Here is a 72,089-nt window from a genome sequence, read left to right as displayed (position 1 = left end):
CCTTACGGAGATAAATAGCCTCCCAGCTGCTCCCCCTCCAACGGGGCTCCACCATTTTGGAGGAGCAGCCCCAGCCAGGCCATACCCACAGCAACAGCGGAGATAAACTCCACAGCAACTGGGTAGGTAGCAGAAGCCCTTCTGCGCACAGCTGCCAAGCATAAGCCACTAGAGGTCGCTATTCTCCCAGGAGAGGAAGGCCACAAACTAACAAAAAGGAAAGCTCTTCCAGCTGTCACTCGTACCAGCTCTGCAAACTATCTCTATCACCATGAAAAGGCAAAACTACAGGCAGACAAAGATCACAGAGACAACACCTGAGAAGGAGACAGACCTAACCAGTCCTCCTGAAAAAGAATTCAAAATCAAAATCATGAACATGCTGACAGAGACTCAGAGAAAAATGCAAGAGCAATGGGATGAGATGCAGAGAAAAATGCAAGAGCAATGGGATGAAGTCCAGAGGGAGATCAAAGATGTCAGGAAGGAGATCACAGAAGTGAAACAATCCCTGGAAGGATTTATAAGCAGAATGGATAAGATGCAAGAAGCCAATGAAGGAATAGAAGCCAGAGAACAGGAATGTATAGAAGCTGACATAGAGAGAGATAAAAGGATCTCCAGGAATGAAACAACACTAAGAGAACTATGTGACCAATACAAAAGGAATAATATTCATATTACAGGGGTACCAGAAGAAGAAGAAAGAGGAAAGGGGATAGAAAGTGTCTTTGAAGAAATAATTGCTGAAAACTTCCCCAAACTGGGGGAGGAAATAATCAAACAGACCATGGAATTACACAGAACCCCCAACAGAAAGGATCCAAGGAGGACAACACCAAGACACATAGTAATTAAAATGGCAAGGATCAAGGACAAGGAAAGAGTTTTAAAGGCAGCTAGAGAGAAAAAGGTCACCTATAAAGGAAAACCCATCACACTAACATCAGACTTCTCAACAGAAACTCTATAGGCCAGAAGAGAATGGCATGATATACTTAATGCAATGAAACAGAAGGGCCTTGAACCAAGGACACTGTATCCAGCACGACTATCATTTAAATATAATGGCAGGATTAAACAATTCCCAGACAAGCAAAAGCTGAGGGAATTTGCTTCCCACAAACCACCTCTACAGGGCATCTTACAAGGACTGCTCTAGATGGGAGTGCTCCTAAAAAGAGCACAGAACAAAACATACAACATATGAAGAATCGAGGAGGAGGAGTAAGAAGGGAGAGAAGAAAAGAATCTCCAGACAGTGTATATAACAGCTCAATAAGCGAGCTAAGTTAGGCAGTAAGATACTAAAGAAGCTAACCTTGAACCTTTGGTAACCATGAATCTAAAGCCTGCAATGGCAATAAGTACATATCTCTCAATAGTCACCCTAAATGTAAATGGACTTAATGCACCAATCAAAAGACACAGAGTAATAGAATGCATAAAAAAGCAAGACCCATCTATATGCTGCTTACAAGAAACTCACCTCCAACCCAAAGACAAGCACAGACTAAAATTCAAAGGATGGAAAAACATATTTCAGGCAAAAAACAGTGAGAAGAAAGCAGGGGTTGCAGTACTAATATCAGACAAAATAGACTTCAAAACAAAGAAAGTAACAAGAGATAAAGAAGGATACTATATAATGATAAAGGGCTCAGTTCAACAAGAGGATATAACCATTCTAAATATATATGCACCCAATACAGGAGCACAAGCATATGTGAAACAAATAATAACAGAACTAAAGAGGGAAATAGACTGCAATGCATTCATTTTAGGAGACTTCAACACACCACTCACCCCAAAGGATAGATCCACCGGGCAGAAAATAAGTAAGGACACACAGGCATTGAATAACACACTAGAACAGATGGACCTAACAGACATCTATAGAACTCTACATTCAAAAACACCAGGATATACATTCTTCTCAAGGACACATGGAACATTCTCCAGAATACACCACATATTAGCTCACAAAAAGAGCCTCAGTAAATTCCAAAATATTGAAATTCTACCAACCAATTTTTCAGACCACAAAGGTATAAAAGTAGAAATAAATTCTACAAAGAAAACAAAAAGGCTCACAAACACGTGGAGGCTTAACAACATGCTTCTAAATAATCAATGGATCAATGAACAAATCAAAATAGAGATCAAGGAATATATAGAAACAAATGACAACAACAACACAAAGCCCCAGCCTCTGTGGGATGCAGCAAAAGCAGTCTTAAGAGGAAAATATATAGCGATGCAGGCACACCTGAAGAAGGAAGAACAATCCCCAATGAATAGTCTAACATCACAACTATCGAAACTGGAAAAAGAAGAGCAAATGAGGCCTAAAGTCAGCAGAAGGAGGGACATAATAAAGATCAGAGAAGAAATAAACAAAATTGAGAAGAATAAAACAATAGCAAAAATCAACGAAACCAAGAGCTGGTTCTTTGAGAGAATAAACAAAATAGATAAGCCTCTAGCCAAACTTATTAAGAGAAAAAGAGAATCAACACAAATCAACATAATTAGAAATGAGAATGGAAAAATCATGACAGACCCCAAAGAAATACAAAGAATTATTAAAGACTACTATGAAAACCTATATGCCAACAAGCTGGAAAACCTAGAAGAAATGGACAACTTCCTAGAAAAATACAACCTCCCAAGACTGACCAAGGAAGAAACACAAAAGTTAAACAAACCAATTATGAGCAAAGAAATTGAAACGGTAATCAAAAAACTACGCAAGAACAAAACCCGGGGCCGGATGGATTTATCTCAGAATTTTATCAGACACACAGAGAAGACATAATACCCATTCTCCTTAAAGTGTTCCAAAAAATAGAAGAGGAGGGAATACTCCCAAACTCATTCTATGAAGCCAACATCACCCCAATACCAAAACCAGGCAAAGACCCCATCAAAAAAGAAAATTACAGACCAATATCCCTGATGAATGTAGATGCAAAAATACTCAATAAAATATTAGCAAACAGAATTCAACAGTACATCAAAAGGATCATACACCATGACCAAGTGGGATTCATCCCAGGGATGCAAGGATGGTACAACATTCGAAAATCCATCAACATCATCCACCACATCAACAAAAAAAAAGACAAAAACCACATGATCATCTCCATAGATGCTGAAAAAGCATTTGACAAAATTCAACATCCATTCATGATAAAAACTCTCAGCAAAATGGGAATAGAGGGCAAGTACCTCAACATAATAAAGGCCATATATGACAAACCCACAGCCAGCATTATACTGAACAGTGAGAAGCTGAAAGCATTTCCTCTGAGATCGGGAACCAGACGGATGCCCACTCTCCCCACTGTTATTTAACATAGTACTGGAGGTCCTAGCCATGGCAATCAGACAAAACAAAGAAATACAAGGAATCCAGATTGGTAAAGAAGAAGTTAAACTGTCACTATTTGCAGATGATATGATACTGTACATAAAAAACCCTAAAGACTCCACTCCAAAACTACTAGAACTGATATGGGAATACAGCAAAGTTGCAGGATACAAAATTAACACACAGAAATCTGTAGCTTTCCTATACACTAACAATGAATCAATAGAAAGAGAAATCAGGAAAACAATTCCATTCACAATTGCATCAAAAAGAATAAAATACCTAGGAATAAACCTAACCAAACAGGTGAAAGACTAATACTCTGAAAACTACAAGTCACTCTTAAGAGAAATTAAAGGGGACACTTATAAATGGAAACTCATCCCATGCTCATGGCTAGGAAGAATTAATATCGTCAAAATGGCCATCCTGCCCAAAGCAATATACAGATTTGATGCAATCCCTATCAAATTACTAGCAACATTCTTCAATGAATTGGAACAAATAATTCAAAAATTCATATGGAAGCACCAAAGACCCCGAATAGCCAAAGCAATCCTGAAAAAGAAGAATAAAGTAGGGGGGATCTCACTCCCCAACTTCAAGCTCTACTACAAAGCCATAGTAATCAAGACAATTTGGTACTGGCACAAGAACAGAGCCACAGACCAGTGGAACAGATTAGAGACTCCAGAAATTAACCCAAACATATATGGTCAATTAATATTTGATAAAGGAGCCATGGACATACAATGGCAAAATGACAGTCTCTTCAACAGATGGTGCTGGCAAAACTGGACAGCTACATGTAGGAGAATGAAACTGGACCTTTGTCTAACCCCATATACAAAGGTAAAATCAAAATGGATCAAAGACCTGAATGTAAGTCATGAAACCATTAAACTCTAGGAAAAAAACATAGGCAAAAACTTCTTAGACATAAACATGAGTGACTTCTTCTTGAACATATCTCCCCGGGCAAGGAAAACAACAGCAAAAATGAGCAAGTGGAATACATTAAGCTGAAAAGCTTCTGTACAGCGAAAGACACCATCAATAGAACAAAAAGGAACCCTACAGTATGGGAGAATATATTTGAAAATGACAGATCTGATAAAGGCTTGACGTCCAGAATATATAAAGAGCTCACATGCCTCAACAAACAAAAAACAAATAACCCAATTAAAAAATGGGCAGAGGAACTGAACAGACAGTTCTCTAAAAAAGAAATACAGATGGCCAACAGACACATGAAAAGATGCTCCACATCGCTAATTATCAGAGAAATGCAAATTAAAACTACAATGAGCTATCACCTCACACAGTAAGGATAGCTGCCATCCAAAAGACAGACAACAACAAATGTTGGTGAGGCTGTGGAGAAAGGGGAACCCTCCTACACTGCTGGTGGGAATGTAAATTAGTTCAACCATTGTGGAAAGCAGTATGGAGGTTCATCAAAATGCTCAAAACAGACCTACCATTTGACCCAGGAATTCCACTCCTAGGAATTTACCCTAAGAACACAGCAATCAAGTTTGAGAAAGACAGATGCACCCCTATGTTTATCGCAGCACTATTTACAATAGCCAAGAATTGGAAGCAACCAAAATGTCCATTGGTAGATGAATGGATAACGAAGATGTGGTACATATACACAATGGAATACTACTCAGCCATAAGAAGAGGAAAAATCCTACCATTTGCAGCAACATGGATGGAGCTGGAGAGTATTATGCTCAGTGAAATAAGCCAAGCAGAGAAAGAGAAATACCAAATGAGTTCACTCATCTGAGGAGTATAAGAACAAAGGAAAAACTGAAGGAACAAAACAGCAGCGCAATTACAGAACCGAAAAATGGACTAACAGGTACCAAAGGGAAAGGAACTGGGGAGGATGGGTGTGCAGGGGGGGTAAGGGGGGAGAAGAAGAAGGGGGATATTAAGATTAGCATGCATGGGGGGGAGGGAGAAAAGGGAGGGAGGGCTCTACAACACAGAGAGGACAAGTAGTGATTCTACATTTTGCTATGCTGATGGACAGTGACTGTAAGGTGGTTTTTAGGGGGGACCTTTTATAGGGGAGAGCGTAGTAAACACAGTATTCTTCATGTAAGTGTAGATTAAAGATTAAAAAAAAAAATAAATAAATAAATAAAAGGGGGTTAGTCCTTGATAGGACAAAACAATTGGTAAATCAAAGATCAACGCATGCTTTAAATATCCTTAATGTTGATGACTTAAAGAGTGTCAGATGATCAGCTATGGAGGTACTCTTTTATGATAATATTCCTTTCTCTTAATAAAAAAAACAAAAAACAAAAAACAAAAACGCAGTTCCTGAGTGCTGACCTCCAATGAGTTCTACACAGTGGTATAGAGGGCATGTCAAAGTGTGGGCAAAGGGTCTGTTTGTTTTTATGCCTAGCTTGGCTACCCAGAAAATGAACTAAGATACGATATGAGGAGGAGCTTCCGGCATCAGCACTCTCTGGAGGACTCGTGCCGGGGGATGATCATCAAAAAGCCTCCACAGGGATCCGGGCAATGCTGTGGTTGTGGCTGTGTCCACCCCACCGTTTCCTGGACTTGCCATTGGAATGATGAGGGAGATGTCTAGGCCGGCATGTGCATACAGTGAGACAACGAATTTGACCAGATCTGTACTGTTGGAACTCAACCAGGAGTTGGGAGGGGTGCAAGTTGTAGCACTCCAAAATCTTACGACTATAGACTATCTACAGTTAAAAGAACAAATGGGATGTGAACAGATCCCAGAAATGGGTTGCTTTAATTTGTCTGATTTCTCTCAGACTGTTCAAGTACAGTTGGACAATATCCATCATATCATAGACTAATTTTCACAAATGCCTAGGGTGCCTAAATGGTTTTCTTGGCTTCACTGGAGATGGATGGTAATTATAGATTTGCTTTGTTTATGTCACCGTATTCCTATTATGTTAATATGTGAGCACAAGTTAGTTGGTAGTTTAAAACCTATACATGCTTAAGGTACTCTACAAAAGATATGTCAAAGAAATAATCAATCCTCCCATGTTTTCTTCCATATGCTACCTCTATAGCTTTTCTTCTTCCTTCCTAATTACAACCCTTAAATAGAATTCGCGCCTCACATCGAATGTACCGAGTATCATAATTCCTCCAGGTGGTAAAGATACCTCAAGACAAGTGCTGGGCATAGAAGCCACAGGGCATAAATCTGCAAAGAAGTAAAAAGCTAACCTTTTCAAATAATATGGCTTCTCTCTCATGTACCAACTTTACATCTCCCTGTATGGCCCCGGAAGATGACTGGTTAGCCAGAGACGGGTAAGATTCCTCAAGGGAGGAACAACCTAAGACAGGCACAGTCGCAGGGGGGCCATCAGGTGAGAAATTGGGGAACAACAGTGGTGAAGCTTAGAACCTCACCGCCCCCCCGTGTTGAGAGAAAGCTTCTACATCCATGGATGTTTTATTGCCCTTGTCTAGCTCGGATTAGCACATAGTCTACAGGCACACACCTGATCATTTACAATTGCTCTCTTACAACACTAAACTATGTTTTCTACCTTTATCTTGCATCTACCTACCACTTCAGCAGTTTATTAAAAATAAAAATAATAATAATAATAAAGGGAGAAATGTGGGATCCACATATAAATCAAGTATAAAAATCAAACGAATATTCATATTTGACCTGATTGTTTATAGTTCATAATGCGTGATCAGAACCGAAAGTTTCTGTGATGACTACCCTTGTACTGTTCACCATGTAAGAACTTATTCACTATGTAAGCATTCGTTCACTATGTAAGAACTTGCTCGTTATGCTTCAGAAGATTGGAGACTGATGAGAACTAGGCTTGAGATGGATTAATGATTGTGCATTGAGCATTGACCCCCCTATACAGAATTTTATTGTTGTTAACAACCATTTGATCAATAAATATGAGAGATGCCCTCTCAGAAAAAATGATATTAATTTTTGTGTATATATAAAATAGCTCTAAAAAATCTATAAGAATCTATTTGGTTGATTCTGAGAAAAGGAACTAGATGGTGATAACAGGAGAGGAAATTTTTCATTGCATTTTTTTTAACCTTTTGAATTTATTGTTATGGCTATAGAGTACTTATCTAAAAAAGTAAGCCAAATAAATTTAGGTAATTTTCAAAGTAAAGAAATTCCTGGCAAGGTATTGCTCTTTGTTATAGTTCCATTTTAACTTTTCCTCTATGGTCTCTCTCATATTAATGGTTTTAAGAATAATCTAAATGCTGAAAAATTCCACATATTTACATCTTTTCTCTTTTTTAAAAATTGAGATATAATTGACATACAAAATTGTATTAATTTTAGCTGTAGAACCTGATAATTTGATATATGTGCATATTGAAAAATGAGTACCACAATAGTTTAGTTAACATCCATTGCCACTTAGCTACTCTGTCTTCTGAGTTACTGACTCATTTACCTCATGACCTATGTGGATAGCTCACAGATATTTCAAAAATTGGCAAAACTAAGCAGTTCTTCCTAATTTACCATTTCCTCACAAAACTGCTTCTTCCCAGGCCTCCCTCATCTCAGTAAATGCTGTCACCATTTGTGATATTTGTCCTTAAGCTCAAGGACGCCATCTAGGAATTACTCTAGCCACTAATTCCGTATCATAGAGTCCTGTTGTCCATCATAGATATGTGTGTATTATATATAATACATAATATGTATATTCTATTCTTGTCTCTCCAGTGTAACTCCTTTAGTTGGTCTCCCAAAGTCACCTAATTAAAAATAGATCCTCCTGTTATTCTATCAAACTCTTCTATTTTTTCCTGTAGGTCTTCTTAAATTTACAATGACATGTACATGTTTGTTGTTATCTGCATATGTGCATTCTTTCTTGCTGGATTATAATCTCAGTGAGGGCAAGAGAGTGTCCATTTTCTCAGGCTCTTATGCCTACAACCCAGTAAATGCCTGGCACATGGAATATGATTAATAAATTATTCTCAAGTGAATGAGTAAGTTAAAGTGTGATAAACTCTTTCTGTGTAGCAGATATTGTGGTACACACATGACTTAGGGACAATAAATCTGTTTTAGGATAGCATTTGCCCATGGACTTGTAGCATGGACAGATAGGAAATGAGTACAAGAGGATATTTCCATGTGTGAATAGGTGGATATGATCAAATTTGTTTGCTAGGGCAGGCCAAGGGGCTCCACTGAGGGAATACATAAGTAAAAGGAAAAGATGAGGAACAGGTTTGATTTCCTCAGATGATTTGCTATAATTCTGCTTCACTATTTTTCCAGAGCCTGCCCTACATGGTGACAACTTTCCTTTCTCCTAGGGTGGGTCAGAAACACATATAATGTCTGGGTGGTAGAATTAAGAATTCTGTTTGTTGAGCACCTGGGAAGGGCAAGTGGTAGATTGTGTTTGATTCTAGATGAGATAATTGTGAGGCCCCAGCCATGGAGACCCTAATCCTAACACCACTGGCTGAGGATTTCAAATTGTCTTTTGCTTGGTCCACAATGTGCCTGAGATTGTGAGAACAACTTGTTCTTGAAAGAAGCAAACAAAAAATAACTGGTAACTCCTCTTTATTAAATAAGAAACAAATCATCTATGTACAGTCACTTGTCTATTGCACCTGAGGACTTCCCCCTTCTCCTGTAGAAAGTTACTCCATGTGACCAAAGGGCAAGCTCAGTAGCGCGTTTAAATACCTATGAAACGTGCAGCTAACTGGCAAGACATATAGGGCACACGTGTGTTCTCAGTCATGCATATGCAGGAGAAAATGAACCATTTCAATTCCAGAAGTCTTAGGTGAAGAATTATCAGCTTCATTTAAAATGCCCAGGTTTTGCCATGTAAGCAAGCATCTCTTCTAACAATTAAACCAGCTGTTACTCTTCAAGACATGTGTCACTTTCTTTGCATTTGGATCAAACTCCAACTGTGAAGATCCACTGAAGAAATAGAAAAAACCTGCAAATACAGACAAGGGAAATAGGTATTGTTTCAAATAAATAAATTTGGCAACAAAACTCAGACCAATAGTAAAACATATCTAGAAAGTGTTCATAAAGCTTTACCATGTACTAGGGACCATGCTAAGGGTTTTACATGATTTTTTCCCCCATTTATTTCTGCAACAGTCCTATGATTAAGTATTTCTAATTCCATTTTACAGATGAGCAAGTTGAGGTTCAGACCAATTCTGATGCTTGTCCAAGGTCACTCAGTGAGAAAAGGGTTGGAAGCAGTGCTCCATGCCTGCTGTGTCTGATAGCAAAGCCAGACTCTGAGTTACTAGGTTGTTTTGCTTCCAGTCAGATGAAATTCTCTGCTTCTTTGGCAACTGTGATCTCTTTCTTTCCTTCCTACTTCCCCTTCCACACTCCTACTTCCCCTTCCTCACATTGCAGCCTGAGAGGCATGTCTGGCCTCAGAGAAGCACAGCGACTCTTTCAGGACACCACAGATCCTTCCTGGCCTAGCCACTGTGGTGCTCAGTTTATCTTTCAATAAAAATCAGCCTCTACCCATCTCTCCTTGAGTAGGGGAAAAAAACAACTTTTTTTTTTAACTTTGGGCCCATGGAAAGATAAATATTTGCAACTGAGTGACACTGGGGATAACTACTTGGGAAAGACAGAGAAAATCTGCCTGGAAATTAGGAGTCACAATAGGTTGGAGTGGAGGAGAAAGCCTGACAGCCAGTATTAAATGGGGCCCCACCGCCTGTGCGGGTTTTTGTACTGACACGGCAATCTGAGAGGTAATAGCTCTGGATGTAAGGAAGTGATATGAGCATTTTGGTTTTATCTGCATGTATAAAACAAAATATAGATAACTTAATTAACTTCATGATTCAACACCACTTATTGTATGAAGTGGTCAGATAATTGGTATAAAATTAAGTTGAAATTTCAGCAGGGGGTGAGAGGAGGGAATGGGCTAAAATAATTTTGTTATTAAAAATTATTTCAGTTCTTCTCTTCCCTGTGATACCATAGAATGCTTCGATGTGCCCCACTGCTGACAGGATAAGTATCTTCTTACCGAATGTTTCAAAAACGGCATCAACCTTTGTGTCAATCCCTGGGAAGTCGTCTGCTGTTTCCTTGGGAAAGCCTGGCTCCATGGACCATCTCTTTTCATCAAATCTGCACCAAGTTAAAGAAACAAAACTCAGCATTGTACAGAGGCCATGTTACCAAAATGCATAAATCATGTTGGGCTTAATGTGGAGTTCTAGTAAACTTTCCAAGTGCTGCAGATACATGTCAAACATGTTGAGCACCACAGAAATATGCGACTTTAATAGTACTGTAAACTTAGCTCTCACCACTGTATCTTCACCAGGAACAGAGGCAACATCCTGATCTAGCAGACGCTGTTTGTTATATTTCTTAAGGCTGGACAGAAAGAGCCTTAATCATCTTTCTATCACAGAGATATGAAGGTGTGAACAAATGCTTGTAATAAATTCAATCATTCATCTCAAATACAGATTTCAAGTTCTCTCCCATACTTGGCTCACACATGCTTTCCCAACCCTGCACACCTGGATCTCCTATGGCGGCCACCCAGGAAATGGGGTTGGGATGGGAAACAAAGCACAGGATATGCATTTGGGACTTACTGCTGGACCTCGGTCAGTCTGCCCAGATGACTCAGAATCCAGGCAGATGGCCCAAGAATCAGCTTCTCAGTGAGTTCTGGGTTCTAACCATAAAACCATCCTGCTGTTGCTCATCATCTTAAATAAGCTGAGGTAATGAGTGGGGAAGCCCTTGAAAATCATAAGGTTGGGAAGAGAGGACAGGTGCCCAATGGGAGAATGAGAAGACCTAGGAGATAGCAGGAAAGAGGAAAGAATGCTACATTGTGGCCTGGATTCTCAGGGCTTCTTTCAAAAAAGAAAAATGCAGTTGGGTTTGGAGTCCAGCACGGAGAGCTTTCTGGAGGTGGTGAGCCTCGAATCAGGACTTGAAGGTTGGGTGGGGTTTGGGCAGGTTGGGGAGAGAAGATGGCAGTCCGGGCAGGGGGGACAACAGCATGGGAAGCTCCAGCCTGTTACACGTGGCACTCAAAGCAGGAACACTTAAGGAGCATCTAATTTTGGGCACTGCTGCATTTGAGAGTAAACCCTTCCCCACAGCTGTCTAAAGCCCAGTTCTTCCTACTGAGAAGCAAGCAGGGCTAAGAGTGAGGTAGGGGATTTCCTTAGAGCAAGAAATTAATTTCTCTAATTAGGCTCAAAGTCATCCCAAACGCATCTTACTTCCAGTATTTGTCCTCGACAAAGAAGTATGTTTTCTTCTTTTCCTTATCAGAAGTGGCTGCATCTATTTTCCTTACTGTTGGAGGAAAACCCAGGGTTTGGATATTTCTTGGGTACCCTGCTTGTACCTCATTTCCTCTGATGGCCCAGAACTGATTTCCTGTTAAAATAAATAATTCAGAGTCACATTAAATTTATAACAGTTAAGTCTTTTGGTTTTAGAAATACTTTTTAGCACCTTTGATTTTCATAGTATAAGGGAAGTCAAGATTTTAGATTTAATCACTATCTCAAGGCAAACATTTAACAAAAATTTGCAGATTGAATGAATGAACACAAACCAAATAAGGGAATTTACAACTCTGAGCAATTTATATTCCTGTGTTCATTTTTATCATCTGTAAAATATAAATAAAATAATAACAGTCCTGGTTATTTCTTCATTACAGAGTAACATTGTAGACAAAATATGCCATGGTAGAGAATTTTCCAGGTAACGGGTTTATGTCAACAAATTAAGGAAATTATATAATAATTACCTTTAAAAATGAAAACAGTATCCTTGCTAATAACTTCATATGCAGCATCCACTCCTGAAGGAAGAGTTGGCCAAAATGAAGAGATCAAATAAAATCCAGTTTCAGGTGTCCTGAGGGTTTTGCGCCAAAAATGTCTGAAATACATATGAAAATAAATGAAATTGAAAGCGATCTTTCACCTTTAGTGAAATGTTTTCACTTTTTTCCGGCATATTTTCTCATTGTCCTGCCTCACTCATTGCCCCATTCCCTCATCCTCTAGGCTCCATGACAGCAGAAATCAAGTATATCACCACTGGGAAAGTATCTTTCCTTTACCTTCAGACTTCCTGCACTGGACTTCCTGCCATAAGATTCCAGAGTAACATCTTTTATGACAGGAAAGTTATCTTACAATGCAGTGCAAAAAACCCTACAATTCATGCAATACTGTGTATATGTTATGCCATCACATATATTTTCAAAAAGGTAGGCAAATGTGTCTGCATGTATATATACTATGTAAGTATGTTGTTATATATGCACATGACAATCCTGGAAGCACATACAAAAATCCTTGACTGGGGATGAATTTGAGGAGAACTGAGAAATCAAGTGTTAGTCATGTGAAGGAGACTTGCTTTTAACTTTCTTCGTATTGAATGTTTTATCACATGCATATTAATCTAGCAGTGAATAAATTGATTAAATGTACAACTATCCTGGTGGCATTTTTTAGAGGAGGTAAAGATAAAATTGATTCTCAAGTTCTACTTGTGCCTTTTGAAAAGCAACCATGGCTTCTGACATTTAGGAACAACAATTAGAAGACAAGAATCAAATCATCTTAAGTCTTTGAAAATGAACTTGGCGTTTTTAGGAAAATGTGAAAAATGGAGGGCCAGATTTGAATGATTTCAAGTTCAGAGAAAGCATGTTTGCTTTAAATGTTAAAAAATCTCTGTCACACTTCTATTCATTTTCCTTTCTAAGCCTTGCATATCAAAAGAAAAGATAGGACAATATAATCTGGTCTGACCTGTCTTTAAAAAACAGGATTTCCCCCCTCAGAGTGCTGATTGCATCGAAAGACAGAGCAGGATCACACATGGCTGGTGTCGCAGATCCTGGAGTCCCAGATTCCGTGGGTACTTCCGGGTTATCATGGGAATCAGGGGGAGATCCTAAAGAGGACAGATGTGCAGACGCAAACATTAGGAGAAATGTGATGCTTCTGTCAATTTATATGCTTTCCAAACATTCTCAAACTGCTTTGAGTTGAACTGCAAATGCTTTATGCAGCATTTTAAATATTCTCTAAGACCAGCCCTGCAGGGCTACAATGCCTCATTTTTCCAGCATCACTCACCATACAGGGACTGAATGCCATTCACATCATCTTGAGAAAGGTGGAACTGTGTCAGGTCTGTGAATTTGTTGTAGACTGGGTACATCAAAGCTTCAGGGTCAGAGGAGTGAAAGAGACCCAAGGAATGGCCAAGTTCATGGGCAGCAACGAGGAATAAATTGGTCCCTGTTTAAAGAAACCATAAATGCTAGTTACTTATTCCTTAAATATATGTACATTGCACAGGTCAACTGTGTATTGTATTTGTTTACTTCACAAGACCAAATAGGGCTTTTTTGCCTCGTTTTTTGGTTAATTGATCAATTAACTTAATCCATCACTTAATGAAGAACTAGCATTTTTCAAGACTTATTCTTGAAATCCATCTTTGAGACAGTGTCTAGCCATATCCACTCCCTCCCTTCTCCAGCCTCAGGAGCCTATTAACTTCTGGCTTCTTAACCTATGAAAACAAGGTCCCTTTTCCTGTACTCGAGTAGAATGAACCCACTTGTTTAGCACATTAGTAAACATTTCTCTTCATTGGTCAGTGAAAAGCTAAACTCATTTCAGTGTATTAACATTTGCTGGTAACAGTATCAGTTAAATGAATCACAGTTTATTCATTTCAATTATGAAATTCTTAATCATACTCCTGTTGTTTTTACATTGGACTATTGCCTGCATAACCCTTTAGCCTCATGATTATTCTTAAGTACATATTGGGTCTGAAATATTAATAATATCATAGGATTTGTGAGATTGGATTAAAACGTGTCACTAAGGAGATTTTTGCTGCACAAATACTAGCTGTATTTGGACTTTTTTCCTTCAATTATTAAAAGGAAAAAAACAAAGCGCTGAAATTGGAAGTCATTCGGTAATTATATTTGACATACCATGTAAGTCAATTTTAATTTATAAGTGATATCAGTGTAGCTTATGATCCTAGTAAAGTTCTCATTTGAGACTTTTCCTGGAATATGTTAATTCAGTCAATCCAAAGATTTTTATCCAGCCCTAAAACCTAAAAACCTCGTGTGTGTACTGTCTACAGAGATTCTGTTTGCATTTTGGTTATAAATCCCGATTCAGTTTCAGAAGTAGCATCATTTGTTTCAGCCAGTTATTTGAAAACTTTGGAAGACATTCCTCAAAAGATACAGTTATGAACTGAGAAATATTCTTCTGCCTAAAAATGTCTGGACATTGTGTCTGGGGTTTAGTCCTTTCCTTCAGAACAAGTCCATAAAAAATTTAACTTAGTAAAATGTTGATTTTACCAGAAAAACCTAAGGAGGAACATAAATATCTGAAATTAATTCTCATTTCTGTTTTGAAGAGTAAAGAAGTAATTGGGAGAAATTTCCCCTAGTTGGGTAAAAACAATATCCAGGGCAGAGCGTGTAGACTTAAGGCAAGACTCTATCCCATGGATATCTGCAATTTGATATAATGAAAGATCATTCCTAATTATGGTCCTAAGATTTCTAGAACTAAACTCATCAGAGAAATACTTAATGATGCTTCCTACATTGAGTTTATTAAGACAGAGAATAAGCTTTAGACAACTGAAAACATTTTCAATAATGACTAAAACAAACATATATGCTGCTGATCCTTGACCCATGGGGAAATCCAGAACACCCCATTTCTTGACTAATCTTTGTTAAGACTTTCCCAAATATAAAAACAACAAACACCAAAATCCTTCTGAGAGATGTGTGACTCACCTAATGTGTCTTCTGTCCATTGTTCATCATCATCAAAATGAGCATCTCCATAAATCCCTGGCCCAGGTGCATAGGCATGAGCCAAAACTTTCCCAGGTCCATCAAAAGGGAAAAAGTCTCCATGTTCTAAGAGAGAAAATGTTTCACTTGAAAGAGGTAGGTAATAAGATCTCTTTGGAACCTTTTCTAATAAAACACCACCAGATAGATGGACGCGTTTCATGCTTTGTGTTGTTATTGTTGCAGTATTTTTTACCTCTAACCGCAAAGGTGATCATAATGTCAGCCTCTCCTTCGTAAATCCGGGAGAATGTAAGTGGAGTCACCTCCTCCCAGACTTTCAGAGCTTTCTCAATAGCAGAATCAACAGCATCTTTTGGCAGATCCAGTGTATAACCTACAATCCTTTAAGAGAAAAATTGAAGAAGAAACAATTTTCTCTTCTGATAGTAATTTATGAAATCTTGGTACTATGCGAAAGCCTCTTTGGCCCCATTACCTGTAAGTGAGTTGAGATTTCCTCCACTTCGGCATGCCGGGAAAGATGCTGAAGTAACCGACATCTGGAACCCCACACCTGGGCTTGCGCATCATTTCCAAAGTGTCGGTGTCCAGTTTCCCTGTCACCTCCAGCCCAAGGAACGTCTGCATTTCTTGGATTTTTTTAACAACAGGACTACTGTCCTTTCTTCTAAAAAACTGTTTCACATCTTTTGGAAGGTTGTAATAGTTTTCTAGGTATTGCTAATGAAGTAATAAGTATAGTTTTTAGGTCATTCTTGTGATTTTTGTAGCCTTTTATAGTAAATTGCAGTTGCTCGGTTAATTTCAGGTATTTGTCTAACTTGCTGAAATTAAAATAAGTGTCACATTCTGTTTAACTCTTCAGTTACAGACTCCCTTTCTCTTTTGTTTTATCTTTGTATGTCTGCAGCTTAGTTTACTATCAAAGCCATAAAAAGTGGAAAATTGAGAATACCTAGTGATGTGAAAGGAGAAAAAAAACATTTCTTTGGGCATAATGGTGTATTTCAGGAACATCTTTCAATTCCCTCAGTTTTTCACTTTATGCCTCCCACAGAACCTGGATTAAGAAAAAAAACTGGACAAATCCTTGTGTCTAAACATGACATTACCAATATAAATATCGAAGTAGGCTAACAGTGCATTAAAGAGGTTCCTAGTCAAGATACATCTTATTTTCTCCACTTGCTATTCAAGTACCTCAAGCGCCAGTGCGGCTGCTGCTAGGGTGTTTGTGATCATAGGAAAACATCCAGTACTTTATAGCCCTGCCTTGAACTATTCCTACACGGTACACTTAAACCACTCTAGGTGAGTCTTACAAATGGAAAGCAGAGTTGGCTTTCCCCGCCAACCCTGCCTGTGAATGTGAGGGCTGTTTGGGGTCATTACCTGAACAAGGTCCAGGCTGTCATCCTTGTCCTTTGCTCCTCTGTCCAAGGGGTGGGCTGAGCACACTGCCACACACAGCAGCAGGGCAATAGGAAGATTCCTCATTGCCACTGAATTCATTCAGCTCTGCGTTGTCTTAATGCCTTGCTCTCTGCCAACCTTCTAAGTCCACCCTCTAGAGCCCAACTTTTATAGGGTGACAATGTTCAGATCACCCGCTGCTTGACTCATGATTGCTTTCATCTGAACTGGAGGCAGGACCATTTCCAAAAATTCCACATCCAAAGTAAGATGATACAACCGACTTTACTAATTTCTCTCAACCTTCTCAATTTTGGAAATCAAAACAGTGATTAATCTCCAGGAAATGCTTCCTGTCTCCTGGTAAGGAGAAAACCGGCTTTTTTTTTTCTGTACTCTGGAAAAAAAAAGTGACAAGGCAATTTATGTTTGTATGTTTGTATGTTTGAGAGGAGCAGTAGGCTGACCTGGTAAATAAGTCAGAATTGTGCAGAACTTATAGATGTAGTTTTCTTTTAAGGAGAACATATTTAAAATCAAACGTAATAAGATGTGAGTGAATGAAAAGCTGTGCATACTTGGCTATAGTCTGAACTACTAGGTTTTATGAAACACAGGAAATAATATCGAGAATAAAATTGTAAAAGAGTTCATTCTTTGAGTCTCTGATTTGAAATACCTCTTAGTCCTTGAGGAGGGAACGCTCATGCGCAGGACAGAACAAAGATTGTGAAGAAGGAAGTGCATCCATTCTCTTTTGGCTGGTTTTAATTCTGTCCCCAATTCATCAGTGGGTGACAGGCCTGTAACAGCTGCTCCATGGAAACTGGGAGAATTGAAGTGAACTTTGGACTGAAATTTGCCTCCATGTTATCTTCCACATTTTTCTTACTTTTTTTCAATCTCTTTCCCTCCTCTCTCAATTCAAATGAGTAGATACAGCACTCTGAAGTTTTTAAAAAAGCCACCCTAAATTATTTTCCCATGCAGTTCATTTTTCTTCTCTCCTTTGTTGCCTTCCCTTCCCTTTCCTTCTCTGTCGGGTAAAGCACGGCTCTCATCAATTGCGTATAATACATGCTTTTAGGAGAGACCCCGGACATTCCCAGAGGACAAAACTTTGTTAGGACCTTGTAAGTCACCTTGCCACCTGCCGCCCTCCCAATATTCCCCACCAACCTTACCCCCACCCTTACCTTATAGAAACAAAGTCAAAAAGGGAAAGTCAAAAGAAGTCTAAATGCCAAGGAGCAAAATTTACACTTACTAAATATTTGTGTACACACAGTTTTATTCACCACACTTTGTTTTTCCTTTATATACACCACACTTCGTTTTTCCTTTGTTTGCTTGTGTATTTGTTTACTAAAGAGTAGAACATCCTGTGAGAATTAAGTAAAGTGTTGAATAAAAATGCTGTGCACTCAGTGGAAATTAATAAGTGTAAGTTTTGCTCCCTCCCATTTGTGTCCTGTGGGTAAAACTGTAACATTTCCAGAGAACCTCTCCTGGCTTTAGAGCCTTTGCATATATATCCTCAGGGGTGAAGTTCATCTCCGTGTCAGTGGGTAATTACCTGGGTAACCGAGGGCGTGTCTGAACCTGAGAGGTTAAGGGGAGGGGCTGGCACCCTTGCTGGTTTGCTTCCTTCCGGAGCAGGGGAGAGACGGCGCTGGACTGCAGTTTGTAAGCAATAAACGGGTTTTAAACTTTATTTCTCCCTTGAGTGATTTAGGTTTTTAGAGGTATTTTGCCCCGGGATTTCATCTCCCTGGACTTACAGTCCCTTTTGCATTTTTCCCATTTTGCTTTATTTTTTTGTATCATTCTTAACAAACATTAGACAGATGTCACCCAATATGTACAAAAGATGTGAGAGGATTCCTCGGTGGTAGTAAGATCTCTGCAACCGCAGGTGTACAGATGCCTGATGACTTGGCAGGGATACATCAAAATGAAACATCCATTTCTAGACTAGATTCTGTCTAAAGACCCTTCAAAACTAGTGCTCTACATTCATTTGGGGGGGAAAATCTGTGTCTTCTCTTGATTGGTCTAAGGTGGAAATATTTGTCTATACTCATGTCAGGGTAGCTAAGGGGTTGGAGTGCTAACAGGGATTGAACAAAAATGAATTCCTGAAAGGAACTATGGAGTCAGACAGAGGAGGTACTTAGAGAGTAAAAGCAGAATTGCTGTGGCAGCTATGATTGTCAATTTCTTCTAAGTTAAGGTTTTTCCTTCATAAATTTTCTCTGGTATCATAACTTATAAAACATATTTAATGTTTAGAGGGAAGTCCAACAGATAGGTTTATTTTCCCAGCTGTTCAAATGTGATTGGCAAAATGGCTCATGTTCCTGAAAGAAATTCAAAAGTCTGCTGATGCAGACCTTTGTCATCTTTTAAAACAGCTTCAAAGACCTTTCTGAAAGACCTTCCTTGACCTGTAGGAAGAGTTCATTACTTATTTCTTAATGGAACCTTGTGCCTGTGTCTCCGTTGCTGATTTTCACACTGACGTGTGGTGCAATGGTTCACTTACCTGCCTCCTCTGTATTACTGTGAGTTCTAGAGTCAGGGACTGTGTTTCATTTATTTTTCTACTCCTAATATTTAGAATGGTGTCTTGCACTTGGCAGGTACCCCAAAATTGCTTGGAGAATTAATTAATATATGAATTATGAATGAAAGTCTCAGCAAAAGTCAAATAGATGAAGGAAGTAAAAAAATTAACAAACCATGCATATGTTTCTAAATCCCTAGATCTTACATCTGGGAATTTACATTTGTCAGATTGACAAATACCCAACAACTGAATTTTTTTAAGTTTTTTTTTCTTTGAAGATTCAAACCATCATCTTAAGTGTCTCTAATAAGAGAATAATTAAAGACATATATGCTAAAAATCCTCACTCCTATGTCTGTTGGATTCCCAAACTAAGACTGTAGAATCAGGGAGTTTCCTGACAATGCATGGAAGTAGTTGATTTTCATTTTGTAGATTACATTTTAAAAGGCAAGGCAATGAAAAGAAGTAGGTGGAATAAAGAGTAACTGAGTGAAAGGAGGAAGGAGGAAAGGAAAAGGAAGGGAAGAAGGAAGAAGAGAGCAGGGCAGGGGAAGAGAAGGGAAGAGAAGGAAGAGAAAGAGTAAACAATGCAGAGGGGAGCTGTCAACACTGGTAAAATAATTCTTTTTCCTCATAGAAATGGAAGTGATTATTTCACAGAACAATCATTTGTTATGTGGCTAAAATATATACAAGGGTAGGATAATGGTTGACCTTATAATATAATCTGACATATAAACCTGACCTCCACAAGAATTAAATTTAAATTCAATCTGATCCAAAGTTGAATTCAAAAGCCACCAGCTCATCCAAGGAGCATTCTGATAATAACTTTTCACATTTGTCTCCCAGTTTATCATGCTTCTCTCTGACTAATCAGACAAGACATGACATGATCCTTGCCACAACCAGCTGATAAATCACTGTTTCAACTATATATTCATTTATCAAGTGTCTGAGTCTTAGTCTTAAATGTCTCAGAGTACCCAAACTGAGAGTGCAGATTTGGACATAATATTTCAAGGGGAAATTAAGAGAAAAGGTGGTCAGACTAGTGATTGAAAAATAGGACTGAAAGAAGGAAGGATAAAATGAAGGAATGAAGGATGGAAAGAAGGGTATAAATCTAGTAGAGGAGGTGATACTTGCTTAAGTAACTCCATAAGGAATAAAGAAGGAAGTCATGCAGGAATTATGCAAAGGGGAAGGTGTTTGCTTTAGCAAAAGCCTCCAGGAAAAGCCACAGATGTGTGGACATGGAGAAAATCCTGGGACAGAATAAACAACTATGCAGAGTCAAGAAAGAGTCTGACAGAGAATGATGGAGTTAATTTTTACTGTAGTAAAAAGTGTATGAAGGGTAGTGATGAAAATGAAAAATAAAGATGTGGAAAGATAGGTTGAAGCCTGTCTATGGAAGGCCATTGATCTCCAGGTAAGATGTTTGGTTTATTTTATTAGTGATGGACAGCCACGTTTCCACAAAATATTTTAAATAAAATTTTATATAGTTCCATAAGGTTTTATACTTTTATTGTAGAAAATTTATAATATATAAATATAGAAAGTAGAAAATAAATCATGTATAGTCATGCCCAAGGAGAAAAATGCTGTATTTTCTAATAAGTTTTAATACCTGTATATTTTTTCACATCATACTCATGAGGGAAATTTAGAAACTTTCATCTATTTCTTTTCCCCAATTCTGAATCTCATCAGCCAGAAAGAAGTAATAAAAGGCAATATATTCCCTTGGAATCATAGGATAAATTGTAGGATAAAACATATTGCTTACAAGTTTTCTAATGTATGTTTTTCATGGTTGAAATCAGACCATATTTGCTGATTTTCATGATTGTTTGCCACAGGAACTTTCAAACATTTTATTTGGAAGGTAAACTAGACTAGAGAAGGGAATTAGGAGCTGACGATATCTGCACGTGGATGGCTCAGTCTTTTTTCATTTATAAAAGCATAATAACTCAGATCACTCAACGTGAGTGGTAAAAATGTTGAAATTCATCTTGCAAATTCCTTGGCAATGATGATGGCCATTATGTAGCTCTAGGCAACTCTGATTTTATGGAAAGAAGGATAGCATTTTGTAATATTCTTGGCATAAGTACTCCTATTGCACAAACAGAATAACATAAAGTTTTTAGCGGTACTCCAACAGGCAGTATATTCCCTCTGATTATTGGGTTAAAAATGTTGCTTGAGAAACTCTTTCTCAGATGAGGATTAGAGTGGCAGCAGAAGGGGAGCAGGTGTGAGAAACAGCATGGACAAAGCATAACTCCCAATTGCCAAGTCCACCTGACAGCCATCTTTCAATTAGAAAACTGACTTTGCCAAACAAACCGTAAAGACAGCTCTGTTAAGCTTTTGAGAGCCTGACTTATACATCCTGGAATTGTTCATTTTGAGTTAGTTGGCAATTGTATGTGTCTTTATGTAATTTTTTTGCAAGGGTGGTTCAGGAGTGAAATTTATTGATCGTAGCATGTCTGAGCATCTCTTCTGTTAACCTCTCTTATGGGAGATGTATTGGGTTGGTATCTAGGGTCACAATTTTATTTCTTTCTTCCCAAATCAACACCCATCTGGAGATATGGTTTCAATATTTTCTAGTTGATAGAAAAATAAATGTCCTGGCCCCTGAGCAGACATGTGAGAAGCCAAGTATCTTTCTAGTTCTTTTAGACCAGAGTTCCTCAGGTTTCCCAAGACATAGATAGGCCTGTAAATCTTTTTTTCTATAAAATTTCAGTGTCCCTATAAACTGGAAAAATTCATTCTAAAATAAGCAGCCTTGCTCTCAATGTTATAACTTTTGTTCTTCTTTTCATTTTATGTGCTGTAGTGCAAGTTTGGAAAGGGCTGCTTCAGTGACTACCAGCTAGCATCTTTAAAAACATAACTACAGTATAGATAGATGATAGATAGATAGATAGATAGATAGATAGATAGATAGATAGATAGATGATAGATAGATGATGATAGATAGATGATAGATGATAGACAGATGGATAGATGATAGATAGATATAGACAGATGATGATAGATGATAGATAGATAGATGATAGATAAATGATAGATAAATGATAGATAGATAGATGATATAGATGATAGATAGATGATAGATTGATGATGATAGATGATACATAGATAGATGATAGATAGATAGATAGATAGATAGATAGATAGATAGATAGATAGATGGATGATAGGTAGATAGATGATAGATGACAGATAGATAATAGATAGATAGATAGATAGATAGATAGATAGATAGATAGATAGTTGATAGATGATGATAGATTGATGATAGATAGGTAGATAGATAGATAGATAGATAGATAGATAGATAGATAGATGATGACAGATCGATGATAGATAGATGATAGATAGATAGATGATAGATAGATAGATAGATGATGATAGATCATAGATCATAGATAAAAGATGATATAGATAGATAGAAAGATAGATAGATAATGATAGATAGATGATAGATAGACACAGATATAGATTACCTGTATCTATACTGTGGAGTGCAAATTAAAACATATTTGAACTGTTTCCCTTCAATATATTCTATCCCTGGGATACTAGGATTTTGGGGGTGGGAGCACTTCATTTTTTCACATTTAACTTTTTAAAAGAATACTAGTTTAGAGCAGTTTTGGTTTCATAGCATAATTGAGGGGAAGGTACAGTAAATTCCCATATACTCACTGCCCCAACATATGCTTAGCTTCCCACATTATCAACATCCCCCACCAGAGTGATTCATTTGTAACAACTGGTGAACCTAGATTGACATATCATAGTCACCCAAAGTCCATAGTTTACATTGTGTTCACTTTTGGTAGCGTACTTCCTGTGGGTTTAAACAAATGTGCAATGATGTGTGTATGTCATCATGGTATCATACAGCGTTTTCACTGCCCTGAAGATCCCTGGTGCTCTTCTTATTCACCCGTCCCTCCCCCAGCCCCTGGCAGCCACTGATCTGTTCACTGTCTCCACAGTTTTGCCTTTTCCCAAATATCATAATGGTGGAGTCATACAGTATGTAGCTTTCTCCCATTGCTTCTTTACTGAGTAATATGCATATAAGTTTCCTCTGTGCCTTTACAAGGCTTGAAAGTTCATCTCTTTTTAGTGCTAAATAATATTCCATTGACTGCATGTACCACAGTTTATTTATTCATTTACCTGAGGCAGGATATCTTGAATGCTTCCAAGCTTTGCCCGTTATGAATAAAGCTGCTATAAACCTCCATGTGCAGTTTTTCATGTGGGCATAAGTTTTTGATTCCTTTGGGTAAATACCAAGGAGCATGACTGCTGGATTATATAAGAGAATGTTTAGTTTTGTACCATACTACACTCTCACCAGCAACAAATGAGAGTTCCTATTGCTCCACATACTCACCAGTATTTGTTTTTGGCTGTGTTGCAGATTTTGGCCATTCTGACAGGTATGTAGGGATACCTTGTGGCATTTCCCTGACCACATGTGATAATGGAACACCGTTTTATATGCTTATTTGCCACCTGTGTAAATTCATTTGTGAAGGGTCTATTCACATCTTTGGCCCATTTTTTAATCTGTATTTTTCTTTATTGTTAAGTTTTAAGAGTTCTTTGTATATTTTAGATAACAGTCCTTTATCAGATGTGTCTTCTGCCAATATTTTCTCCCAGCTTATGATTTGTCTTTTTGTTCTCTTTGACATTGTCTCTCACAAAGCAGAAGTGTTTAATTTTAATGAAATCTAGCATATCAATTCTTTCATGAATGGTGCCTTTGAATGTTGTATCTAAAAAGATATTTCATATCCAAGGTCATGTAGGTTTTCTCATATGTTACCTTCTAAGAGTTTTAGTTTTACATTTTACATTGAGATCTCTGATCATTTTCAGTAAGTTTTTGTAAAGGGTGTAAGGTCTATGTCTCAATTCATTTTTTTGCATGTGCATTTCCAGTTGTTCCAGCACCATTTCTTCAAAATATTCTCTTCCCTCCATTGTACGGCCTCTCCTCCTTTGTCAAAGATCAGTTGACTCTATTTACATGGGTCTATTTCTGGGCTCTCTATTCTGTTCTACTGTTCTTTTGCCAATACCACACTAACTTGATTACTATAGCTTTATAGTAAGTCTTGAAGTTAGGTATTGCCCTCCAATTTTGTTCTTCAATATTGTGTTTGCTATTCTGGATCTATTATTTCTCCATATAAACTTTAGAATCAGTTTGTTGACATCCACAAACTAACTTGCTGAGATTTTGCTCAAGACCAGTTGTCACTTTACCTCTCTAAATCCCCAACCCCTAGCAACCACTGATCTTTTTATTGTCTCCATAGTGTTGCCATTCCAGAATATTGTCTGGTTGTAATTAGTCATACAATATGTAGCCTTTTAAGATTGGCTTCTTCTACTTAATAATATGCATTTAAGTTTACTTTGTGTCTTTTCATGGCTCAATAGTACATTTCCTTTTAGTGCTGAATAATATATTCCATTGCCTGCATGTGCCCATTAAAACTTCCAGTTTTTAATGTCCTTGGTCAGATAAGTAACAACATCAGAATTATGCTTCTATGAAATGTATTTGGTAGCAGTGATTGAGGTGGATTAGGATGTGAAGTGAAGTTGAGGGCTTAAGGGCTATTATAATTATCCAAGTGAACTGCAAGGGGAACCTGAAGAAGTGAAGATATAAATAAAAAGAATTGAGAGAGGAGAGAGATGATACAGACAGAAAAAGGGGAGGCAGGATGTAAAAGGCATAAAATGGCACTCAGTCGTGGAAATTGTGGAAAACTGAAACTAACCAATCTTCAGTTAAAGTTGAATTCCTTTCTTAGTGGTCTGGCAGATCTTTGCCTGGTATGGAAGTAAGAGAAGGCCAACCAAATGGGGACAAGCAACAGCTATTTATTCAAAGCTTACTGTGTAGCAAGGGAGTTAGCCACCATCACTTGTGTTTTGCCAGAGGCTCAGCAGCAGGCAGAGGAGTGGACAACTTTATAGTGGAGCAAAGGGATGCCTTCCTGTTGATTCTGTTTGGAGGCTGTTAGTGTGGGGAAGCTGTAGGTGGGCTAACCTTGAAGAACTCTGAACTAAGAAGCAGGGCACCCTGTGCTATTGGCCTGAGTGTATATTTGGCTTTTTCTGACTGGTCCTAAGTTGGAAACAAGGACAAAAATTAGGGAATCTGTCAGTTGTTAATCAATTCCTGGACATTTTGGACTGGTTGTCACAGAAGTTATCATTTAGCTTCCTGGATTGTTACTAGAGATAATGCTAGGGCTTCCTGGAAGCCTGACTTAGAGCAGGCCGGCTTTCTGGGCTGTTTATTATAGCTAATAGGGCTAGTTTCCTGGGAAGGGTGCTGCAAACTGTGGGTCAAAGTTCTATTTTTATATATGGTCTTGCCATTGTCTACATAGTTTCTCACTGGAAAAATTGTCTCTACACGATGGCTTGTGCACCTCTGTAATAGAAGAAAGTATCAGGTATCTGTCCTCGGTTGAATGAACCCTTCTTTTGCTATCCGCATATTCTTTACTTAAACTTTGGAGTTATAAGTGCTTTATATGGGGGGTTAGGTTTCTTTACTTTTTCTCAAATACATATAAGCAGTAGTAATGCTCATCACTCTGACAAGTCTGTGGTAACTCTCCGAAGCCCTGCTTTGCCATGGCTCTGAGACACCTCATCTTCTTTTGAGTCATGATTTATTAATGATGACACATCTTTGGTTCAGTCACATTATGTAAGAATGACAGAATGAAATTTTATGTTGTAGTAATAGCTAAAATTAGGGTTGGATGTATACCAGGGTACAGTTAACTCACACAAGCCCACAGAGCTGGTGTTGGTATGACAGCTGACTCTGATCATGCCTAAGATCATTAAAACTAAACTGTGAGAAGAGTGAAATCAAGTTTCTGAACTTTCATGATTTTGTATAGTTCTACTTAATGTCTCTATGTCTTCTCATAGTGTTTACTTAATATAGTCAGACAACAAATGTACATAGAACTGTCTTCTAAAAAAGGAGGAAACCACTTAGATTGGTCATCTGCTTTATGGTCAGCATGTTATGTATAGCATGTCTAATCTTTATACCCACACTGCAAGGTAAATATCAGTTTCTGCATTTCACCAATGAAAATCTTGAAGTTTAGAAAAGTTAAAACATTTGTTCAAGTATGTATACACTGTAAGTAGTGGAGATGACCTAAATCTTGTCCAATCAAAACCCAAACAAACAAAAACAGGAGTGTGAAGTTTCTGCAGACTAATTCCAATGCCCACATTTCATGTGTCCATAACACCCTCTCAGCCTGGATTTAACACTTCCCACAAATTTTCACAATCTTAAAAACTGAATCCTGGATATGTCTCTTAATCCAATGTCTGACAGTCAGTTTCGGAGGAACCTCTCATCAATTTCTGATCTTCTGACTTCCCTCTCCCCTTTTTAAGCCAAGCCTTTCCTGCCCATCATCCTTCATTCCTGCTGCCCAGATGTGACCCAGTTAAGACACATGTCTGTGAACAGTCACTATGTGCCTAAGATTAAAAAATCCACAAAGCCTTCCTTGTGATGAAGGTTAGTCAATGTTCCAATTCCTGAAAAAAAATCAGCAAAATCTTGTTGACCATGAATTCCAAAGTGCTTGTCAAAAAATCCAAAATTTATCCTGAGGTACTGAGCATAAACACACAATCCAATACCTTTGTGGCCCAAAACCCATTTCACAATCCTTATTTCTTTTGAAAGCCATATTTTATTCAATTATGAGATGGGAACATGCTGTTCTAAGGCAGAAACTTAGAGCCTAAGTGGAAAAACTTCTCCTCAGACCTATTATATTCACATCTCCCTTAACATATTTTGCTGTCAACTTGACTGTTTACAGAAAGTACATTATGGGTATAGGGTTTTTCTTGTTGTTTATTAACCACTTTACCTTGCCCCTAATAATTGGGCCAAACAGTATCAGATCATGCTTTTTGTTAAAGATTATCAGCCAAAAGAATCAGAATGGCATAGTAGAAACAGCAGGAGTTTGGGTTTAACAACCCTCAGAACCTTAGTCTGCATTAACTAGCTCTGTGGCATTTAACAAATTGCTAATCTTCTTATGCCTTTTCTTCTTCATTCTTAAAATGGCAATGAAAATATTTATCCTACAAACCTGATTCATAGAACTGAAAATATATACAAATTTACAGGCATGTAATAAACATTATTATTTATAACAATTAGTTCTCTAGAGTAATGACAAAAATTAGGGAACGGGATCTCTAACTTTGGACGGTCTTTAGTAGTTGGGAATGAGGCTAATATGGAGAAAATGCAAGAGGGGCTGCACGGGCTCTCTACCTTCCCTGAAAGTCAGAGTGGTTATTGGGGTACGAACATACTTATTGGGGAGGACAGCAGCAAAACCAGGGAATACTGGGCCAAAGGGAGACTAAGATGTGAGGATTTGTTTCAGTTTAGTACCTATGAAGTTCCAGGAGCTTCATTTTTGCTAATCCTCAGAACAAACCTAAGAGGCAGATACTATTTTCCCCGAGGTTCAAAGAGGTCAATTAACTTACCCAAGGTCACACAGGGTGTCATAGTGCAAAAGTCTAACTTATCAATTTCATAGACTGTACAATGAGTCACTGCTCACAACCCTGTTTTCCAAGATATTTGAAACAGGTCAGGAGACAAGCCACACCTTCACTTTATGCAGCCACACTTTTACTCCTATCAGTGTAATTCCTGATGTATTACAAAGTGTTCTTTCACTGTAAAACAACGTCAGTTTTAATAAAAGCTTTTAAATGCCTTTCTGAGCTTGTATGAGATAATGCAAATCTCCAGGACATTCCTGCTCCTGTACAAACACACACACACAACACACACACACACAGAAATAGGTCAAATGCTTATCTCAGAAAGAGCTTGAGATTTTGTGCCTCATTATCCCCTATTTCACCCACTCACCCCAACCCCTCTCCCATGGATCTCAGCAGTCACTACTCAGTGTCTATGAGTCTATTGCTGCTTTGTTCAATAACTGTCAAAATCACTGTTATATACTTAAAATCAATATGATATTGTATATTAACTATACTTCAAGAAAAGAAATTTAAGAAGGACCTTGAGAATATTAAATCTTGAGCAATCTGCAAGATGGAGAATCTACACCTAAAGGCTCCTGCCACAAATCCTAGAAAGAGACCAAAATAGCTCCAGATGAGGAAAAAACCCTTGCCTTCTAATGAAAGCACTAACCAATATGCTTAAGAAAAAAGCATGTTCTCTTTAGACACTCAAGATTGCTGCAAATTAAGATTTTAAAAAATTGAGCCTTCAGAGTTCACCTATTACACAAGGAAACCAACTCGAGGACTAACAGTCAATAGAAACAGCAAATAATGGATTTAGAGCCACAAGGTCACTGGATATTTAAGTGGTCAGATCTAGACTATGTAATAACAAGGAACTTAAGGTATAAGAAATAATAGATGAAATCACAAAAATGAGTAAGCAAGAAAGCGAGAAATGGTCGATTCTGAATGTGAATCAAACGAAATTTTTGTTTTTCAGCTCTAGTTCCATTTGCTTCTTTTTCATATCTTCCATTTCTATTCATATTATGTCCATGTTTTATGCTCTTTAAATTCTTAAAATGAAACTTCTGAAAGTCCTTTTTCTGCTGATTCCATCATTGGTCATTTCTGCATGGTTTCTACTAATTGTCCTTTTTATTATGGGTCATATTTTCCTACTTCTTTGGTATGTCTGGTACATTTTACTGGATACTAGAGCTTGCGACAGATACAATATCAGGTATTAAAAAAAGTGTTTAATTTAGTTTTGGCAGACAGTTAAGTTGGCAGATCACCTTGATCTTTTCAAAATTTGATTTTAAGCTTTTTTACGGTGGTTCTACTATAGTCTTTATTCTAGGCTAGTAGAAAATATCTCATGTTTGTAATGAGGATTAAGTACACTATTCTTGTGTGTATGCAGCACTTATAACAGTACCTGTACATGGTTAACATTATAAAGACCCGTTTAAAAAATTGAAAATATAACACATATGGAGATAGAGGGAGGAAGGTTCATTTTTACACCTTTGAAGGCATTTCTCATGAACACTCATGTGTCAGAGAAGGATGTGCTTTGGACTCTTATTCCAGTGTAGTCATTAAAAGAAACTGCTTCCTCCTTAATTACATAAGGCAAAGACAACTCAGTTCAGATACTGTTAAGTTCTCTTTTATTCCACCCTGTGCAGATGTTTCTCCTTTTGAAGGAAGTCCCAGTGTCTAGTTTCCTTTGGAGAAAAAGCATCCTTCTCCTAAAGATGACTGGCCCCTATTGCTTGTAAAGATAACTCTAGGATTATTATGCTGAAGAATGAATACTCTTGAAAGTAGGTCTAAGCTATGAAAGACAGAGAGAGCTCTATCCCATCTAGAGTCTGTCTGATCTTCATATTTCCTGATTTCAGTTTGTTCCCTGAGTCAAAAGGATCATCTGAGCTGAAAGTACATCCTGAGTACGTCAATTGGTGACGGTCTGTGAATAAATTGAAACTATGTGCATTCCGCAAAGCTGTAAGATTTTAGTGAGAGCTTTAATATGTTGTAGAATCCAAAATACTGGCAGAATGTGTGTCAAGGTAGTGGAGAAAACTGATGCAAGGCTGGCCAAGCTACCAGCATGGTGTGCTCATCATTTATCCTGCATCATTTTTTTCACAATAAATTTATGAAGTGGATATCACTAATATTTACTCCTGAATTTAATGAATCTCAGATTTAACATCATGTCAAGGTCACATAGCAATTACATGGCCGATGTTATGTGACTTGAGCTGCAATGGAGATTTTCATTAGAACAGGAAATTCCATTTCATTCTCTCTCTCCAAGCATGTGGTCATAAACTATAGGTGCTCCTTCTGGTCATATGTAGCCTGGATAATGTTTTCTTGACTTGAGACCAAGGGTTTAGGTGGCCTTAAACAAGTGGCCAAAGCAAATATAATCTCCTCCTTCTCCAGATGCCATATTTCTAATCACCCCTTTCTATTCACATACAGACTCTTTTATTTAGGAGTAGATCCTAAATTATTATTTTCAAAATACACATTCTTTCTTTATAAAAAAAATCTTAAAATCCAAGCACTTCGAGGCAGAGCCAAGATGGCGGCATGAGTAGAGCAGGGGAAATCTCCTCCCAAAAACACATAGACCTCTGAAAATATAACAAACAAAACTCTTCCTAAAATAGAGACCAGAGGACACAGGACAACATCCAGACCACATCCACACATGCAAGAACCCAGCACCTTGCGAAGGGGGTAAGATACAAGCCCCGACCCGGTGAAACCCGAGCGCCCCTCCCCCCGGCTCCCGGCGGGTGGAAAGAAACCGGAGTGGATTTTTTTTTTTTTTTTTTTGGCCAGTGCTTTTTAGAAGCCTTAAAGGGACAGGGACCCCGTTGCTAGGGAGGCAGGGTGGCGGGACCGGTGGGCGGGTGCCTGAGACCGGCGCCTGAGGACGGAGGAAATCGTGTGCTTTACCCCCTTTTTTTTTTCTCTTTTTGGCGAGTGCTTTTTGGAAGCCTTAAAGGGGCAGGGAACCCCGGTGCTAGGGAGGCAGGGCGGTGGGACTGGTGAGCGGGTGCCTGGGACCGGCGCCTGAGGACAAAGACTATCCCGTGTTTTTCACTGCGGTACCGGAGGGCAGGTGCATGAGACCGGCGCCTAAGGACGGAGGAAATCGCGCGTTTTTCCCCCTTTTTTTTTTTCCTCTTTTTGGCGAGTGCTTTTTGGAAGCCTTAAAGGGACAGGGACCCTGGTGCTAGGGAGGCAGAGCAGCAGGACCGGTGAGTGGGTGCCTGGGACCAGCACTGATGACAAAGAATATCGCGCGTTTTTCCCTGCGGGACCGGTGGGCGGGTGCCTGAGACCGATGCCTGAGGACGGAAGAAATCGTGCATTTTCCCCCCCTTTTTTCCCCCTCTTTTTGGCGAGTGCTTTTTGGAAGCCTTAAAGGGACAGGGACCCCGGTGCTAGGGAGGCAGAGCAGAAAGACTGGTGAGAGGGTGCCTGGGACCGGCGCCTGAAGACAAAGAATATTGCGCGTTTTTCCCTGTGGGACCGGTGGGCGGGTGCTTTTTGGAAGCTTTGAAGAGACAGGGACCCCGGTGCTAGGGAGGCAGGGCAGCAGGACCAGTGAGCAGGTGCCTGGGACCGGCGCCGGAGGAAAAAAAAAAAAATCACGTGTTTTTTCTTTTTTTTTTTTTTCTGTTCCCTCTCTCATTGTTGCTGTTGTTGTTTTGGTTTGGAGAGTGCTTTTTGGAAGTCTTAAAGGGGCAGGACAGGACACTTAGACCAGAGGCAGGGAATCTGGGGATCTCTGGGCACTCTAACCCCCTGAGCAACAGGGATCACAGAGGCCCCTTATGGAGAAAAATAGCCTCTAGGCCGCTCCCCCTCCAACGGGGCTCCACCACTTTGGAGGAGCAGCCCCAGACAGGCCATGCCCACAGAAACAGTGGAGATAAACTCCATAGCAAACAGGTAGGTAGCAGAAGCCCTGTCTGCGCACAGCTGACAAGCATAAGCCACTAGAGGTCGCTATTCTCCCAGGAGAGGAAGGCCACAAACCAACAAGAAGGGAAGCTCTTCCAGTGGTCACTCTTACCAGCTCTGCAAACTATCTCTATCACCATGAAAAGACAAAACTACAGGCAGACAAAGATCACAGAGACAACACCAAAGAAGGAGACAGACCTAACCAGTCCTCCTGAAAAAGAATTTAAAATCAAAATCATGAACATGCTGACAGAGATGCAGAGAAAAATGCAAGAGCAATGGGATGAGATGCAGAGAAAAATGCAAGAGCAATGGGATGAAGTCCAGAGGGAGATCACAGATGTCAGGAAGGAGATCACAGAAGTGAAACAATCCCTGGAAGGATTTATAAGCAGAATGGATAAGATGCAAGAGGCCATTGAAGGAATAGAAGCCAGAGAACAGGAACGTATAGAAGCTGACATAGAGAGAGATAAAAGGATCTCCAGGAATGAAACAACACTAAGAGAACTATGTGACCAATACAAAAGGAATAATATTCATATTACAGGGGTACCAGAAGAAGAAGAAAGAGGAAAAGGGATAGAAAGTCTCTTTGAAGAAATAATTGCTGAAAACTTCCCCAAACTGGGGGAGGAAATAATCAAACAGACCATGGAATTACACAGAACCCCCAACAGAAAGGATCCAAGGAGGACAACACCAAGACACATAGTAATTAAAATGGCAAGGATCAAGGACAAGGAAAGAGTTTTAAAGGCAGCTAGAGAGAAAAAGGTCACCTATAAAGGAAAACCCATCACACTAACATCAGACTTCTCAACAGAAACTCTATAGGCCAGAAGAGAATGGCATGATATATTTAATGCAATGAAACAGAAGGGCCTTGAACCAAGGATACTGTATCCAGCATGATTATCATTTAAATATGATGGCGGGATTAAACAATTCCCAGACAAGCAAAAGCTGAGGGATTTTGCTTCCCACAAACCACCTCTACAGGGCATCCTACAGGGACTGCTCTAGATGGGAGCACTCCTAAAAAGAGCACAGAACAAAACACACAACATATGAAGAATGGAGGAGGAGGAGTAAGAAGGGAGAGAAGAAAAGAATCTCCAGACAGTGTATATAACAGCTCAATAAGCGAGCTAAGTTAGGCAGTAAGATACTAAAGAAGCTAACCTTGAACATTTGGTAACCACGAATCTAAAGCCTGCAATGGCAATAAGTACATATCTCTCAATAGTCACCCTAAATGTAAATGGACTTAATGCACCAATCAAAAGACACAGAGTAATAGAATGCATAAAAAAGCAAGACCCATCTATATGCTGCTTACAAGAAACTCACCTTAAACCCAAAGATAAGCATAGACTAAAAGTCAAGGGAAGGAAAAACATATTTCAGGCAAACAACAGTGAGAAGAAAGCAGGGGTTGCAGTACTAATATCAGACAAAATAGACTTCAAAACAAAGAAAGTAACAAGAGATAAAGAAGGATACTACATAATGATAAAGGGCTCAGTTCAACAAGAGGATATAATCATTCTAAATATATATGCACCCAATACAGGAGCACAAGCATATGTGAAACAAATACTAGCAGGACTAAAGGGGGAAATAGACTGCAGTGCATTCATTTTAGGAGACTTAAACACCACTCACCCCAAAGGATAGATCCACCGGGCAGAAAATAAGTAAGGAAACGGAAGCTCTGAACAACACAGTAGAGCAGATGGACCTAATAGACATCTATACAACTCTACATCCAAAAGCAACAGGATATACATTCTTCTCAAGTGCACATGGAACATTCTCCAGAATAGACCACATACTAGCTCACAAAAAGAGCCTCAGTAAATTCCAAAATATTGAAATTCTACCAACCAATTTTTCAGACCACAAGGGTATAAAAGTAGAAATAAATTCTACAAAGAAAACAAAAAGGCTCACAAACACATGGAGGCTTAACAACATGCTACTAAATAATCAATGGATCAATGAACAAATCAAAATAGAGATCAAGGAATATATAGAAACAAATGACAACAACAACACTAAGCCCCAACTTCTGTGGGATGCAGCGAAAGCAGTCTTAAGAGGAAAGTATATAGCAATCCAGGCATACTTGAAGAAGGAAGAACAATCCCAAATGAATAGTCTAACATCACAATTATCGAAACTGGAAAAAGAAAAACAAATGAGGCCTAAAGTCAGCAGAAGGAGGGACATAATAAAGATCAGAGAAGAAATAAATAAAATTGAGAAGAATAAAACAATAGCAAAAATCAACGAAACCAAGAGCTGGTTCTTTGAGAGAATAAACAAAATAGATAAGCCTCTAGCCAAACTTATTAAGAGAAAAAGAGAATCAACACAAATCAACATAATCAGAAATGAGAATGGAAAACTCATGACAGACACCACAGAAATATAATGAATTATTAAAGACTACTATGAAAACCTATATGCCAACAAGCTGGAAAACCTAGAAGAAATGGACAACTTCCTAGAAAAATACAACCTCCCAAGACTGACCAAGGAAGAAACACAAAAGTTAAACAAACAATTATGAGCAAAGAAATCGAAAAGGTAATCAAAAAACTACCTAAGAACAAAACCCCGGGGCCGGACGGATTTACCTCGGAATTTTATCACACAGAGAAGACATAATACCCATTCTCCTTAAAGTGTTCCAAAAAATAGAGGAAGAGGGAATACTCCCAAACTCATTCTATGAAGCCAACATCACCCTAATACCAAAACCAGGCAAAGACCCCACCAAAAAGAAAATTACAGACCAATATCCCTGATGAATGTAGATGCAAAAATACTCAATAAAATATTAGCAAACAGAATTCAACAGTACATCAAAAGGATCATACACCATGACCAAGTGGGATTCATCTCAGGAATGCAAGGATGGTAAAACATTCGAAAATCCATCAACATCATCCACCACATCAACAAAAAGAAAGACAAAAACCACATGATCATCTCCATAGATGCTGAAAAAGCATTTGATAAAATTCAACATCCATTCATGATAAAAACTCTCAGCAAAATGGGAATAGAGGGCAAGTACCTCAACATAATAAAGGCCATATATGATAAACCCACAGCCAACATTATACTGAACAGCGAGAAGCTGAAAGCATTTCCTCTGAGATCGGGAACCAGACAGGGATGCCCACTCTCTCCACTGTTATTTAACATAGTACTGGAGGTCCTAGCCATGGCAATCAGACAAAACAAAGAAATACAAGGAATCCAGATTGGTAAAGAAGAAGTTAATCTGTCACTATTTGCAGATGATATGATACTGTACATAAAAAACCCTAAAGCCTCCACTCCAAAACTACTAGAACTGATATGGGAATACAGCAAAGTTGCAGGATACAAAATTAACACACAGAAATCAGTAGCTTTCCTATACACTAACAATGAATCAATAGAAAGAGAAATCAGGAAAACAATTCCATTCACAATTGCATCAAAAAGAATAAAATACCTAGGAATAAACCTAACCAAACAGGTGAAAGACTAATACTCTGAAAACTACAAGTCACTCTTAAGAGAAATTAAAGGGGACACTAATAAATGGAAACTCATCCCATGCTCTTGGCTAGGAAGAATTAATATCGTCAAAATGGCCATCCTGCCCAAAGCAATATACAGATTTGATGCAATCCCGATAAAATTACCAGCAACATTCTTCAATGAATTGGAACAAATAATTCAAAAATTCATATGGAAACACCAAAGACCCCGAATAGCCAAAGCAATCCTGCAAAAGAAGAATAAAGTGGGGGGGATCTCACTCCCCAACTTCAAGCTCTACTACAAAGCCATAGTAATCAAGACAATTTGGTACTGGCACAAGAACAGAGCCACAGACCAGTGGAACAGATTAGAGACTCCAGACATTAACCCAAACAAATATGGTCAATTAATATTTGATAAAGGAGCCATGGACATACAATGGCTAAATGACAGTCTCTTCAACAGATGGTGCTGGCAAAACTGGACAGCTACATGTAAGAGAATGAAACTGGACCATTGTCTAACCCCATATACAAAGGTAAACTCAAAATGGATCAAAGACCTGAATGTAAGTCATGAAACCATTAAACTCTTGGAATAAAACATAGGCAAAAACCTCTTAGACATAAACATGAGTGACCTCTTCTTGAACATATATTCCCTGGGCAAGGAAAACAACAGCAAAAATGAGCAAGTGGGACTACATTAAGCTGAAAAGCTTCTGTACAGCGAAAGACACCATCAATAGAACAAAAAGGAACCCTACAGTATGGGAGAATATATTTGAAAATGACAGATCCGATAAAGGCTTGATGTCCAGAATATATAAAGAGCTCACACGCCTCAACAAACAAAAAACAAATAACCCAATTAAAAAATGGGCAGAGGAGCTGAACAGACAGTTCTCTAAAAAGGAAATACAGATGGCCAAGAGACACATGAAAAGATGCTCCACATCGCTAATTATCAGAGAAATGCAAATTAAAACTACAATGAGGTATCACCTCACACCAGTAAGGATAGCTGCCATCCAAAAGACAGACAACAACAAATGTTGGCGAGGCTGTGTAGAAAGGGGAACCCTCCTACACTGCTGGTGGGAATGTAAATTAGTTCAACTATTGTGGAAAGCAGTTTGGAGGTTCATCAAAATGCTCAAAACAGACCTACCATTTGACCCAGGAATTCCACTCCTAGGAATTTACCCTAAGAACGCATCAATCAAGTTTGAGAAAGACAGATGTACCCCTATGTTTATCACAGCACTATTTACAATAGCCAAGAATTGGAAGCAACCTAAATGTCCATCGGTAGATGAATGGATAAAGAAGATGTGGTACATATACACAATGGAATACTACTCAGCCATAAGAAGTGGAAAAATCCAACCATTTGCAGCAACAGGGATGGAGCTGCAGAATATTATGCTCAGTGAAATAAGCCAAGCGGAGAAAGAGAAATACCAAATGATTTCACTCATCTGAGGAGTATAAGAACAAAGGAAAAACTGAAGGAACAAAACAGCAGCGGAATTACAGAACCCAAAAATGGACTAACAGGTACCGAAGGGAAAGGAACTGGGGAGGATGGGTGGGCAGGGAGGGATAAGGAGGGGGGGATGAAGAAGGGGGGTATTAAGATTAGCATGCATGGGGGGGAGGGAGAAAGGGGAGGGTGGGCTGTACAACACAGAGAGGACAAGTAGGGATTCTACAACATTTTACTAAGCTGATGGACAGTAACCTTAATGTGGTTGTTAGGGGGGACCTGATAAAGGGGAGAGCATAGTAAACATAGTACTCTTCATGTAAGTGTAGATTAAAGATTAAAAAAAGAAAAAAAGAAAGAAAGAAAGAAAAGGGGGATTACTCCTTGATAGGATAAAACTATTGGTAAATCAAAGATCAATGCATGCTTTAAATATCCTTAATGTTGATCACTTAACGGATGTCAGATGATCAGCTATGGAGGTACTCTTTTATGATAATATTCCTTTCTCTTAATAAAAAAAAAAAAGCAGTCCCAGTGTGCTGACCTCCCATGAGTGCTGCACAGTGGTATAGAGGGCATGTCAAAGTGTGGGCAAAGGGTCTGTTTGTTTCTATGCAGAAGATCAAGGCCTAGCTTGGATACCCAGAAAATGAACTAAGATACAATATGAGGAGGAGCTTCCGCCATCAGCACTCTCTGGAGGACTCGTGCCGGGGGATGATCATCAAAAAGCCTCCACAGGGATCCGGGCGATGCTGCGGTCGTGGCTGCGTGCACCCCACCGTTTCCTGGACTTGCCATTGGAATGAGGAGGGAGATGTCTAGGCTGGCATGTGCATACAGTGAGACAACGAATTTGACCGGATCTGTACTGTTGGAACTCAACCAGGAGTTGGGAGGGGTGCAAGGTGTAGCACTCCAAAATCTTAAGACTATAGACTATCTACGGTTAAAAGGACATATGGGAGGTGAACAGAACCCAGAAATGGGCTGCTTTAATTTGTCTGATTTCTCTCAGACTGTTCAAGTACAGTTGGACAATATCCATCATATCATAGACTAATTTTCACAAATGCCTAGGGTGCCTAAATGGTTTTCTTGGCTTCACTGGAGATGGATGGTAATAACAGATTTGCTTTGTTTATGTCACTGTATTCTTATTATGTTAATATGTGTGTACAAACTAGTTAGAAGTTTAAAACCTATACATACTTAAGGTACTCTACAAGATATGTCAAAGAAATAATCAATCCTCCCATGTTTTCTTCCATATGCTACCTCTATAGCTTTTCTTCTTACTTCCTAATTACAACCCTTAAATAGAATTCGTGCCTCATATCGAATTCACCGAGTATCATAATTCCTCCAGGTGGTAAAGATACCTCGGGACAAGTGCTGGGCATAGAAGCCACAGGGCATAAATCTGCAAAGAAGTAAAAAGCTAACCTTTTCAAACAATATGGCTTCTCTCTCACTTACCAACTTTACATTTCCCTGTATGGCCCCGGAAGATGACTGGTTAGCCAGAGACGGGTAAGATTCCTCAAGGGAGGAACAACCTAAGACAGGCACAGTCGCAGGGGGGCCATCAGGTGAGAAATTGGGGATCAACAGAGGTGAGGCTCAGAACCTCATCCCCCCTGCTTTGAGAGAAATCTTCTGCATCCGTGGATGGTTTATTGCCCTTGTCTAGCTTGGATTAACACATAGTCTACAGGCACACACCTGATCATCTACAATTGCTCTCCTACAACACTAAACCATGTTTTCTACCTTTATCTTGCATCTACCTACCATTCAGCATTTTATTAAAAATAAAAATAATAATAATAATAAAGGGAGAAATGTGAGATCAACATATAAATCAAGTATAAAAATCAAATGAATATTCATATTTGACCTGATTGTTTATAGTTCATAATGTGTGATCAAAACTGCAAGTTTCTGTGATGAATGCCCTTGTACTGTTCACCATGTAAGAATTTATTCACTATGTAAGAATTCGTTCACCATGTAAGAACTTGTTCGTTATGCTTCAGAAGATTGGAGACTGACGAGAATTAGGCTTGAGATGGATTAATGATTGTACATTGAGCATTGACCCCCGATACTGAATTTTATTGTTGTTAACAACCATTTGATCAATAAATATGAGAGATGCCCTCTCAAAAAAAAAAAAAATCCAAGCACTTTCTTTCAAAGGTTTTATTTGAGCATATTTTTTTAATATGTCAAAACTGACAATAGAATAAAATTACCACCATGATTATATAATTTACTTACATATTACTCACATTAATTATAATTTTTAAAGTTCTAGATATATTCTCTTTTTACTCCAAGAGAATTAGTGATACCCTTGTTGAAACATTTAATGGTCAAAGACACTTATTGTTTCTTAATTTTGACTAAGCCAGAGAAGTAATTATAATTCCTCAGTTCAAGGATGTTAGGAACCAAGATGTTCTCTTGGCCTTTGAAGGAATCCATTTTCAAACTTAATTATTGAGTCAAGTAAAAATGAGGATTTCCAAAATTGCAAAGTCTTACATGTTTTGGATAATCATTTATCTATAGAATCATTTATCTATAGCCTATAGATATTATGATACATCTATGTAACGGTACACTGGGCATATAGCAAGTATGCAATAAATACTTATTAAATTGAAGTGATTTAACAAACAGCACTTGTTATTCCATTCCTAACAACCTAACATGATACTGCTTTTCAGCCTTCTGGTGACATGAAGGGATGCGGCATCATATTCAAGTATGTTAGATCCTTGGAAGAAATAGTAGTGTCCTAAGAATGAAAACAAATTGAATACTTTAAATCTCTGCTTGTAGCTCTTAAAAAAAGAGAGAGAGAGAGAGAGAGAGAGAGAGAGAGAGAGAGAGAGAGAGAGAGCGCATCGATCTCTATTTTTATTGAGGATCTAGATTAGACAATGTCTGATTCAAGAATATAAATACTGGGTGTTTGACTGGGTATGCTATCCCCAGATAGCTAGCTGTCTGTTGCATCCTTTCATCATTAAATTTCCTCATTAATTTTATTGATATGGTTGTTTGGTCTTAAAGGGACTATTAAGATGCAAATGTTTTTGAAAGGAACACTCCAGGTGGAGAACATAGAGGGGGAGAGAGGAGATTAGGCCTAGGTAGGGCATGCAGAGGCTTTGATCCAAAAGTGAAAAAACACATGGGGATAGGAATAAAAAATGAAATATCTTAACCCAGTCAAACAATGCTGCTTAGGCTGACTTTGCTTGAAGGCATCACAAACTCAAACAAACTCAAGCTTCTCTTATCCCACCCTCAGCCCCGGGTCACAGGGGCCCATGAAGGATGGAAGGGGCTGAAAGGAAGGTAAAGAACACAAGGTACAAAAACACATGAGAAACTCATTTGAATGACTCTTGGCTGCTATATGCTCATTCATACACTCTGCAGCTTGATGTGTCTGGAAATTGCAGAGACTCAAGACATATGGAAGTGGCAGCAGTCACATGCCCCCACGTGCTAGACCACCCTACAGAAGCTCCATCGGGCCTACCTTGCTCATTCTTCTGGCCCACTTACTTGAGCCAAGTACAAATTTGTGAGTTTTCCCTCTGTGGCCCTGTGGAAAACTGTAGAGTCCTGTTTTTCTAACTCAGATCCTATTCTTTGATCTTGGAGGCTTTATAATCAGTTCAGTGTTTTACAAAGGAATTTCCAGTATCTTCACAACTTGCTAATCTACTTACTGTTATAATAGAAGGCTGCATCAATTTTAGGCCCAGTTTCTGGCAAGTGTGTGGTAATCAGTTTAGGATAACCAGGGTCCATTAATTGTTTCTTTTCATCGTACCTAAGCAAGGAAATAACCAGCAGGAACTCCATCAGAAAACGGATTTCATCACATAAATCTTGATATTTCATTACATGAACCAGGGAAACCACCGTATTCTCTCCTGAAAGGCTCTTCATGAAAGGGTTTAAACTGCACTGATAAGAAAACCAAAAACCTAAACAATTCACAGATGTACTCGGGGTCCTGTAGGATTCAACCCCAGGCTTCCTGACTGCTAATCAAGCACTTTTCCCACCTCTCTACAGTGCTTCAGCCAGTGCCCAGCCCTGTCTGGGATCTGACTGTCTCACTTCCTGTTACTGAAGACCCTGCAGAATTTGCTGTCACTCAAAGGATGCTTTCCTCATTTTGTCTTCTTGGGTCCAATGGTTATGGAAAGGAATCTGAAAATCTGTATATCCTCCACACTGACTGTGCAAATATCTATAGCACTATTTTTCTATGTGTTTCCACTATTGTTAATAGCATTACATTTTATTTAAAGCATTCCTTTAAAAAATTGTGTTATCTCATAAATCAAAACCTTAAAATCCAGATAAAGAACTACTTTGACAATAACTATTCCTGTCCTTTATTCTCTTGTTCTCTCTCCCAAGAAGGTAAAGGACTTTGAGAATTTCATAGAAAAACTATCTTCTGGAAACCCCACTCTCTGACTGTTTCACAAATCTTAGGGGTCAAATTGCCAATCATGAAAGCTCACCTCCAATATTGATTATCTACAAAGAAGTAGGTCTTATAGTGAAGTGGGTTAAAAACAGCTGCATCAATTTTTTTCACAAAGTCAGGAAAGCCCAGAGAATGTATGCTCTTGGGATACTTGGGCTGTGGTCTTAAATCACTGATTAACCAGTACTTATCATCTGTGAAGACAAAGAAAATGATGATTGTATGGAATCATATAGAAAAAGTAATAGAAATAGTTACTCACTACAAACCTCATTCTTTATCCACAGTTCCAAACTGTATAGCTTCTTGTTTTCTTAAACATGGTCTATCTCCTATGTTTCTGTATATTTTTTCAAGTATTATGATCTCATATTTTTCAAACTTTTCCTGAAAGTTTTATTTATTACCTATTTGAGCTTATAGTTCAGATCCATTAATGAAATTGGAGTACCTTTTTGGTTTATGTTTATAAAAATCAGTAGTATTTCCTTAATTAAGTTTCTTCCTTAAAGTTGACTCAATACCAAAACTTTACATTGGTGTTACCTTTAAAAACAAAAACTTTATTTCTGGCTCTAATTTCATAAGCAGCTTGAATGCCAGATGGTAATGTTGGCCACAAGGAAGAAATTAGACTAACATTGCTCTTTGGACTCTCTGGAATCTTCCACCAGACGAACCTGATGAAAAACATTTAACACATGTTAAAAATCACTGTAGACTTAAAACAATGAATTGTGAGTGAGAAGGATCTATAAAATGATTTAGTATTTCCTTCTACTATCTTCACATTCTGTTCCACGGATGTCTTTGTAGGAGCACCACAAGAAAATGTCTTAATCAACTCTTTGATAATAACAATAATTTTAACAGTCAAATCAATATATGGGAATGCCTTGGTGCTTAAATAAAGGGATTACATTCTAGTCTGTCCCCACAATCTATTCACCAGTTTTGCAATCTAAAGGAAGTCACTTATGCTTAAGTATCTCAGTTTTTAAATCTCAGAAATTGAGAGTAATGAAACAAGAAATCAATTTCAAGAAGAAAACTGAAAAAAAAAACCACAAATGTGGAAACAAAACCACATACTACTAAACAACCAACAGATTAAGGAAAAAAATCAAACAGAAATGAAAAAATACCTGAGACAAATGAAAGTGAAAATGAAAACGCAATTTTCCAAAATCTATGGTATGCAGCCAAGGCAGTTCAAAGAGGGAGGTTTATACTGATACAAGTCCATCTTAAGAAACAAGAAAAATCTCAAGTAAACAATCTAACCTTACACTTAAAGGAACTAGAAAGAGAATAACAAAGTACAAAGTTAGTACAAGGAAAGAAATAATAAAGATCAGAGCAGAAATAAATGAAATAAAGACAAAGAGAAAATATTGTTAAAACTCAGAGCTTATTCTTTGAGAAGATGAGCAAAATTTATAAATGTTTAGTCAGATTCATCAAGAAAAAAGGAGAGGGCCCAAATAAAATGAGAAATAAAAGGGAGGTCACAAGCAATACCACAGGAATAGCAAGGATCATTAGAGACTGCTATGAACAATTATATGCCAGCAAACAAGACAACCCAGAGGAAATGGGCAAATTTCTAGAAGCATACAATATTCCAAGTCTGCATTAGGAAGTGATAGAAAATCTGAACAGACCAATAACTAGTAATGAAACTGAATCAGTAATAAAAACACTCCTCAAAACAAAAGTCCAGGACTGATAGTTTCACAAGAGAATTATACCAAACATATAAAGAAGAGTTAATATCTATACTTCTCAAACTATTCCAAAATATTGAGGTGGAAGGGGTGCTCCCAAACTCATTCTATGAGGTCAGTATTATCCAGATGCCAAAACCAGGCAAAGACACAGCCAAAAAAGAAAATTACAGACAAATACCTCTGATGAAGACCAATATCTCTAATAGATGCAAAAATCCTCCACAAAATGTTAGCAAGCTTAATTCAACAGTGCATTAAAAAATAAACTGGAAATGGATTAGAAACCTAAATGCACAACCTAAAATCATAAAATTCCAAGAAGAAAACATAAGCAGTAAACTCTTTGACATTGAGGTTTTTTTTCTGGATATGTCTCCTCAGGCAAGGGAAGCAAAAGCAAAAATAAATGAGTGGGACTATATCAAGCTAAAAAGCTTCTACATGGAAAAGGAAGCTGTTAACAAGATGAAAAGGCAACCTACTGAATGAAGATATTTGCAAATGATCCATTCAATAAGGGGTTAATATCCAAAATACATGAAAGCAACAAATAATCTTATTTAAAAATGGGCAGAGGGCCTGAATAGACATTTTCCAAAGAAGACATACAAATGGCCAATAGACACCTGAAAAGATGTTCAATATCACTAATCAACTGGGAAATGCAAATCAAACCCCAGTGAGATATCACTTCACACCAGTCAGAATGGCTAGTGTTAAAAAGACAAGAAATAAATGTTGACAAGGATGTGGAAAAAAGGCAATTCTTGTGCACACTGTTGGTGGGAAGGTAAATTAGTCTGGGCACTATGGAAAGCACTAGAAGGTTCCTCAAAAAATTAAAAATAGAACTACCATAAAATTTGGAAATTGTACTTCTGTATATTTACCCAAAGGAAAAAAAATTCAAAAAGATATATGCATCCCTATGCTTCTTGAAGCATTATTTACATAGCCAAGATATGGAAGCAATCTAAGTGTCCATCAATAGACAATGGGAAAAGAAATTGTGGTACACACACACACACACACACACACACAATGAATATTACTCAGCCATAAAAAATAATGAAATCTTGCCATTTGCAGCAACATGGATGGACCGCAAGGGTATTACACTAATTAAAGCAAGACAAAGACAAATACTGCATAATTTTACTTATATGTGGAATTAAAAAAAACAAATGAAGAAACAACAGAAACAGACTTACAGATACAGAGAACAAACTGGTAGTTGTCATAAGGGAAGGTGTGTGGGGGACAGACAAAATAGGTGAAGGGAATTGAGAGGTACCATCTTCCAGTTCTAAAATTAATAAGACATGGAGATGTAATGTACTACATAGGGAATATAGGCAATAATATTGTAGCGACTTTGTATAGAGACAGATGGTAATTAGACTTATTGTGGTGACCGTTTCATAATGTATGTAAATACTGAATTACTATGTTGCACAACTGAAGCTAAGACAATATTGTGGGTCAGTTATACTTTAGTTTAAGAATATGGAGACTGTTTGCGTTCCCTACCCAATGCTAATCTTCTCCACTCCCCTATCCTTCTAATATCTGCTTCAATCTGTTTTCTAAGACATATACAATAAGTCGTCCTGGAATTCTCTTCTTTATAATCAAGGATCAAATCTTTTAAATAGGTATTTTGTCAGAGCTTCAACTCCAGGCTTCACCATTTTAATCTATGATTAAAATAGTTTGTCTTCTTTGCTTCCTGTCTTATCTTTCACCAACCCAGATTCCTACTGCAAATCTGTCTTTTACACACCGATTTTCTAGTTAAAACACAAGTATAATTACACTGTTCTCTTGCTTCAAAATCTACAAGCTCTCTCCACTTCAGACTCATGTCCAACTTCCTACTCACAATTTTCATCTACTTCCTTTTCCACTATTCTCTGACAAAAAAAAAAGAAGTCTATGGACAGAACCCTTAATATTGTGAGACATGAAGATATGAAGAAGATCCTACCTGTCTTTAAATAAATATATTTTATTTCCTACTGTAGTGACAGCATCAAAACTCAAACTGGAGTCACAGGTAGTTGATTCTGTATTGTCAGGATTTGACAAGGGTTGGTGCTTTACTGGATGCCCTGAAAAATACATTTCAAGAAACATTAGGAAAAAAATCTGTATTTTAGCTCCCATTATATATTATAGAAATAACCTCATTGCTTGTTTCCCACGTAATTTGAACTCTTACAAATAATGACATGATGGCCCAAGAGGAAGAAACATTTTTTAAACATTCAATTTTTCTTAATGAAAAGTGCATTAAAAACAATTTAAGCTTTCTATAATATTCATAGGAAGCATATAATAAATATTTTTTTCCCCATGTGGTTGCAACATCATGGAAGAGAAAAATGTGATCACCCTGGTTGTTCCAATGAGGTTATTTCTTTGCACACCTTCTCAAGTAGACAATGGCATGTTGGATAGAAAGAACAAACTTCTTAATGCTCTGACATTAACATACTAGGTCTCTTTTGCTCATCTGTAAGTTGAAGAAAATATCTGTGCTACCTACTTCACAGGTTTTTCATGGGACGCACAAAAGAGAAGAGTATCTTTATAAGGCAAAAACGGTAACAATATTCGACTCACCATAGAGAGACTGAATGCCACGTACGTCATCCGCAGAAAGGCGAAATGTGTTGGGGTTAACGTAACGGTAGGTAGGGAACATTATGGCTTTTGGGTCATTGGAATGGCCAAGACCCAAGGAATGGCCAAGCTCATGAACAGCAACTAGGAACAAGTTTGTGCCTAAGAGGAAACCAAGAAAAGTAGGGAAAAGAGTAGTGAAACATCTAGAGGACACTGACACCACTGAAATCTGATATAACAAAAGGGAATATTTGGAAATCCTTTACTTATTTCCTCTCTCTCTTGCACAGGGGTTTTCAACCTTGGCACTATTGACATTATAGGCCAGATAGCTGTTGTCAGGGCTGTCCTGTGCACTATAGATGTTTAAAAATATTTGGTTTTGACATTAAATTCAAGTAGCAAACCCCCCTACAGTTTTGACAACCAAAAAGTGTCTCCCCACATTGCCACATATCCCTTTTGGGGTAAAATTCTCTCTGCTTAAGGATCATTGCATTAGTAGACAAGTTAAATATATTCTGCTGTGAAAATTTCTAGAATAACTCATAGCCATGTTGAATAGCTCTCACTGATTCTAAATCAACCCCACTTGATTGTGCATTTACTCATGATCAGGGCTTCAGTGGATATAGAAAAATCTCTAGTAATCCTTTACTAAATCCTGGTATAAGGCCATATTGAGCTTCAGGTACTGTGAGTCACTGAGAAATGTACCACATTGTGTCAATTCCTTATACAACTGAAAGGAAGCCACCATGCTCTCTATTGACAGATGTGGACACAGTGTCAGCAAAATTAACTGATCAAATTAAGTGCTTGAACAAAGATTCAAATCCAAGTTTGACTCTAAACCTTTTACTATACATGATTCTGAATGAAATCAAAGATATTGTGCTTATAATTTACACAGTTACACCATCAAGTTATAATCATGCCTGTTCATTTATTTTCTGTATGTGCTGGAGGATGCACTTTTGTAGGTAACAGAGAGGGGAAGTATCTATTCTCTCAAATTTCTTAATTCTTGGAAGATTTGAATAACTCCAGACTGTTCTTTTTTTATCTGTGTTCTAGTCTAATGCCTTCATTTCTGCCTCTCTTTTTCTATGGCAAAACTGAATCTCAGAAGAACAGACTTGGCCAGTTCACATATCACTTAGCCGCAGAGCCCAGCCTTGAAATAGTCTCAGTACCCAAGTGTGAACAAAGTCTGCATCTCTGCCTTGTGGGTGTCTCCAAGCACCTCCTTTAACAATAGGGTTCAGCAATTAACTCAGAGGTGCTTTCACTTCTCTCAAATTATGAGAAAGAAGCAAAGACTGGCATTCTCTACACTCTGCCTAAGACAGGGAAGAATAAACAAAGCCTTTTATAATTTGGCCTAAGCCTAAATTTATCCTATTCCCTTTCCTATAATACTTTGTACCAAAGACCACCACTGGCCCTCATCTCAAAATAATGTATTTTTGTTTATGTTCTGTTCCCACTAGATTGTGTACTCTTCCAGGGTAGGACTGCGTCATTTTCATCTCTGTCCAAACACCCCCATTACCTAACACCATAATAGAGATCAGTAACCATCTAACTAATTGTTCATCTAGTTTACTGTGTTAAAAACTTAGGCTAAGTATAATTTTCATAAGTCACTCAGCTTTTTGAAAGCATAGAATTGAGCCAATTAAAAATAAAGCAACGTGGACAGGTAGAAAGTACACACTGGGTTAAGATAAGAGCTAGGAAATGTGCTGGCCCCACCTTTTTCATCAGCTAGCTACTAAACTTTTCATGGTATCAATTTCCTCTATTTATAAAGATCTGTTAAATGATTTTTCTAAGGTTCTTTAGAGTTGCAAAACATTTTGTTAAGGGCAACTAAATTTCCCATATCAGATGAAAAGATTATAAGCCCCAAATAACTTTGGATATCTGGGCAAATTTAACACGTCTAGTTGAGGACTGCAGCTGAGCAAGGTTTTAATCCTATATCTTGACAATGCCGAAGTTCTCTTCTGAATCAAGAATTTTATAAGCATTAGGTCAGATTAAAACAAACAGCCTTTCTGGCCTACAAAATATAGTTATCCAATGTGTACAACATCAGCCAGAGAGAGGGGATGTTGAGTACAGCATGTTCTTGATAACTTTCTCTCCATTTACTTTCTGTGTGAGTCAGTCATATAATCTAGAATTTTCAAATAGAAAGATCAGAAAGGCTTCTGATACAATGGCTGGAATTGTCCAGTGAATAGTGATTCTTCCAAACAGGGAAAGCTAGTTTATCCCCATCACTCAACTGTCTGAAAGGGATGATGAATTATAGCCCATCTGTAAATTCAAACAAGGTATTATTAAATAATCAGTTGGTTGTTTTGAAATTTTTATCCCAGAATCACAAGAGACTACATGACCATATAACCTTGTGTTTCTTCATAAATTCTCTATAATAAAATTTCATCTTTCTGTGTCACTATGAAGCTAGGAATACATTGGATCATGCAAATGGCCACCCTATCTTAGGTTTGTTGGCATACACAGAAATAATAGCTGTGTTTGCTGGAGTTTATGGATTGCACTGTCAAAAATGGATCACCTAAATAATAGCTTTTACCTTCTCATACTGTGGTTCTTAAGGTTCCTGAGTGTATACTAACAAACTGGCTCATCTTTGGATTCTTATAATTGATCTTTGAGATAATCTAGTCCAATATGCTCAATTTTGGGGGAGTGAAATTCAGACAAATTGTTACATTTTATTTAGTGGTGAAATTATAATCAGAACAAATTTCCCTATCCTATAATCTTTTCTTAGAGTGAAACCTTTAAAAAATGGGACGTAATTTAGAATTTGTTAGGGTATTTTTGTAGTTTGGTTTATTTGCCCACCTTTGTAGTATTTAGTCCAGATTTCAGCCTCATCAAAATGCGCGTCCCCTCCAATGCCTGGCCCGGGCCCGTAAGCATGGGCTATGACTCCTCCTCTGCCATCAAAAGGACTTGAGTCTCCATGAGCTTTTTAAAAATGAAAGAAAATTAGCCCTTCTATACATTCTATAGGTCATGACAAATGATAAAGATGAAGTAAGCCCAAGTTCTCTACCTCCAAGTGCAAAACGTATCATAATGTCAGCAACGCCAGCATAAATTCTTTTGAATTTCAGGGGTGTCACATTGCTCCATACTTGAAAAGCTTTCTGGATGGAATAGTCAACATCCTCACGCTTCATGTCAGGAGTGTAATTATTGATTCTTTACCAACAAAATCAAAAAGAGAAAAATATATGGAAACCAACTGTTAACTGTCTCATTATTATACTTAATTTCTGCTAGCTTCAGTGGAGAATGAATCATTTCATAAATCAACAGTCCAGATAAAGAAAAAATGCCTCAGTAGCTACAGAAACATTTATCATTTATCATTCCTTAGATATAATTTGATTTCTTCTCATTCATGGTTTATAGGTCATCATAGTGAAGAATTTACATTCATAGAACCTTATACCTTTGTCCCTGCTCCCAGACTTCTGCATTTACCCATCTTGGCTATTCTGTAACTTTCTCCTGTCTCTTATATAGTGTAGGTTTAGCTTCATTCTCCTTTTATTTGCAGTCTTCCTACTCTGCTCTGGACTGGCAAACCAAACAACTCACCCATAAGTGAGAATCCCCACTTCTAGAGAAAATGAATTTTAACACAGGACTTGGATTTAGGGCTATATGTAAGTAATTCAGGTGTCTAGAAGTCAGACCTAGTCCATAGCTCAAATGTTACCTGTAGGTGATAATACGTTTCTTCCACACTGCCCCCCCTGATATTCTCTTGAAATGGTGGACATCAGGCACTCCGCATCGAGGTGTGTGCATCACATCCAAAGTAGGCGTGTCCAGTTTCCCAGTCACTTGTAGCCTGAAGAAATGCTGCATTTCCTGAATTTTATTCTCCATGTCGTTACTATTGTCTTTCATCCTTGTCATTGGAATTTTCTCCATCTCAAGGTCATAAAAGTTTGCCAAGTACCTCTGGGAAACATCAGTTAGTAATTCATTATTATACATGGAAAGGTTTCTGCTGGAACTCTGCATATCTGACTCAACTGTATACTGCTGCTTTTGAATCAGATATCAGACAATTAACTATAATGAAAAAAATTCTTAATTTTCTGTGCTGTCAAATATGTGTCATAAACTAATAACAAACTTGATTCCTAGAAGCCCACTGAAAACACCTTTATGTCTCTACCTCTTCAAACTTGTTTCTACTCTTTAAAACCTCCAACATCTAACAAATCATGGCAAACCTTTATTGTCAGGATAGATTATTAATAAAAGTTGGGATGAAAATTTCTTGCTTAAAAATCCAAAGCTTAAAACAGTGGATAACTTACAACAAATTCAAAGTTAAGATAGTCTTAGAAAATGGGGAGGTCATACAAACTCATATAATTAGAGAAAAGAAATGAAAAATACCTTTTTTTAAAAAAAAAAGAAAGCTCACAAAAAATCTGGGATGAGTGAAGGTATAGCGTATTCTTAAATTATCATGGCAGCATGAAGTGGTTACATGAATCAAGCCATTGTTCAAATCCCAGATTATTAGCAGCCTTAAATAATTAATGGTAAACAGCATAGCAGAAGTAGAGCTCCAATTATTTTGAACTAAAACTCTTTGGCCAAAGCATTTTAGTAGAAGGAATGGGTTCACTCACCAATTTTATAATACTCCTTCAAGCAACACCTTTTTCTTACATTCTCCTTTGTAAAGAAAAATTCAGGGTTAAAAGCAAATGGCCCCTTAAACCAAGTTTTCAGCTAATGCTTTTCAAGATAAAAATGATTAATGTAATAAATTTTGAAAACCAGGCTAGATAAATACTACAGTGTCAATACTTACTTGAGCAAATACTACGTCATTTTCTTCAGGGCTCTTATAGGTAGTCAGGGGAATAGCTCCAGAAGCTGTGACTTGCAGGACCAGTATTAGTAGAATAAACTTCATTCTAAACTTCTGAGTGGCTGATCCCAGTTTACCCTGTTCCTTTTCAGTACAAGTTCCTTAAATGTCCCTCTTTTTATAGCTCTTGGGGCAGGCTCTGTGAATATTAACTCATTTGAGTGACTCACAGTTGATATCATCCTTTGATTTATCTCACAAACATGCAAACACAAGCATGGTCTTATCTAGGACCAACAATGGATCAATTAGCATTGAACTCATCACTCAAACAGCTAGGAGTATATTATTTCAAAATAAATAAGCTCCCACTTCTACCTGCCTTACAAAATAAGCCATTATACAGGAAATATTAAGCACCTAAAATATTTTTAAAAACTTGAAAGTGTATTTTTAAAAGATCAATGCCTGAATTTTTACCCTAATAATTTCTTTATATTCATTATAGGTGAAATAAGCTATTTTTAAAAAATTAAATTTAAAAAGGTAGACAAATACAGTCCTTTTACTAGGATAGAAGAATCCTCTCTAAGCTGATTCTAGCTCTCTAGAGGACTGTGATATAGAGATTTCATGTTTAGCAAGGAAAAGTTCATAACATCGTGATGCATTGATGTTTGCTCTATGTGTTGTACAGGCTTAGATGTGTGGTTCCTGCGATGTGAGATCTTTAGCCATAGGATCTGAGGCCTAATTCCAACTGTGTAGCTGGGTAAAGAGACTCCAGCAGCAGATTTCCCTACCTTCCGAATTGTTTGAAGTTAGCAGCATGAAGGTCAACACTTTGCCTTTTAACTTACATTAAATTATAAGAAAATTTTGCCTCTGGAATTTCTATCTTCCTATCAGCTCAGCTTCCTTCACCATGACCCGGTTGTCCCATTAATACAGAATTTGCCTCTCAGTCACTAGAGAATGTTTGAAGACTTAAAGCCTTTAAGAGGAATAAACCACAAAGGTAGACGTGCAAGCAGTGGAGCTCTTCCTGATTCTGTATAAACAGTCTGGTGGAGTTGGGGGGATGGGGCCACAAAACGGTGTGTTATGATTTAGTCATTGCTCTGACCCACTTCCCACGCCTAGCAAATGCCAGTTGTTTCCCAGCATTTCCCTGAGGAAGGGGCTCCAGGAAAATGATTCCTTTCTTGCTTTTTCTTTTGTATTTGTGCTTGTAATTTTATTAAATATTGCCGATTGTACTTCACAGAACAATTGGGCCAATATGTACTCTCAATAACAATAAATGAGAGTACCTACTACTCCACACACATTCCAGCAGTGTATTATTAAACTTTTTGTACTTAAGTTAAAAATGGACATCTCGGTGTTGTTTTAATTTGCATTTTTCTTATTTAAAGTGAAAGTGAGCCACTTATTTTTCCATCTCATGAAATGTAGGTTCAATCCTTTTATATTTTTCTAATTGACTTGCAACAGCCCTTTATATACTTGGGAAACTAGATTTTTGTTTGATATTAGTTAAAAATATTTTTCCAATTTTATTATTTGTATTTTGACTTTACTTATGGTTGATTTCCTATGCACATTTTACAAATATTTCCACATGGTAGAATTCACTGGTCTTTAATGGCTTCTAGGTTGTTGCATATTTAGAAAGGTCTTCCCCATTTTAAGATTATCTTTTTAAAAATGTTCTCCCATGAATTCCTTGAGCATTTTTATGGCTCATGATCCCCTTCTTAAGTAGGAAGGAAAGAAGGCACTCCACACTGTACCTGACACCCACCTTCAAACTCTACCTTTTCCAAGACCTGTGAATTGACCTCTAGGACCTTCAGGCATTTCATTTGAAAATGAGGATAATAACCTTTTCCTCTTTGTGACTGTGATGACTGAATGAGGCAATGTGTTATATATACCAGCACAGACTCTGGGTATTATTCCCTTCCCCTTGGCCTGACAGGAGGGCATATGCATCTTAAGTTTGCAACCAGGCATGGCTCTAGGGTTCACAAAGAGGAAGATATCATGGAAGAATTATAAGTTAAATACATTCATATATTGATTTTAACTCAATATTCATAACAGGAGTATGACAGTTTGGCTAGAAAGCAGGAAGAATGGGATTTGACAAAAAATGTGGGAGGGGCTGTCTTTCCACTAGCAGAATGTTGCTCCTTGAGGGCAGGGTCTGTCTGTGTTGTCCACCATTTGTATGTGGTGCCTAAAACTACCTTGAAGTCAGTAGGTGCTCAATAAATATGTGTGAATGAATTGCGTTAGATAATAGGGCCCACAAAGCATTAGTAGTGAACTTCCTTTGTGGGGGCCATCACTACACGACTGTGCACTCCTGAACCTCCCTGAAAGCACAAAAGATCCTGTTTTAGTCACAGCAGGAAGGAATCCAGTTCTTGAAAGACTTTCAGGAAGTCTAGAAAACGTAGGATGCAATATATATAAAATGTTAAAAGCTGCCCAATATACAAAGGAAGTGAAAAAATGTCCTCACTGGAAGGTTTCTAAAAGTAGAAAACTATGCCCAAATTTTAATGATTTCTGGGTCTTGGTTCACCAAATGCCCCAAATGGGTCAGGTTTGAGTAGACAAGGACCATTTGGGAAGCCACAGGACATTGCAGTGATTGTAACCTTCTAGGGTCAAATTCTGAGGTCAAGTCGGAATGTTCTGGGGTCAAGTCAGAATGAAGTCAGAATTTTAGCCCCATCATTTTGTGATGCTTGCCAGCCAATGTTACCTCTTTAAGACTTAATTTCTTCATTTGCAAAATTGGAATTATAATAGGAACTACCTCAAGAGTTGTTATAATGATTAAACTATAAGGAAAAGTATTTAACTTAATGCCAGACATACCTTAAAAGTTCAATGATTTGCTATCTTCCTTCCTTTACTGCACTCGTAGATAGGACACTTCAAAGAGATTGGCAATGAGAATGAGAAATGAGATCCACTATGTGGCAGACCTCTGTCCTCTGGTAGAAGGAGCTGCAAAAAGATTATGATCTAAGCTCAGAGTGGAAGTTGAGGAACCCAGCAGAGATGTAGCTTCCAGGGGATGCACTGACGGAGCTGAGAATCAAAGGGTCATCACCAATGCTCTAGGTGAAGAACATGTCTGTGAAAGTAAAGAAAGCAGCTGAGATCAAAATTCCTCCTAAGAGGGACAACTTGGGCTGATAGGAGTTTCCCAAGTAAAAGGCAGATTTTCTAGTACAAAGCTTCTTTGTTGCATTGTTTCCTTGCTGAGACAGACGCCAGGACATTGGGAGGCGCGTGCCTGGTGTAATTCCCCAGCTAGTTATGTGTCATCCCCGAGCATCCTGCAGCAAAGTGAAGTGTGGTTGTTGGCAAGGACCAAGAAAGAGAAATGCTCCTGAAATATTCAAAGAAATCTCTTAGCTGACCCTTTCACCAACAGTGTGTTCATGCAGGAAGAAAACTTCAGCTAGCTAACCTTCTCCTTATAAGGATAAAGGAATTGGAGCCCCGAAAAAAGGAAGTGAATTGCCTGAGACATAGGAGAGGTCTCCTGACTCTGTCCTGACTTGTTGCTTCAACACACATCATTTTGTCATGTGTCACATTGGTTTTTCCTCAGATTTCTGTCTCCCTATGGGTATCTCAATACTGCAAATACTACAAAAATGATACTATGACACCTTCATCTTTTTACTTAAAGACAACATGTCCCCTTTACTGCTGTGGGGGCCCAGGAGTTACCAGATAGTCCTAGGAACGTTGTCAGTGAATCCGGATCCCTAGGGGGACACTAGTGTGCTCTCTGGAGAATCACCTTCTGTGCACCAGCACCCTGCTTGCCCTGGGCCTGCTGTTAAGAAGTCTTTGCTGTCGGGTCTCCCCAGGAATTGGCCCGGAGCACTTCTGAATGTTTAGGATCACCCTACCCAGTTGTGTGGACCTAAACAAGTTAATTTTTCCACACCTCATTTTCTTCATATGTAAAATGGAAATAATCGTAAGGTTTGGTAAAGAATAAGTGGCATAATCCATTAAAAGCACCTAGCTTCATATGATAGGTCCGCAATAAATGTTCATCCTTTGCCTTCTCCCATTACCTCTGTCCCTGTGTATTGGTCGTGCCCTGGTTGGGTTACACCAACTAACTTCTTCCACCCAGAAGAAATGTGAACCTAAATGACAGTTTTCGACCGCAAGTACCTCTGTACCCAGCAAGGAAACATAAACAGCGTCAAGAGGAGCTGCTGTTCATTGTGGAGCCAGATCATGGAGTCCCCTACACCTTCTTGCCGAATGAACGGGAACTTGACCCTACATGGAGCTGCCTCTTGGCTGTGGAGGCAGAGAGTGTCAGAGGAACTGGTCAGGAACCAGTTGCCCTCCAACCCAGTGCTAAGCTCAAAACTGTGTCTGTGAGTTCCCTAACCCCGAGACAGTCTTCCCAAGGGCGAAGGGGCAGAATGTTGGCAAAAAAGCCTGGACTGCGCCGGGTCTGGGAGTGAGGGCAGCCACACCGGGTGCTGCCCAGAGGGAGCAGAAAAGGCGGAGGTCGCCATGGTTTCTTTTTCTTGTCTGTTTTCTACCCCCGTAAATGGCTCCTTTTCAAGCAACCATAAACTAAGACATAAAATGCAAAGCAGATGTTCTCTATGTATATTGCAAGGTAAAGACAATGTAATGACACACACAAAGGTACTGTTAGTCAATTGTTTATTTTCCCATTCTTGCTCTCCAGCAACAAGGGTAGAGATAATGACTCAAATATCTCTGAAGTGATTTTGACTGCAGCCTGGTTTGATGAGAAGAGCAAGGCTTGGGAAGCAGACTTAGCCTCAAACCTCAGCTATGCTGCCTATGGGCTGTGTGGCTTTGGGCAGGTTACTTAAGTTCATTTTCCGCATCCATAAATGACTATTCGGAGGATTAAATAAGACAGTGCATGACACTGCTCAGCACTCAGCCTGCCCCATTAGCATCCTGTCGGTTCATGTTGATTCTTTTGTGACACCTAGAGCCGTGCTTCTCCACATTTCCTTCATTACTGTCCCCCATGAGGAAGCATTCTATACAGTCTCTCCATAAAATTTTAATACCAGAGACAAACTATGTATCTGTTTATGTACTGTATACATATATGTCCATCATACCTAAAAATGTAAGATTATTTTTGCTCCCAATGACCAATTTTCCTCCCCTCAAGGGTGACACCATGTCCACTGAGAATGTGTGTCCTGTCTTAGCCTATCCTTTATGTTGCTGGATCAATAAGTGACTTATGACACCAGTTCTGCCTGGTCTGACATGGTATCCCACTAGAGGATTGATAAAAGGCACAGCTTCTGGAAGATGTCCATGAATCCAAGTGATATGGATTTCAGAGACATTATTTAGATCCTTGAAGGCTAGTCTCAGTCAGCAAAAAGCAGTGCCATTCTCACAAAAGGCTGAGCCACCTGTATTGGTGGGTTAGAACAACCGGGAGAGAAAACAAATCAATGGCTGCAGAAAGAACAAATCAGAGAGAATCTGCCCAGTTCTACTCAAGACTGAAGCAAGATAATTTTTAAATTACAGAATTATTTTTCCCTACATTTCTCTCTTTGCCTTCAAGCTCACCTCAAGAAGGTAGCCAACTCTGTGTTTCTTGCCTCGGCATTTGTGACCCTGAGCATATTATTCACATTCTGACTTCTTTCCAAGAGCCTAAATCCACTGAACTGGATATGATTTGAGGAGATGGATTTTTCCTTAAACTGAGCTAATGCCAGGCGGGGTGGGAGCATTTATGAGATTTTGGGCTATGAAAAACTGCGCCCCACTCCATGGCAACACTGTAAGGATGTGGTGGGACCGCAGAAGTCATTACAGGCTGCAGCGAGGAAGTGAGATATCCTGGGCTGGGTCCTCTAGCTTCCCTGAAGCAGTTTTGCCTCAGAAGCAACAGTCAGCAGACCTGAGAAGATAGCCGGCTGGTGAATCCCTTTGGAGGAGACGGAAGGCCAGAATGATTGAAATTGAATGTCCTATCCACGCAACACAGAAGTTAAATTTTTAAATAATACATTATACCTGGCATGGCTGCACTGAAATTCATACATGCTACTGTTCGGGAGGAAGAATTTTCCTCTACCCTTCAAGGTTCTTCTAGTCTAAGAATTACACTGACATGAGACAGATCAGCAGGAGAAAATAAAAAACCCAAGTTGCATTACATACATACAGAGCCCAATAATGAAATTGAGACCCAAAGAAATGACCAAAGCGGGAAGTTTTTATACATATTAGGGAGAGAGACAATATATCTGCAAAGAAAAAATTTGGTAAGACAAAGGAAACTTAGGTCTGGGAGCTTCAGTTAGAAAGGAATTCTAAATAGCATTTGGGCTGGGGTAGTAAATTAGTAAAAAAGTAACAAGATTCATTTATGCAGCCTTCTCAGGCTCTGAATTCCCTGCCTCTAGTGAGCAGGATCTCTCTCTTCCTCCTGGTACAGGGAGGGCACCCTTTACATAGGACATTTATTTCCTGGTTTCAGGGATGCTACAGAGGAGGGTCAGTGTCTATATCCTGCACTAGCCATTTCTCCAGTCGCTTTAATTCAAAGTAATCAATGTGCCAAAGTGGGATATTTTAGGACAGCCTGTCTGTCCTTGATCCCTACACTACATAATGACGCTACCGGACATGGTCTTTTCTACATAGCAGGTGTGCTATCGTACCTTCATTATTACTGTTACTTTTAATATATTTTAAGTATAATTTTCTAAATGTTTTGTCTCACTTTTCCAGAAAGTACAGTCTACCCTTGAACAGCACTGGTTAAACAGCACAAGTCTACTTACATGCAGATTTTTTTCAATAAGTATATTGGAAAAACTTTTGGAGATGTTCAACAATTTGAAAAACATTTTCTCTTCTCTAGTGTAAGTGTTTTAGTGTAAGAATACAGCATATGATACATATTACATGCAAAATATGTGTTAATTTACTGTTATCAGTTAACACTTCTGATCAACAGGAGCTCTTTGCGTGAGTCAAAAAGTTACATGTGGATTTTTGACTGTGCAGAGGGTCAGCCCCCAAGCCCTGTTGTCGTTCAAGAGTCAACTGTATAGATATTTTGTGCATTAACAATTATAGTGGATCCTTTTTTAGCCTTTGAAGGACATAAAAGGATGGTATTCCTAGGCGATCAACAAATAGGTATTTGACTTTAAATGAGTTGAAATTAAAACATGGAAGTGACACATGGTCCTGGCACAGGGATGTGTTTGCGTTTCTGCAGCAGTCTCTTTTCTTTGCATGTACTCTAATGAGGGGTGATCTAGGGCAAATTTATGAACTATTTAAATGCTCCCACACCAGTTCCTGAGCCATTCCTATCCAAACAAAAAAGAAGCCTTTCTTGTTACTTTCAACAAATACTCCTAGAAGGTATTATCTGGTAGATTCCTAAAGAGCTCCCTACATTTTCATTGCCATACAGAACTCTGAAAGACATAAAGAACTTCAAAATTTGGAGGTAAGGATTCTCTACTAAAAAATTGTGCAGAGCCATGACTATTCTCTACTGGAAGACTGAAACATCATGTTTAATTTGAGTGAGGACTTGTCAACTTGAAGCCCTACTTTTATTCAAAGTTGGGATAAGCCGAGGTCTTAACCAAAAGGTAACCATGCAGAGTCCTCCTGGAGAATCCCATGGCCTGAGGAAGAGAAAGAGGCCAGTCCTAGGAAAGAAAGGCAAAAAGAAGAACCCACACCCACACCCACACCCTCACCCACAAAGAGGAATGAAGCCACTTGGGCGTGGCTTTGCAAAATCTGCTACAAGATGTTTACCTGACATATTTCAAACAAATACAGATAAAGACGAGAGGCCATTCTTTAGTACTAAGGAAATTCATGAGATCGAGTTTCACATCTTAGTTTCATTATGAATAAAAAGCTCTTGGAATTTCCCACCCAAGTCGGCCATAAAAAAAATACACCCTATGGAGACAGCAAAGAACTTCCTCCTTTCTAATAACAAGTCTATCAGATGATTAATAAGCTCTGAAAGGACACATGAATCATACTTAGAAGTCCTCTTATAACTGTCTCACAGTGAGTGGCAACAATGTCTAAACAACCGTGTTCTAGGTATAATTCAAGGAAATCCCACAAAGTCCTTCATGTTTTCAGTCATGTTCTTGCCAGCTTTGGGAAAGACTCTGGTCCCGCTTTTCATTAATCCAAGTGCAGCCTGTCTTCCCATGTCCAGTTCTGGTAACACAATTCCCATGAAGCCCACTCCTTGGCTTCAAGACCCCTTCAAGCCTGTAGCAGGCTCTGTATTTCTTGTTTCAGCATCTGTGACTGAGCAGATTGTTCTCATTCTGACATCTTTCCTAGAGCCTAAATCCACTGAAGGAAACCAGAATATGTCACCCTAAAATATGCCTCTTTGACATAAAAACCATTTTGATCTGAAAACAATTAAAAAATAACAAATGCAGAGAAACTCCTCCCTTTCTGCCTGAAAGAAAATAGGAATTCTCTTCATAACCGGAGACAGACTGTTAGCCCAGGGAAGGCACCAGAAGAATCTACAAACTTAGTCCAGTAGTTTCCTTCCCACAGTTTGCCACCCTTGGAGGCCTAACACTGCTTTCCTCGGCCTTGTCATTTCTCTACAAATGTATTGTTCTTTGTTCAAGATGCTCTATAAGATGGAATTCTAAGCTGCCATTCTGAGTTACTTTTCATTTAGGTTTCTCCCATGTGATCTGTGCTACATGTTTAATAAACTGTTTTTCTCTTGTTAGCCTGTCTTTTGTTAAGCAGTGCCAGCTGAAAACTTAAGGTGGGCAGTGGTGAAGTTTTGCCTCCTTTGCAGCACAGATCACATGCAGAAGTGGATTTAGTGTGTTTCTTTTCTTTTGACTTCAAAGTCACTCTACTGGTGCCACCCACACGGAAACCTACCCACATATCATATCCTTGTAGAATCTGCCCAGATAAAGGGCATGATATAGAAACCACAATTTATAGACTTTCTATATCTAATTTCTCAGGGTAATTAATTAAATGGCTACTGGAATTAGTTGCACTGAGAATGAGAACTATCACCTGAAATAAAAATAAGCAAATGTTTTCTTTGTATCAAAATGAAATATTTTTCCCTCTGATTATATAAATAATATATGACAGCATAAATTATTTGAACTACAGAAGATATAAGAAAAACAGAAAGGGATCAACTATGTAAAATATGATGAATACAATAAAATAGGAGTTAATATTGTACTTATGAGATAACCGCTATATAGTCACATTCTTTTATATATCTCTTTTGCATATTTGCACAGGTAGGTAGTTTTATTTTAAGTAGGTTCACATCATGCATACAGCTTTTATTATGAACACCTTCCATTTCAACATGGCGGGTCTTTTTATTGTTGTTTGTTGTTCATTTGTTTTGTGTACCTTCCCCTTCTCTTTCTCTCTCTGCACTCACCCATCCTGCTCTCTGGTTCCTTTTCATTAATAATCCACTATAAATCTTATATGTTTCCCCTCCTTGCTCATATTGTATCAGACACACACACGCATACACATAGACACACATATATATGAGGGGGAAGGAAGCTTGTCATGATTCCCTCTATAAAATACAATTATACCGATTCTTATTTTTCTCACTTAATACATATCATAGGAAAGCCTCCAAATCATACAACATAGACCTAACTTGTTCTTCTTTTAAAATCCCTTTATTATATGCCACTGTTTATATATATATATATATATATATATATATATATATATATATATATATATATATATATATATATATATACAACTTTCAAGGCTTTCCTTGTGAATGGGAATAGAAACATATTCTGTTCCTGGTTTCTTACCTCCATGACAGTGGAAAGGGGATCTTAACTTTGCTGAAGCACTTTTCTTCCCTCACCTTTGCAGATTTTTCAAAATAATTTTCTGTTTCTTCTCTACACTACTCTCTGGTGATGTACATGGAGTAGTGGGTCAGAACCTTTCACAGATTATGGGTCTTTTCAAAAATATCATGATGAACATAATTAAAACCTCTCCAGAAAAATGTGCTTACACTTTTAGAACTTGCTTATAATTTTAGTGGACTTGGACCCAGGTGAATAATTCACATATTTGAGAAAATTTCTACACAAAAAAAATTCCCTTATGGCTGTACTCATTCCCCAAACCTCCACACCTCTTCTTCCTGGCGATGGCCTGTGACAGATTATGGACTCACAGCACAGCAAAGGCAGGCAGCTGAGAAGGCAGGGTTCACACTTTTCTCTGCAAAAGTACCATGTGCCTAACAGACCACTGGGCAAGTGTTCCTTTACATCCTGACTCATGTGAGCTTGGGAGCTACTACAGAGCTGATTGCTGTCTTCCATGCAATCCAATTATTAAGGGATTCTCATTCACTTATCATTTTATTCTCATAAGCATGCCATTTGTCACTATTAATGTTGACTTGGTTATTTTTATAGAGCTAATGGGTGTAATGATTCTTCAAATGCAAGATCTTTGAATTATGCATGCAGTCTAAATTCCCTACACCTTTTATGTTTGTTAAATCAGTGTTTCAATGGCAGAAATCAGTCCCAAACCCCAGCCAAGAGCTGCCTTCACTCCCCTGTGCCCATCTCCATAGAACAGGAAGAGCAATTGTCTGATATGCTTAGACTGACTGATAAGAGAGAAGACTTTCTGAGTGGCAGCCCTGTTTCTGTAGCTACAGTATATATATGGGCTTGAGATGCTGAGGTTAGGGAATCAGAGTCCAAGGGTCACCTCTCCTGTATCTGTTTTCCCTTTCTGATCTATCTCCTTAAGGTTATAGACTATCCCAGGGCCCTAAGGCATCAGGGATAGACAGGGTCTGATGTTTTATGGAACCAAATCTGGAACCTTACCACCCAATGACACATATGGTATCTCATTTGGAGAATCTTCTGTTTTTAAGGAATATTCAGTGTTACTTTAATTTTTTTATTTAAGTATTGGTAACACAATCTTATATTAGTTTTAAGTGTGCAATCTACTGATTCAGCAATTGTATGCATTACAAAATGTTCACCGAGATAAGTGTAGTTACTATTTGTTACTGTACAAAGTTATTACAATATTATTGACTTTACACCCTGTGCTGAATTTTCTATCCCCATGGTAAATTAACTGGAACTTTGTACCTCTTAATCTCACTCACCTATTTCATCTGTCCTCTCACAATCCTCCTCTCAGTCAACCCCAGCTCTTTTCTCTGTATTTATGAATTGTAGGGGTCAAAGGCAGGCAGTTTCAGAATATGCCCTTGTTGGCATACAACTCCATCAGAGCTGAAAACAATCAAGGCCCAAAACACTCAAAAAAAGCCTTTGACTTCCCTCCACCCACAGCTGCATAAAAAGGATTTAGGTGGAGAAACTACTGGAGGCGGAGGGCCCTCGTCACAGACAGCTGCATCACAGTGTGGGCTGTGCATGGTGGGAAGTCAGCTAACACTCCTCTCTATGCCCCGTTGCTTCCAAGTGGCCCATCAAGTATTTGTTCATCAAGCATTTACTCTTCCATATTCCTGGGATTGCTTCCCTTTTCCTTTGAAGTCTTAGATTCCTACCTGCTTCTACTTAGTTCAGGATGATATATATGTACTTCATTGCCCCTAATTGTCTTTGAAATCAATGTCTCTGGATTCCCTGTGCGAATGTAATTAAACTTCGTTTTTTCTCTCTTTAACCTGTCGCATGTCAATTTGATTCTTAAACCAGCTGGCACCTTGAAGGGTAAAGGAAATTTCTTCCTCCCCAACAGAATCTCTTCCTGGTTTGTTTGTTCATTTGTTTTGTTAGATTCCACATATAAGTGAAATCATACAGTAATTGGCTTTGTCTGACTTATTTCACTTAGTGTAATACCCATGAGGTCCATCCATGTTGCTGCAAATGGCATTCTTTTTTATGGCTTGAGTGATAGTCATTGTGTGTGAGTGTGTGTGTGTGTGTGTGTGTGTGTGTGTGTGTGAATGTGTGTGTGTGTGTGTGTGTGTATACCAGAATTTCCTTTCCCATCATATGTCGACTGACACTTAGATTGCTTCCATATCTTGGCTATTGAAAATATGCTTCAAGAAGCATAGGGGTGCATATATCAGTTCTGAAATAACTTTTTTGTTTTCTTTGGGTAAATACCCAGAAGTACAGTTTCCAAATGGTATGGTAGGTCTATTTTTTATTTTTTGAGGAAACTTCTTGGTGCTTTCCATAGTGCTTGCACCAATTTACCTTCCCACCAACAGTACACAAGATTGCTTTTCTCCACATCTTTGTCAACACTTATTTCTTGTGAGGTGATATCTCTTTGTGGTTTTGATTTGCATTCTCCTGATGATTAGTGATGTTGAACATGTTTTCAGGTGTCTGTTGGCCGTCTGTATGTCTTCTTTGGAAAAATGTCTATTCAGGTTCTCTGACCATTTTTAAATCAGGTTATTTGTTGTTGGTTTGTTGTTTTTTTTTTTGGTGTTGAGTTGTTTATGAGTTTTTCATGTATTTTGGACATTAACCCCTTATGGCATGTATCATTTGCAAATGTCTTCTTCCATTCAGTAGGTTGTCTTTTCATCTTGTTGATGGCTTCCATTTCTGCACAGAAGCTTTTTAGTTTGATATAAACCCCCCTGTTTAGTTTTGCTTTTGTTTCCCTTGCTTGGGGAGACATATCCAGAAAAAAAATTGCAAGGTCACTGTCAGATTTACTCCTTATGTTTTCTTCTAGGAGTTTTATAATTTCAGATTGTACATTTAGTTCTTTAATCCACTTCCAGTTTATTTTGTGTATGGTACAAGAAAGTGATCCAGTTCCATTCTTTTGCATGTAGCTGTGCACTTTTCCCAACACTATTTATGAAGAGACTGTCTTTTACCCACTGTATATTCTTGCCTCCTTTGTCATAGGTTAATTGACCATTTAAGTGTGAGTTTATTTCTCTACTCTCTATTCTGTTCCATTGATCTATGGATCTCTTTTTGTCTGGTACCATACTGTTTTGATTACTACACCTTTGTGGTATAGTTTAAAATTAGGGAGCATGATACCTCCAGCTTTGTTCTTCTTTCTCAAGATTATGTGACTGTTCTGGGTCTTTTATGGCTCCATACAAATTTTAGGACTATTTGTTCTAGTTCTGTGAAAAATCCCACTGGTATTTATGCCACATGTAGTTTTAAATAACAAATTTTCTCTTGTTTAAGTGACAGGTTGATGGGATCATTACTTTAAATTTAAGAAATACGTAAAGAAAAAAACACAACCTTCATGGGACTAAGGTGACATGGTATTCATGGAAGCCACACCTCCTCATCCCAAATTGATGAGATATTAATGGAGGAACACTGACCCAATTATGTGTGATGAGGAAGGGATCTCAAAGGTCAACAAACAAGCACATCAAAGCATAGCCTCAGGCCTGGGCTACATGTGGAGTGAAGAAGACACCAAAAAGCCAAGATGGTAAAGCCAGAGTGGGTCCCTGAGACAAGGCGAGAGGAACCAGAAGCTTTAGGGCTAATGACCTTTTAAATTCTATCACTAGGTTAACCTTGAACAGGTTACCTTAGGCACCAAATTCATGAAAATGAAAAACTTGGGTAACACCATTTTAAGAAAAGTAATTTAATGTCACATACTGCTGATAGCAGAATATCTCAATTCCCCAAAATCCTGTGTCAGAAGATGGCACACATGAAAACAGGCATTCATTGAATTTTAATGAGTCAATCAATCATTCCTGTAAAACTGGTACCAAAAAGTAAACCCAAATTCCCTGCTATAATCATTCCACGGGAAAATCCGCTGTTTTGATATTTCATATTGCTCTCTGACTTACCCCTCTATTTTTCTGTGGGGAAAATCTGCACAGTGAGCAAATCCTGTAATTTCAGCAGAAAGTTTCCTTATTATCATTGGCATCTTAGCAGCTGTGTCTGGCTAGGCTTCCCTTATGACAGGGATCCCTTCAGAATTTCCCAGTTACTCATGAGTACCAGGGCCTGGCTGGCCTTAGCCCCTCTTCCAGCCTCTTCCGCTCTTCAGCCTTTGACAGATCTGACTGAGTAGCATCTCCCTTTGACTGCTGGAATCTCAGACCTAAGAACCCTCATGAAGGTGTAAAAGTGGGACATCGCTGGAGAAGATGAGAGCTTTGCATTAGGGAGGGCATTCTGTATGGCAAGTACTGACCCACTTTATATACATTACCCTGTTCAAGCTCATAGTGACTGATTATGATTCCCACTTTGAAGATGAGTTACATGAAGCTCTGAGAGTTTTAAGCAACTTGCCTATGGTCAACTACCTAGTTAAGGAGATAGATTTTGAATATATGTCCACATTCACTGACTTAAGTCCTAAGCCTTGAAAGCATGTCTCTAGGCTACTCCAGTATCATATCCTAAGGCAGCAATTGTTCTTGTAGAGAAGGATTTTCTTGTTTTGGTTTGCTTTATTTTGTGCTTGCTTTTTAGAAGAAGCTGTATCTGGAGCAATTTTGCTTTTGAATAAAATTTTTACTGATATATAACATACATATACAGAAAAGTGTACAAATTATAAATGTTGATCTCAAAAATAAATTCACAAAGTGAACCACTCCTGTAGCCATATTGGGTCATTTTATTCATTTAGTGTTTCTTTTCTTCAGAAGTTTCTTAAAATTTTCTATGGTTTTCCTAGTGATTGACTATTAATGGAATTTTTATTAGGGGATGTCTCTTTGGAGAGAAGTTAATTCCCAATATTCATTAAGAAAGAATTTGGCCTGTCCACATCTGGCACCAACTGAAAGCCAACATTACATACTTAGGAGTTTTTACATCTGTCTTTCAAACAGCTGTCTTCTGATTTCCCTGGCCAAAAAGACCCCATTCACTGCTGTGTGATAACTCTGAATATGCTTTATTGCTGTAATTACATATATATATATGTATATATATATATATATTCAAGGAAGTAGAAGAATACATGTACTTTTTAAAAATTCTTTAACAAACTTTCTAACTTTCCTTGATTGGCCTCCCAGTCTAAATCTGCCTGTTTCTCTCAACAGCACCACAGTGTGCACCACACAAGCTGAAGCTACAGGAGACCCAGGGTTTTTTTTATAGTGTTCACTAATGTACCCCAGTAACTAGACCAGTGCCTGGCATAAAATAGGTGCCAAAAAAATATTTGATGAAGGAATAGGTGATGGAAAGATCCCTCCATTCATGCAATCTCAAAATTTTTCAATTATTCAATAAGCATTTTATTAATCTTTAGATCATCTGACCATCTATTCACCACCACCTCGAATCAGTTTCCAAGTCCTGTCATATCATGTATTACTTACCACCTTCATCTTAGCTCTCCATTGTCTAGTCTCATCTAATCCATGCATTGATCACTTTATACCTAGAATGTAAATCCCCTTCTAACAAATCTTTTAATTCTGTTCTCTATGCACGATGCACAGCACATTGTTGCCAGCAATTTTTTCCTACCTTCTACTTTTGACACAGTATTCCCTTTCTCAAAAATGAATTCATAAACTCAAAGGAGTTATCTCAGATAAGGGGGATTACAAATGATTTCTACTTTCTTCTGTATTTTTCAAATTTCTAGAATAAACTTTTTAGTTTTAAAATTTTAATAAAATTCCCATAAGTGTTATTTCTTTAAAAGATAGTGTTCTCTCAACGCTTAATTCCACAAGTATATAGTGAACGTGTGCCCAGTGCATCTTTAGGTTCTAGGGATTCAATGCTTGTTCTCAAGGGGCCGATAGTGTCATAGGGGAGAGAAAGAAGTAAACTAGGTAAATACAATCAACTGAGAAAGGTATGTCCTGGGTTAGCTCCCCTGGAGCCCTGCAACCAGTCCAGGGCCTGGTTCCGAACCCAAGTTGGGCTGCTCATCACTCAAAAGGCCAAAACTTGAGAGACAAGCATTGGTGGAAAGGGAAGTTGCTTTAGTCAGGAAGCCTGCAGCCCAGGAAGATGGGGGACCAGCATCCAAGACCATTTCTGAAGTGAGAGCATTCTCAGAGGGACTTCATGGGCACAGGAGGGAGCTACTGAAGCATCAGCAGTCAATCAATATCTGGGTGCTTAGGGGCAGGCCGATTTGCTGGCCTCAGGGAGGCTATCTTCCTTATTTTCAGTGACTTCAGTTCCAGGAATAGAGTGCCCTTATCTTCAGTTTCAAAGAAACTCAGAAAGGTCTGGTTAATGTTTTGCAAGCCAAGAGAAAGCCATATGTAAGCGGGTGGAAGGAAGAGAATTAGCTTGCTCCAAAATGGAGTAAGGGTCAGGCCTTGTGAAGGCCTCCAACAGCCCAACAGGGATCAAGCGATGACTGTGCAGTCCTGGGACCTGGGGTGGGTCCGGACAGGCTTCCCAGAGGAAGCCTAAGAGGAGTCTTAAACCAGAGGAGAGGACAGAGGATGAGGAGGGGGCAGCGGGCAGAGAATGTGCAGAGCCCAAAGGGACGGCAGAGCAGAGGAGTGTGTTTGCGTGTGTGCGTGTGTGTTGGGGAGGGAGTTATCTCTCGAGATGGAACTGCGGAGGACCGCAGGGCCTGGATTATGCTAAGGGATTCCAATTCAGTCGTGAGGGCAGTAGGAGGAACTGAAGAATTTAAGCAGGGGCGAAACATGGCCACATTTTCATTTAAAAATATTGTTTCGGTAGCTATGTAGAGAATGTGCAAGATAAGGACTAAGTTATAGTGCAGTTAATCAAGGTCAAATTTCTTTGTCATTGATGAGAATAAGGCTAACAATCTGATCCCTCCCTTCTTTCTCGGCTTTCTCCAATAGTTCATTAGGGGCCTTTCTCCTTCTCCACACTCCCCTTCTTTCTGTTCCTGCCACAGTTAGTTCTTCCCTACAGGGAGCTTCCCGTTTCTCTTCTCCCTTGATTTCTTCAAATCCTAGCCTCCATCCTCCTCGTGGGTGTCCCCACCTAGTGTCTCAGCTCCCCTCCTGTCTGTGGACCACACTCCTGGATATGGGACTTTGCTTTGTGTCTTACAGTCCCAGTTACCACTACAGAGCCACACACATAAATCAGAACTCCAGGCTTGTTTATTTCAGTTGATGGTGATTTCAAAACAGGACCCAGGTGGGATTTTACTACCCTAATACCTGCCCTGAGATGGATGTACCCACAGGTGGTGGGTGTGGCTGGAAAACTGTATAACTTCCAGTGGACAACGCTTCTTTTCCATCTAGGTAAATCCTGAAATTCTACCTAGAGTGTTATTTTTTAGCTTACAAAACTATACTCTCTGTTAAAGGCTAATTCCTTAATGTAAAACAAAGCTCTTAACATTTATTTTTATTTCAGTTTAAAACAATCTCAGATCTTTTTTTAGTGGTTTGATAGGATGATGATGAGACTGGGATAAACAATTATGGGATTGGAGAGGGAGGATTGATAATAAGGATGGAAGCCACCGAGTCGGGAGACAAGCATCCAAACTTCTCAGCGATACAGGGCAGTAGTGGAGCTCCTCTTCCGGAGCACGGGTTCTCACAGTGCGGCCCCAGACGAGCAGCAGCCTCCTCTGGACATGAAGAGCTCTGGCTCCTTTCTCGGACCTACTCAGTCAGAAACTCCAGGGCGCCCGTCCGACAATGATGCCCCGGGGACCACAGCTCTAGAGTTTAAAGGAAGGATCTACAAAGGCGTTGCACTAAAATCTAAGTTTAGTTTCTTCTCATTCTTCCCCTTTCCCATGCTCCCTGGCAATGAAGATAAAAATAAGGCATAACAGAGACCTATGAATATCTGGGTTAAAGGAGGTTCTATTGAAAAGGACCATGCAAAAAAAAAAAAAAAAATAGTCACTGAGTACTTATGCTGTCCCAGCCACTGCCTAAGGCACAGAAAATGCAAAGATGAATGACTGTTTCTGTGCTAGAGGAGGCCTACTCCAACCTGTGTGTATATAAATAAAGTTTTATTGGAACACAATCACATTCATTGAGTTATATTTTCTCTATGGCTGATTTCTTGTTACAATGGCAGGATTAAGTAGTTTTAACAAAGACCATATAGCCTACAAACTCTAACATTAGTTATTATTCTGGTCCTTTACAAATAAAGTTTTTGACACCTTCTGTAGGACAGAGGTTTATAAGTTAATTATAAAAAAAAATTTTTTTAACCCAGAAAGTAGACTATTTTCTCAACCAACATTAATATTTTTTCCCTACTTCTCATCTTTCTCCCTTTCCCAATTTCCCAGGCACCTTCAAGAAACCCTACAGCTCCAAGTTGAAAAACACTGCTATAGTAGTTAGGAGCAGGTATAGATCTTCAGTTAAGCAAGTTTTCTTTGGAAAAAGTGAGCTTCAAGTTATGCTTTGAAAGTTGGATTAAGTTAAGAAAGAGAGTATCAAAGTATAGTTTTCAAAAAATAAAAATCATGACTCATATAAGGATTTAGGCAACTCACTAATGAGAGAGAATCAGAGGGAAGGTAAAACTAGTCCAAAGAATATTTGAGAAGCTAAGTATGTACAGGCCCTGGAAAAAAAAATGTTAAGATAAGTTTAAATTCAGCACAAAACTGGTTAATATCCTACAAGGCAATAAAACTGTAATTATTGGACATCTTTTCTACTAGGAAGATACCATTGATAATAGTGACAAGCAAAAAATTATAAATTAACATGTAGCTTCACTAAGTCTAGACCTTTAATCAATATTGAATTAATTACAAGTCAAACAAAAATACACTCTCCTATAGGATTAAATAATCCTTGGGTGGACTAGTTAAGCAATACTCTCATAGGAGATTGAAAGGACATGCTGTCCTCTTTGTTTTAGTTACAAGTTTTGTCTACATTTTCTTAAACAAGAAGTAAAGAAGAAGAGTATCCCTGTAAGATTCTGTTACCAGAACATTTGAAAAGCTGGGTCTATTTTGGAGAATTGAAAAGCAGCAGGAGCTAGGAGTGGTTAGAGTGTGGGTGAGGCATTGTATTCATAGTTTAAGCAGCTGCCCTTTTTCTTTGTGAAGTTTCTAAACTACAGTATTTACCTGAAATTCTCAACTAGGCATCCTCCAATTTCCAAAGGAAACACTCAGTTTCAGTTTATGCCTCCGAATATTCAGTAAATGTTTTGAAAGGCGTTTAAGGAGAATTCCTTAAAAACCTTAAGGACCAAAGAAATGAAAAAGTGAATTAATTTTTGAAAATCTTATCAATAAAATAATGGTTATAATTGCTTTGATTTACACTTTCCTGACTACTAGAGAGATTCACCGTCTTTACAGACATGCTCTGTCTTTCAATATCCTGCTCATATTCTTTTTATACTTCAAATTTTCCATTGAGTTATTTTCCAATAAATTATTCTTACCTATCTGTAAAATCCCTTTTATGTTTACAAAGGCGATTGAGTCTTTGTCTATTATATTTACTGCAATATTTCCCCCAAGTTGCAATTTTGACTTTGTTATAGTGTCTTTTACCATTCTAAACATTTAAAAAAATTTTTACATGATAGTGCATGTCCACCTTTTTTCTCTTTTGGTTTTTAGATTTCTTATGCTACTCAGGCATGTCTCTCACACCCTTAAAGTTCTTGGTATACTCTCTTAGATTTTCTTCGGACATCTTTAACATTTTCTTTCTTATATTTGGATCATTAATTGATCCTGAATTTATTTTTATGCATAATGTGAATAGGAAACTAAAATTTTTAATCTCATAACCAATTATCCCAGTACTATTTTTCAAATTAACCTTCAAGTCCCCAACAGAATTAAAATGCCCCCTTTGTACTACACCAAGTCCTTATGCCCTTGGCCCTTCCTCTTATCTTTCATTCCTTTTTATAGATTAATTTTTAAACTCTTATTACAATCTCTGTTTTGATTACAGTCCAAAGTTTATTCAGCTTCCCGTAACAGTGAGTATGATTCAGTTACAGCCATCTAGCCATGTTCATTGGAAATAAGCTGGGATGTTCCCGAAATCCTGGGACTGCTGCAAACTGTCTGCTGCCTCTCAGGATGATGCCAGTGCAGCTTCCCTTCTCACAGGCATCTTTACGTGAAGGAAAGTAGATAAAACATCCAAGTGTGGTTTGTGGCTACCAGAGGGTGCTCTGTCAGTATGGAAACTGAGCAGGCGCACATCCATAAATGCAACGATCACACAACACTGAGCACCTCCTCTGTGACAGGGACGTTCTAGACCCTGAGGATAGTTACAGTGAACAAAGCAGACAAAAATCCTTATGGGGAAAAGTTGGAAGAGACAGGTAGTAAACATGTAAAATTTTTTTCTTAAGAAACTTAATTGGGATATAACATATTCAGTAAAATTCACTAATCTTAAGCATCCAGCTCAACGAGCTTTGACATCTGTACCATCTGTGCAACTGCCACTATGTCCAGCCTCTTGGGCTTCCTTGTTCTCCCTCCATCAATAGGGGCAATAACCCCCCCAAAGGTAATTAATTACTATTCTGATTGCTATCAATGCATATTTTAATTTTGCCAGGTTTTGAACTTCACATGTAAATAGAATCATAATATGTACTATCTTGTGTCTGATTTCTTTCACTCAAAATTTTATCTCTGAAATTCACCATGTTGTTGCATACAGTTGAAATTTATTCTTTAAATAAAATGTGTGTTATACCATATTATGACTATGTCACCCTTTACATATCCATTCTCTTGGATATTTCATTATTTCTATTTTTTGGATGTTGGAAATAAAGTAACGATATTCTAATATATTTATATGGATGATCATATTACTCATTTCATTTCTCTGAACGTAGGAGTGGATTGGCAGGGTCAATGATACACATAGTCCATTACATATATAGCTAACTGGTGTCTTTTAGCATTCTGAATACTAAAAAACATTTTTTATGTGACAGTATTTGTCCAGCCTTTCTCTTTTGGTTTTTAGATTTTTTTATGTTGTTCATATATACATTATATATGTATATTTTTATATGTATATTTTTATATGTAATATTCATATATACATATGAATGATTCACATACAAAATATATAAAAAACTCTTACTGATGAATAAGAAAATGATAGACAATTTTTAATAGGTAAAAGGCTTCAACAGACACTTTATAACATAGAAACAATTCAAATAATCAATAAGCACATGCAAATGTGCTAGACAAGAAATGCACCTTAAAATCACAGTGAAATATCAGTACACCAGCCTACCAGAGTACCTAAGATTAAAATGACTTGATAGTTCCAAA

General features: G+C 38.3%; 2 protein-coding genes across 2 annotated transcripts; both read right to left on the bottom strand.

Annotated features, from left to right (window-relative positions):
* Positions 1-8,973: 8,973 nt before the first annotated feature.
* LOC108385898 (stromelysin-1) lies at positions 8,974-16,871 on the bottom strand. Its single transcript, XM_073239372.1, has 10 exons — positions 16,699-16,871; positions 15,782-16,026; positions 15,539-15,687; positions 15,283-15,408; positions 13,571-13,735; positions 13,241-13,385; positions 12,223-12,356; positions 11,684-11,843; positions 10,459-10,562; positions 8,974-9,381 (listed from the first exon to the last, which is right to left on the bottom strand). Exons 1-10 carry the CDS (start codon positions 16,816-16,818, stop codon positions 9,281-9,283), a joined length of 1,449 nt encoding a protein of 482 aa, XP_073095473.1. The 5' UTR covers positions 16,819-16,871; the 3' UTR covers positions 8,974-9,280.
* Positions 16,872-39,143: 22,272 nt separating this feature from the next.
* Positions 39,144-50,904, bottom strand: LOC108391134 (macrophage metalloelastase). Its single transcript, XM_017650559.3, has 10 exons — positions 50,739-50,904; positions 49,620-49,867; positions 48,948-49,096; positions 48,734-48,859; positions 45,845-46,006; positions 45,207-45,330; positions 42,036-42,169; positions 41,524-41,683; positions 40,714-40,817; positions 39,144-39,767 (listed from the first exon to the last, which is right to left on the bottom strand). The coding sequence occupies exons 1-10, from the start codon at positions 50,841-50,843 to the stop codon at positions 39,667-39,669; spliced, it is 1,413 nt and encodes a 470-aa protein (XP_017506048.3). The 5' UTR covers positions 50,844-50,904; the 3' UTR covers positions 39,144-39,666.
* Between the last annotated feature and the right edge of the window lie 21,185 nt (positions 50,905-72,089).

The sequence above is a fragment of the Manis javanica genome, chromosome 6 (assembly GCF_040802235.1).
Source record: "Manis javanica isolate MJ-LG chromosome 6, MJ_LKY, whole genome shotgun sequence".
Lineage (NCBI taxonomy): Eukaryota > Metazoa > Chordata > Mammalia > Pholidota > Manidae > Manis > Manis javanica.
This window is presented reverse-complemented; position numbering and strand designations above follow the sequence as displayed.

Bases quoted from the DNA above. Each gene is read 5' to 3' on its own strand.
- LOC108385898 (XM_073239372.1), bottom strand. From the start codon at position 16,818: ATGAATTCAGTGGCAATGAGGAATCTTCCTATTGCCCTGCTGCTGTGT. The intron at 15,688-15,781 runs GTAATGGGGCCA...TTTCTCTTAAAG, and splicing joins AAATCTCAACTCACTTACAG to GATTGTAGGTTATACACTGG. The intron at 10,563-11,683 runs GTAAGATGCGTT...AACTTGGTGCAG, and splicing joins GTCGAGGACAAATACTGGAA to ATTTGATGAAAAGAGATGGT.
- LOC108391134 (XM_017650559.3), bottom strand. From the start codon at position 50,843: ATGAAGTTTATTCTACTAATACTGGTCCTGCAAGTCACAGCTTCTGGA. The intron at 48,860-48,947 runs GTAGAGAACTTG...ATTTTTAAAAAG, and splicing joins GATACGTTTTGCACTTGGAG to CTCATGGAGACTCAAGTCCT. The intron at 45,331-45,844 runs GTGAGTCGAATA...TGTATTTTTCAG, and splicing joins TGGCATTCAGTCTCTCTATG to GGCATCCAGTAAAGCACCAA.